At 42.0% G+C, this 72,089-nt stretch overlaps 1 protein-coding gene across 2 annotated transcripts; it reads left to right on the top strand.

The window, feature by feature from the left end:
- Nucleotides 1–34,077: 34,077 nt before the first annotated feature.
- On the top strand, nucleotides 34,078–71,137 carry MAP2K2 (mitogen-activated protein kinase kinase 2). Of its 2 annotated transcripts, none has more exons than XM_072601804.1 (11): nucleotides 34,078–34,545; nucleotides 36,540–36,750; nucleotides 48,319–48,465; nucleotides 54,874–54,951; nucleotides 56,874–56,925; nucleotides 57,036–57,160; nucleotides 59,168–59,381; nucleotides 62,321–62,445; nucleotides 63,932–63,993; nucleotides 65,365–65,410; nucleotides 66,988–71,137. In XM_072601804.1, exons 1-11 carry the CDS (start codon nucleotides 34,454–34,456, stop codon nucleotides 67,096–67,098), a joined length of 1,263 nt encoding a protein of 420 aa, XP_072457905.1. In that variant the 5' UTR covers nucleotides 34,078–34,453; the 3' UTR covers nucleotides 67,099–71,137. The 2 variants fall into 2 exon arrangements, with proteins under 2 accessions (XP_072457905.1, XP_072457906.1); XM_072601805.1 differs by having other exon boundaries at nucleotides 34,080–34,545; nucleotides 62,381–62,445.
- Nucleotides 71,138–72,089: the final 952 nt, after the last annotated feature.

Genomic DNA, 72,089 nt, shown 5'->3' with positions numbered 1-72,089 from the left:
CATAGTCTTGATTAAGTGACAAATTTTAATTGTGTGGACCTCAAATAAGAAAATATTATTAAATAGAGGCAGAAGAAGAGCCTAGAAATGACAGTAAGTAGCAAGGAGTTTTCCAGCTTCTCTAGGGCCAGTTGGGGTGGGCGGGAAAGGGAGAGAAACAAGCATTTTTTAAGCCCCTACTATGTTCCAGTGTTTTACAAATGCTATGTTCCACTGCTTCAGTCATGTCCCACTCTTCATGATCCCATTTGCAGATTGTAGAACACTTTGCCATTTCCTTCTCCAGCTCATTTTACAGATGAGGAAACTGAGGCAAAGAGAGTTAAGTGACTTGTCCAGAGTCACACAGCTAGTAAGTATCTGAGGTCAGATTTGAACTCAGGTCTTTGTGACTCCAGGCCCAATGTTCCATATCCATTGTACCACCAAACTGAGTGTGGGGGAAGGGTAATAGAGTAAAAAGTGTGAGAGAAAATATAGCCAATGAGAGAGAAGACAGCTAAAAATGCAATATCGGCAGAGAGGAGCCAGATCTCTGTGTGGACAGTGGAACAAGTATGAGAGAAAGACGTCCAGGATGAAGAGTTTGTTTGCTACATAACAGGGATTCCAGAGGGTATAATGGAAGAGGAGGGCAAAATTGGATGGGGACATGGGTGGCAATGAGAATGAAAGAACATAAAAAGGAGGCAGGGAAATGTTCTCCTAAAGAGTTGTTGATTAATTATTAGAGGGATCTATCCACCTTTTTCTCTATCCATCTGTCTATCCATGTTCAAAGACAAAAATGTGCACAGTCAGAGCAGAATGAGTTACAGTTTGAGAGGAAGGCTTCTTGGATAAGAAACTTGAATGAGGAGGGTTTTTTCCCTAAAATACATGTATTTTAAATTTGGAAATATATTTATATTTAATCATATATTACAGTATATTATCATTTTATAATATTATGTAGCAATATGTAATGTGATATATTATATATTTTAAAAATAAATGCTTTAATTTCTATTGACCAATATAATACTCAGACACATGAATGGTAAAGAGTACAAAAAATTAACAGAATGAAAACTAGACAAAACTGGAAAAAGTGAGTTCAAATGATTGTACTTATAAACTTATCCTTGTTATTGATCGATGGTTTAAAGTAATGAAAGCCTTTTATATTAACAGGGTAGCCACAAAAGCCTGGCTTTTGCTGCTGCTCGTGTTGCTTCCAGCTGCGTAATTGTAATGAGTGTGTTCATGTTTCTCTTGACTGCTTTTTTCATTCTACATCACTCCATATACTTCTTCTTCGAGTTGTTTGTATTCATCTGCAATAACACTTGATTACATCCATTATATCATTATTCCCACCATCCATCTCTTCAACTTTTATTCATCTGCTACTGCATGGAACTTGAAGAAGTTGTACAACCTTGATGACTTGGATCATTTATGTTACCTACACTGAACTGGGCCTTTAGTGTGTACTACAACAATATCTTTTCCTCCTTTCTAACTGAGTCTCTATTACATGCCACACAGTAGCTATCCCAAGTCTTCTCTTCTCTCTTTAAGTCTTCCATGATTCATCCCTCCCCAACAACCAGACTCACAGATACACGGACACACATGGACACACATACACACACATGCCCCCTCTCAACCAAGTACTGCCTATTTTGCTGATGCATCAGGGGATCCATCCCATGGATCATATGCAAGAATGGGGCTATGCTTGGCTCCTTGCAGTAGGCCACACATGCTTTGGTCCCCTCGACAAAGGACAAGTGCAATCAGTGGCTCCTAATTGGTCTCTGGTTCTTTGTGATGAAGGTGGGTATGGGGGAAATGAGAGACCTGTGGCAGTCAAGGAGGATTATCAATGGATCCAAGAAAACATGCTCACTTTGTGGGCTTTCAGAGATGAAAGATAGTTTCTGTTCCCTTTTCAAGGCTGTGTGTTTTTTGGGGACACAGTGAGCACCAGATTCGTTTTGGACTTCTCAGTGGGAGAGGAGAAATTTCTCTCTAGCTTTCTTTCCTCATTAGCAACTGTGGCAGCCACAAAGATGTGATAGTGAAAAGGGGTGCTTGCCTGGGCAAACTTGAGACTGGACCTTAAATCTCTGCCTTCTTCTTTGCATTGTGTTTCTTTTCCTAAATATAGATGACTGAACAGCTGTCCTGAGATGAACACTTTCAGCCCTAGTGGTAAGTTTGTGTATGTATGAGGTCAGGAGTTCTTAGGCAGCAGGAGGCGGTTCCTGCAAGTATAGAACTTCTCAGAGGCTAAGATACACACGGCTGCCCAAAGGAACCTCCCAGGATGATTCTGCAGTCAAAGAGCTAAACCTCAAGCAACATCCTGGCCTACCAGGACTTGTGAGTTGCTTAGTTTAGTTCAGTTGTCCCACAGTGTGTTTTGTGTTCTAAGTATTTCCCGGTGACTGCTTTTGAGTTTTGTATTTCAAGCATTTATTTTATTTTGCAGGAAATAAATGTCTGTTCTATACCTAATATCTACTGTTCTGGGCCATGAGTGTCTTTCTAGAAGGTACCCTATTTAGTGGACATAAACAACGCTGCTGTTTTATTGCAGAGACTTTTCTTGGCATTCCTCTTTGGAGTGGGGATGTAACTACAAGCTGGAGACTATAAGAAAAGCCTGACCTACTCTCCAGATGTTAGATTCCTCCAGATGAGCCTAGAGCTAGAGTCCTTTGTGAAAACTTGACACTTCATGGTAGATCTGGAATAACCCTGAAAAAATTGAGGCCATTCTCTGTGAACTCCCTCTTCTCCCCTTCCTTTCACCTCAAAACCCCCCAACATCATTACCTTTTTCTTCTCTGATGAAGAGGTGACCCTTCTCCTTGCCAGTCACCCCTTTACACATACCCTTGATACATTTACCCATATGCCCTTCCCTCTCCTCCAGCGTTTGTCTCCACAGTCATCCTCCTCTCTAGTATTCAACGGCTCCCTATCAAGTAGTTTCTTCCTTGCTGCCTGTAATTCCACCTGTTCCACCATTTTGAAAACACCCTCCCTAAATACTACCATTTCTTTATGGTATTGTGCTACAGCCCTCCTCCCTCTCTCAGTAATGCTGCCTCCTAGAAAGAGCTGTCTATGCTCACTGCCCCTTCTTTTTCTTCTCTTGATTCTCTGTCCTTTGCAGTCTGGCTTCCAAACTCATCACTCAACTGAAACTGCTCTCTCCTGGTTACCAAGTATCTCTTAATTGCCCAGTCAAATGTCTTTTCCCCAATCCTTCTCCTCCTTCACCTCAGTGCAGTGTTCAATATGTTTGACACTACTCCTGGAAGATCTCTTTTCTAGGTTTTTGTGACACTGATCTCTCCTGGTTCTCCTTCCACATCTCTGACCACTGCTTAGTCTCTTTTGTATGATTGTCAGTATACCCTGACCCCTGACTGTGGGAGTGCCCCAAAGTTCTGTACTCGGCCCTTTTCTCACTCTACACTCACTTTGTCAGTGCCTGTGGATTTAAATATCATCCCTATGCAGATGATTCCCAATTTTATATATCCTGTCCCAGTGTTTCTCATTATCTCCAGTCTTAAATCACCAACTGAATTTCAAATTCAATGTCTCACAAACTTTTCAAACTCAACATGTCTAAAATTGTCATCTTTTCTCTCTTCCAGACTTCCATATGCCTGTCAAGGACAGCAACATGCTTCTACTAATCTAGGTTCAAAAGCTGGGTCACTCTTGGCTCCTTACCCTGGCTCTTTGGCAACAATCAATTGTCGAAGCTTGTAATTTCTGTCTCCAGAATATCTTTCATACCATTCTCTATTTATATGACCACCACCCTGGTTCAGGACATCATCACCTCTTGCCCGAGCTATTGTAATAACTTCCAATTTAATTTTTATTCTCAATTACATGTAAACAAAATTTTTTAACATTTTTTTATTTTGAGTTTCATATTCTCTCCCTCTTTCCTTCTCCTCCCCCCTTCCTGAGAAGGCAAGCAATTTTACATAGATTATACATCTGCGGTCATGCAAAAAACATTTCCACATTAGCCACATGGCAAAAGAAAAACAAGAATAATTTTTAAAAAGTTTTTAAAAAGTATGCTTCAATCTGCTTTCGGATTCCATCAGTTATTTCTCTGGAGGTAGATAGTATTTTTCATCAGAAGTCCTTCAGGTCATTGCATTGCTGAGAATAGCTAAGTCACTGATCATGGTACAGTATTGCTGTTCCTGTGTTCAGTGTTCTCTGGCTTTGCTTACTTCACTTTGCATCAATTCATGGAAGTCTTTCCAAGTTTATCTGTAACCATCTGGCTCATCATTTCTTATAGCTCAATAGTATTCTGTCACAACCATATACTACAACTTGTTCGGCCATTTCCTAATTGATGGGCCTCCTTTCAGTGTTTAATTTTTTACCACCATAAAAAGAGTTATTGCAATAGCTTCTTAATTGGTCTTCTTACTTCAAGTCTCTCTCCCTTTTCCAATTCATCCTCCACACAGTTGCCAAAGAGATTTTGCTAAAGCATGAGTCTGATGGTATCAGTTGACTACTCGATAAACTTCATTGGCTCCCAGTTACTTCTAGGGTCAAATGCTGATTTCTCTGTTTTGTACTCAAAGTCTTTCACAACCTGACCCTTACTTACCTTCTAGCCTTATTATATATTCCTTCCCTTCATAATTTTTACAATCTAACCAAACTGGTCATTTTCTCTTCTTCATACTCCACCTCCTGTCTCCACATAGGCTTTTCCCTATGCCTGGAATGCACTCTCTCCTCATCTCTACCTTTAGAATTCCTATTTTCCTTCAAAGTTCTGCTCAAGCATCATCTTGTACATGAAGCCTTTCTGGATCTTCCCAGCAGCTATTGTCTTCCCTTTTGAAAATTAATTATTTTGTATTTGTTTTTGTATAAACATTATTACACATTGTCTCCTCCAAGAGAATATAAACTCTTTGACAACAGGGGCTATTTTTTGTTTTTGTCTTTTTTATTCCAAGCACCGAGCATAGGATTCTGGTACACAGCAGAAACTTAATAAATACTTGCTGTAGATGACAAATATAATGATACAAGTAGGCTTTCTCCTTTGGTCAATAGTATCCTTAGGGTATAAACAAGGTAACTAGATCAAAGACTATCAAAAAAATTTTTATAACTCCTGTTTCTGCTCATTGCTTTCCAAAAAGGCTGAATCAATTCCCAGATTTCCCAGCAATGCATTATTATACTTGTTTTTCCTATCTGGAGTGGGAATATTTAAAGGCATAGAACACAATATGATTCCCATTCAGTTGAATTTAACAGTCACTTATCAATCCCTATCCTGTGCAGAAACAAAGTTGAGGGTGAAAGAAGGCTGGAAAGGTATGCAGAACCACTTTTTGAAGGATCTTAAATGGCAAGCTGAATTCCAAATTTGTATTTTGTCCTACCTAGGGTTTCTTAACCTGGGGCCCATGAACCTGTTTTTCCCCCCAATATTTTTATATCTATATTTCTGTATATTTGATTTCCATTTTAATCCTCTACATTTTATTTGATGCATTTAAAAACATTCTGAGAAATGGGTCATAGGCTTCACTAGAGTCCCTAAAGTCTCTGTGTTTCAAAAAAAGGTCTAGAATCCTTACTAGAGATAGTGTCTCTCCACTGTCTGTTGATTTAAGGAGTTGTGTCAAGAATGGAGGTAGATGAGAATAATGATAGTGACAACTCTCACTCATCTAGCATTCCCAAGCACCTCTTGTAAGTAGGCACCATGACTAATTCTGGGAAACCAGGAACAGAAGCGGAACACCTCCTGTCTCCAAGAGGTTCACATTCTGCTGGAAGAAAACACCGCATACCTAGAGAAGTCCGTCCTCCTCTTGGAGGAGGTGGCCCTGGAGCTGAACCTTGAGGTAAATCATGAGTGTGAGGAGGGAGAACTTTCTAGGTCTGGATCCCCTTCACAAGCTCACAGAAAGAGACTGGAACATTGCATAGGGGGAATGTTGAATAGGCAGGAACACAGATTGTCATCCACCCTAGGGAACAGGTGGGAGCTGAACGGTGAGAGGTCAACATATCAGAAAGCTCTTCCTGTGTGCCAGGCACTGTGCTAAGTCCTAGGAATACAAATAACAAGCACAAGGAGTATCCCTGCCCTCAAGGAATATATGTTCTGATGGGGGAAGCCAACACACAAAAGGAGGGGGAAGGAGGTAGAGGAGTATGATGGAGAAAGTCCAGAGAACCAGGAGCCTGGCTGAGGGGAGAGAGGCGAAGACATGGCTGGCCTGGGCACCTGAAAATGGAGATTCTGGGAGAACCAGCCAATGAAATGAAGGGTCTGCAGGAGTGGAATGAATGTCCAGGATGAGGAGGCCTCGGGAGCCAACATGGAGGGCTTTAAGATGATCCCATTTATCATATCCATGTGAGGTGAGTAGTGTGTGCTTATCCTCTTTTTCAGATGAGAAACTGAGGCTCAGAGAGGTTAATTGATTTTGTCCATGATCACACAGCTAATAAGTACTATAGCTGGCTCTCAGACTCAGGTCTCTGGATGGTGCGTTCAGATCTCTTTCTACCATATCTCAAAGATGAGACCTAATCAGCTGAAGCTGAGTTTTTTGAGTTGAAAAGAGCTAATAGGTGAGATAAGATATGTATCTCCCACTGTCCAGTAACACCTTTACCTGTTGAGGAGGTGGAGGGGGAGAGAGGAGCAAGATCTTCTCAGGAATGCCATGATGCAACATTACTCCATCGTGCCCCAAGATGGCTTCATAGTGGTATGATGTAACATAGTCCGTCTAGTCTATCACCCCATTGTCTTATGACCCCACGAAGGCAATCAGGTGTGTTTGGGTATTGCTACACAATATGGTCTTCCTGCTGGCGTGCCCTGTCTGTCTGGATCAGAGTTAGAGACCCACTTTGGAGGCTGTGGTTCTCGAAAAAGATCTTAGAGATGGTCTGGTACAGTGTTCTTATTTTTTAAATGAAAAAGCTAAAGTACTGAGGGCTAACAGAGCTAGTATTTAAACCCAGATCTTGTGAGTCTCATGACTCTTTTCAGTACGGAACACTGTTGAAACATACCTGAAAAGACATCGTAAAGACCTTCAGTGAGAGGAAAACCCAGCAGCCCCTGAAGAAGAAGTCTAGTCCACTGTGCGGCCATTCTGACCAGCAGGAAGTTTTTCCTCACAGAGAGCAGAACTATTTGTGGTCCTGTAACTTTCACCCCTTTCTCCTAGTCTTGCTAGCAGAGGCCAAGCAAGATAAGTCTTATCTTTCATCCACATGACATTTCTTCAGGTAAGTGACATTAGCTCTCATGACTCCTACCTAAGTCTTCCTGTTCTGAAGACTTTAAATGTCCTCTTTTCTGTCAAACACTGTCACTTAGTACCTCAATGACTTTGGGTAAATCACCTGGCCGCTCCATGCCCTAGTTTCCTCATCTAGGAAATGCAATAGATTTATCTCTAAGGTTCTTTTCGAATCTCGTGATCTAGAATTAATATTAAATAGGGAATTCTTGTTTCGGTGAAACTGGATAAGCACTGAGGTCCCTACCTAAGTCAGATTCTAGACCCCCAGCATCACCTAGGGGGTCATGCATTTTTGAAAGGAAAAGTCAACACTTCACCCAGAGTAATGGTCCTCTAATAGTTGAAATGTCAGGTTGCCTTCGGTTATTGTTTTAGGGGAAGACGGCTTCCCCTAAACTGAGGGAAGTGGACAGGGCCCTGGAATTTCCAACAATAGTAACAATAAACAGAAGGAATAAAATGGGGCCCATTATTTGAGTAAATATTATAAATTAAATGAACCAACTAATCCCATGTCTAAAAGATAAACAAGCTTTATTAGAGGAGAACTTGGGAACCACATGTTCCAAAAAGGTGGTGGTGTGACCATCTATAGACTTGGTGCTGTACCCCTCGACGCCAAGGGGGCACTTTACAGAATTAGCCAAAATAATAGCAAGATTCATATGGAGAAATACAAACTCAAGCATATTGAGGGAAATAATGGCTGGAGAAAAGCATCCATGAAAGGGATTTGGTATTATCAGATCCTCATATTACAATATAATAATTATCACAACACTGGTGCTGGATTAAAAAATAGGAAATTAGATCAGTGGCAGAGATTCAACGAGCATGACACAGAAGTAAATGTGCATAGCAGCCTGGTGTTTAATAAATACAAAAATACAAGCTACTAGGGAATTCTGCATTTGAAAACATTTGGGAAAATGGGAAAGAATTTTGGAGGAAAATAAGTTTAGGTCAGGCAGCATAGATTGGTGTATTTTAGCCAGAGGAAAAAAGCTCTCTTCCTACATACTTAATTTTATCTTTTGGACTTTTAAAGTCCTTAGCATCTGGCCCCTTCCTCCCTTTGCAGTCTTCTTACTCTGTTCTCCTCCACTCGCTCTAAGATCCAACAACACTAGCTTCTTGCCCTCTCTCACACACAGGACGCTGAATCTCCCTACTTAGAGTCTTCCCACCAGCTATCCTATCTCCTTTGCCTAGAATGCTCTCTACTCACCTCCACCTCCTGTCTTCCTTCAAGATTCAGTTCCAGTCTCACCTTGTTCAGGAAGCCTTTCCTAATTCCCCATGTCCTTCCCTTTCCTCACTTCGTCCATTCCTTTCATCTGAGGGGATTTCCAGTTTACCCTGTGTATGACTTGGACGTAGTGGTTTTCTTGTCTCCCCCATTAGACTGTGAGCTCCTTCAGAGCAAGGACTGTCTTTTATCTTTCTTTGTATCCCCAGAGCTTAGCACAGTTAATAGAGTTGTTGTTCAGTCGTGTCTGTCTCTTCCTGATGCCGTTTGGAGTTTTCTTGGCAAAGATACTGGAGTGATTTGCCTTTTTCTTCTCCAGCTCAATTTACAGAAGAGGAAACTGAGGCAAACAAGGTGAAGTGACTTGCCCAGGATCACACAGTTAGTAAGTGTCTGAGGCCAGATTTAAATATAGATCTTCCTAACTCCAAGCCCTGTATTCTATCTATTGTACCACCTAGCTACAATAGGCACTTGATAAATGCTTTAACTGGTGGACTTTATTTTTTGGTTTGAATCTGTAATTTTATGAGGAACTCCCAATGTAGAAACTTCCTATTTTAATGCAAATAGGCAACTTCTCTGTAACTTAAAGTCTTAGAGAGTTACCTGGAACCCTGAGAGCTTAAGAGACCTGCCTATGGTAGGAAGGCCATGATGTGCCAAAGGCAGTATATGAGCCAAGGTTTTCCTGACTCCAAGGCCAGTTCTCTATCCATGGACATCACACACACACACATACACATATATGCATGTATATATGTATACATACATCTGTATATTTACATCAAGCACATAAATTCTAAATGGATGTTATAAATGTTTAAAATTATACCATAATAGAGAAAAAAACCCCTATATTTTTCACAACTGCGGGCAGAAAGAAGAATTAGCAACCGAACAGAGAGTTAGAGGAGTTGTAGAATACAAATCTGATACTATAAAATTGGAAAAACATTTGCTTGGGAAATGTTTTTAGCCTCAAAACAAAGTATACCAATTCAGTATTTTTTCAGGAGGGAGTGAATAGGAAGTTGTCAATTAGTCAACCAGTATTTAATTACTTACTGTGTGCCAAGCACCGTGCCAAGCCCAGTGATATTGTTGCATCATGTCTAGCTCCACCTGAAAGGTAGCCCGGTATACTGGGAAAGATGCTGGACTCAGTGTCAGAATGCCTCATTTAAAATCCTAACTCTGTTATCTATTGACTATGGGACCTTGGACAAGTTATTTCCTCTCTAGGAACCTTAGTTTTCTCATCTATAAGGTGGTATGAATACTATTTGAACTATGAGTTCTGTGCAGAAAATGCTTTGTAAACCATACGATGATACAGTAATTTATGCAGGTCTGGGGACGTACCAGTAACGCTCAGTGTGCTGAATCCTTTGCTCTTCTCTTTCCCTTAAGGGATTATAGAATCGTAGAATCTCAGCACTGGAAGAAACCTCAGAATGCATCTAATATAACCTATTCCTGGACAGGAATCCCCCATACCACAACATCCTGGAAAAATGTAGTCCAGTGTCTGACTGCAGAATTCCAGAGATAAGACAACCACTCCTTACAGACTGAAGCAGCTCATTCCATTTTTTGAATGAATCTATATGAGGAACAGGATTGCTTTCAGAGGTTGGGGAATCTTTATTTATATTCTAGACCACTCTCATGGGGCCTGAGCTGGAGGAAGAGTCCTAGACTTAAAAACCTTCAGCACAAGAACCTCAGTACCCTCAGGTCTGGCACAGAAGGCTACTGGGGAAGCCAATTGCTTTCTTCCTGGCCCAGGCAAGGGTGAGTAAGAAGCCTTGTGACTGGGTGTGGTAAGTGTTATAACTCCGGGGGAGACCTGGGGGAAGGGAAGGAGGGTGACTGATCTGCTTGCTACGCAGTTCTAACTGATTAGGAATTAATTATCTTCAACTCCCCTAGACCAGGTAAGTGATGGCCCCAGGACCTCTTCCACTGCAGTTCAACTCAGTAGACATTAAGAACCAGGCTCAGTGCTGGGCTCTAGGAATACTACCCCAGAAACAAAACAAATGCCTGCCCTTAAGTAGCTGATTAGGTCACTCTCACCTGAGGAGAGCAGACTTCAAGTCCGGCAGATATGGAATGCTGGGGGCTACCTAGGCTTCCCCTGATGCTCTTTCTATTCTTTAGAAACCTCCTAGGAAGGAAATTTATTTTGAAATCCCTTGAGTCTAAACTACATTCTTGAGGGGTAATAGCTGGGCTCTTCTCCCACATCCTTTCTCTTTCCCTTTCACTAAATTGTGATCCAGATAAAGGTGGAGAAGGTGGGAGATGTGACACAGTTGGATACAGTCATAGGATTTAGAACTAAAATGGACCTTTAGAATCTTTATTCCAACCACCTTATTTTACTATAAGACAGAGAGAAGGGACTTGTCCAAGATCCTATCCTATAGTATTCAACCACTGATCCTGTGTCCTAATGGCTCTATGGAGGGGAAAGGTTGTTACATGTATGTATTTGGATGTGATATGTATGTATAGTGTGCAGATATTTTATATGTGGTATGTTTTGTACATGTGTACATTTAAATGTATTTGTGACTGTGTATATCTCTTTCCATGGGTAGCAAGAATTCCTATGCATATCTGAATATATATAGGGAAATGTAGAAGATTAGGTCTCACTCATCTGTGACTCTCTTAAGGTGCCTAACTGGAACTAGGCATTAATTTCAATTGAAAATTCAACTTTCCAATCTTAATATCAGTGATAGGGCCCAAGTGTGGCCACTTTTCTCCTATGCAGCTGCATTCCAGTGCCACTGCAGCTCCCATCCTGTGACCCTGCCTGATTGTTAACAGTTCACCATATCCCCCATGCTCCAGACCTACCATACTCACTTCAGTTGTCTTCCTGACGTCCCTAGTATGCTCTCCTTGTTCTAGGGACTGTAATCAAATTAATACTGTCAATCCTGGAAAAGATAGATCAATTGTCCTCTGAGGCTACTCACTGTCTGGGTGACTTCCCAGGCCAAAGCAACTGTCTTAGCTACCTAACCTTCTATATGTTTTCTTTTCTCCTATTAGAACATAAACTCCTTTAGGGCAGATATTGTTTTGGTTTTTGGATTTGTGTCCTCAGAACTTAATAAATGCGTACCGTAGAATAATAGAAAAGTTTTATCACTCATTCATTTCATTTATGCATTTGGTATGGGTACTCTGTCCACCAATGTAGATTGTAGATACTCCAAGCTTTAATGGATGGATGGTTTCATGAGTTACTGTGTTTGAGAGGTTTGTTTGTTTTTTAAATCACCCAAAGGTCAATCATGAACCTCTTTGAAATTAGTGAGACTTCTGCGTAGTGAACATCCCAGGCTAGATCTTTCCAGATTGGTGGGACCAGATAGATCTCACTCTTTGTTGGTATGGCATCTTAGAAGCCTGGTTGACCTCCATACCATGGTGGGGATTGGAGGAAGACTTCAGCTAGTTGGGAGACCAGCATTCCTATGCTAATAGAAATACTATTAGTTACATAACAAAGATCAAGCCAGCTATCCCTCTTTGAGCTTCTGTTCTCTCATCTGTAGAACATGTTTTGTGTTCACCCTTCGTAGCCGAAGAAGATCAGAGAAATGATGACATGACTTGCACTTGACTTTGCTTTGAGTGAGGGAGGACTGTGCAGGTCACCAGCCTCATTTTTCCTCCAGAGCCATCTGAATCCAGTGACCAGATATTCATCAGGATGACTGGAGATGACCCACGATGAGGCAGTTGGGGTTAAGTGACTTGCCCAAGGTCACACAGCTAGTGAGTGTCAAGTGTCTGAGGTGAGATTTGAACTCAGGTCCTCCTGCACTGGTGCTCTATCCACGGCATCACCCAGCTGCCCTCTGTAGATATTCTTATTGTGAAGACAGTACTCTGCAACCTTAAAAACAAGTGTGAGTTATTATTGTCCTAATGAGAACCTGCTACTGGGCTTGAGGGGCTGGTGCTCCTGTGCTCCGCATCCAGTCTCACGGTCAGCCGGCACTCAGTCCATTCTTTTTCTCATGCTCTGTGATTCTTTACTGTTCCACCCCAGTACTCAGAGAGGATTTGCTTCTCACTCAGGCTTTAGCTCATGTCTACGATCTCCCCAAAGAGAGGAGGGAATAGAGGGGCATTCAGTGTACAACGTAAAGCGATATTTCCTGCACTCACAAGAGATGCTAAATGTGTCCTTGTCATAAAAATGCATTGGCAGAAAGACTTTAAGCAGATTGGTAACTTAGTTTATAAGTACTGTTCTACTCTTCTGGGATACTGAGAACCAAACCTCAGAATAAGAAGCCGCTTGTGGAAATGGTAAATTTCAGTTAGAAGTTAGGGGAAAAGATATAATTTTTTTTCCCATCTAAGTTCTCATCCTGAAATCTATACATGAACCCTCCCTGTTCTGTAAAAATACAGAATGTATAATATTGAAGCTGAAAAGACCTAGAAATAATCTTGTCTCTAGTCCAATATGCTGAATAAACACTGTTAGATTTCATCTCAAAATCTGAGAAGAAGAGTTCTCTGTCTTCCCTCAAAGTAGACATCTTCTAGCAAGCCAGACCAGGGACTGGGCTCATCCTCCAATCCATGGTCTCCTTCTCCAATGCAGGGACTTCCCTCCCATTAGGCTTGGATGAATGAACCCAGCATCTCCATATCTTCCAGACTTGAAATGGTGCTTCCACACCTGGAAACATGCATCTCAAGATTAGTGTTCCAGAACTAGGATCAGGCAAAGGAATACAAATATGAGGAGGTAGCAAAAGGCCTTGACTCAAATTCTTTAACTTCCATGAGTCCCACAGCTCTTGTCCTATGGGAACCGGGATGGAAAAGGTCCAGGTCTTCCCCACCCCTTATGGAAAGTCCCACGGTTACATGATGATACCTTCTCTAGGGTCTTAAAAAGAGAGCCAAGGGCAAAGTTTCTCCCTTTTTAAAGGTTGTCTGAGTCATTGGCTCTTCCTGTTTAGTGGCCAATAAGGGGATTGATTGCTTTGTTATCCACAAAGCACCCTAGCCCTGAGTCACCTATGGCTTGCTGTAACAAGTCAGGGGCTTCATCATTCCCAAAGCACCCAAATTCTTAGCCAACAAATGTGGTGACTGGAAGCAAGGTAGTAAGGCTATGCAAATTTTCTGTATAACCCCTGCTTACAGTTTTAATAATTAACTGATTGACCTCCCACTAAAGTTCTGCTCTGATGCTCAGTATGGTCAGGAGGTGACCCTGAATTTTCCAAGGTCATCCGCAGAGCACAAACCCTTTCAGGTCCTCCCAAGCTAGAACTGTCATGGGTTGGTCATTGAAGGACCAACCTACCTAAGATCAGGGTGACTCAGCTCTGAACTCACAGGGGTGGCTAAGTGATGAGATTTTTCATGAAGAAGATGGGTTTTGGAGCAAATGCTCATCCCAATGAAATAATTGATCCTTGAGGTGGCAATTGATTTGAAAGCCAGTATAAGTAGGGGGTACAGGAAGAGATGTTTCCCTATTTGTGTTCCAGCAGTTTCATAACCATGTCACAACATGGGAAGTTCAGCTTTAGGGAGCAGAGGGAAAGAAATTTTATCAATAACCCCTGCATAAGATCCCCAAACTTTAGGGGTTTAGCCAAAGGACAGTCAGTTCCTTCTTTCCTTGCTCTGTTCCCACCCTTTCCAGACCAGCCAGCAATCTCATCTCTGTGATTACTTTATGCCTCTCCTTGGGAGGAAGGCACTGCTCTGTACCAGGTACAAGGGTCATGGGGGGAGGGGGCCTTCCCTCATGCTTTAGGGGGTGGGGCTGCCTATTAACTGAAGATATTGTCATTCCCCTTTTCTCCCCCCTTCTCTCTTCCTCATTAGTCAGGTGAAGAAATCTAGGGTAGGTGATTCAGTCCAGCTTGGTATCATTGGAGGAATTGGTAGACTATCCCATGAGCCCTCTTTGGAGATGGGGGAGGGATAGAAGTTCGGTGTTTGACCCTTGAGTCCTAGAGTGTAGTCCTGAAGGCTGAGCCCAAGACTGGAGTTGACGCAGAATTAACTCAACTTTTACTTCTTTTTTGTATCCCCAAATAATACCTAAATAGCACCTCAACATCAACAGAACTATGTTCTTAAGGCAGGGGTTCTAAACTTTTTTCGTGTCTTAGACCCATTCGGCATTCTGGAGAAACCTAAGGACCCTTTCTTAGAATAATGTTTTTAAATAATTGAAAGAAATGCTAAATTTCAGTTGAAAGTTGGGGGAAAAGTTTTTTTTTTTTCATTTTTTTCCTCATCCAAGTTCCCATCCTGAAATCTATCCATAGATCCCAGGTTAAAAACCCCTGTTCTGTAGGAATACAAAACATATAATGACAGAACTGAAAGGAACTTTAGAGATAATCTAATCAAGCCCCTCATTTTATAGATAAAGTAACTGAGGGTCAGGGAGATCTAGTGTTTTGTTGATGGCTTCATAGCTAGCTAGTTTGTGATAAAGCCGGAACTCTAACTCCTGATCTTCTGATTCTAAGACCTTATAGTCTTTTTATTGTCATTTAGGCACTCAATAAACGTTTGTTGAATGAATGAATGACATCTTAGAAGTAAGGTTATCAAAGCATTTAAAAAACACATTCAGTAATCCAGTATTTTCAAAATAACTATCCATAAAGATGAATAATAGAATGTACAGAATTAGGAATAAAAGTTTACATAAAACCCTTAGCATTCTACAAGGCAGAACCAAATGAATTAATAGACACCACCACCAAAAATGCATTTGTGGCTTTTCATTTTCTAAATCTGTCTCTACTTTTGGCTTCTATCTATAGGAAGCCTTTTACAGATTCCCCTTAATTCTAGTCCTTTCGTCTCGGGTGATTCTCTCCAATTTATCTGGTCTATAAGCTTTTTGGTACAGAGTTGTTTGTATTTTATTTCCTACATTAGATTGTGAGCTGCTTGAGAGCAGGGTCTGTCTTTTGCCTTTCTTTGTAAACCTAGTGCTTAGCACAGTGCCTGCTTCATATTAGGAACTTAATAAATGTTTGTTGGTTGCTTAATTATGTATAATATATGTAAGTGCATATATGTATGTTTATATATATATGTGTGACCCGTTTCTCTGGGCATGCCCAGTTCTCCTAATGTGGAGCCTGCTGTGTCCTCTACCATTTGGGTGAGGATAGCCATCTCTTGATTGACTGCCTTAGGCTTTAAAACTGGAGATATTGTGCTATTTGCAATTTTTCCACTGCTCTTTTTCCCCAGGTTCTTTCCAAAGTGCTCTCCTTGGGATAATAGGGGAGGCTGGATGCCTGAGACTCCAGCCAGAGTGGGGGAAGTAGGGTTTGGACTTGGAACTGGGATGGTGCTCTTTACAGCCCAAATGAATTGTGAATTTAATCTCCTTTCCTCTCCTCCAGAGACTGGTGTGGTGAGGAGGGGGAGAGGGTGCAAAACCCCACATGTGACAGTAAGTTTGTATGTTTGTCATCATTCCTTTTGGAGAAAACGTTTCTATGTAAAAGTTAATCTATGTTAGCGCTTAATAGAACTGGAGCACTGGAGAACACCCCTACAATTGAGGGAACACCATTGGGAGAGGGAAGAGCTGTTTGCAGGGATCTCCAGTCTCTTTAAGGGTGCTGGAGGTGAGTGGGATGGGAAGAGGGAAATCTAACACAGCTGGCCTTCAGGCAGTGTGGCCAAAATGGTTTGTTTCACCTGTGTATATATTTTGTTTCAGCACATCATAGAAAGCTCATTGTACAACCAATTGGATCCCCTGCAAATACTTACGTAAATCATACAGAGTGAGTAATCTGGTATTCCGGCAGGTTGAAAAGCAGGTTGACTAAGAATCATCATGTAGAAGCCTCCAATGGGACCAGGAGAAACAGAGTCGTCTCTTAGCAAAATGGTAGAGTTAGTGAAGTTTGTCTCTGCCTCTTTCCTTTCATCCTTCCCACATGCCCCACCCCTTAGAAGCTCAGGCTTCTGATTGGAGTCAAGTCTAAGAGCGACTCATTCAGTTCTTTAAGGACTGGTAGCTTTATCCAGTTGGAGCTTCCACTGACCCCCTTACTCAAGCCTTTCTTCCTAAGAAGTCTTCATGAGTTTCTGCAATTTAAAAACCAAAACCACCCTCTCTCCATCTCTGCCCTAACTAGACTGGTCCTCCGACAGATTCTCAAAAACAGGCTTTCCAGTTTGATAGGATGTCCCTTGGATGCCTCAGTCCAGGGTCACCTCTATAGCACAATGACAAAGGAGAAGGTTAGTGGAGTTAATGTGACCTCTCCTGAGACTCTACATTTGAAAAGAAGGTGATGCTTATCCCAAAGGAATAGATTACAAAGGTGGTATTTCAGAGCTAATTGCATAGGGTCTTCCGGGTGTTGCATCAATATAACAGTAATAATGGCTCACATTTATTTAAGCTTTTATTCTATTTAGATACATTTTATCGATGCTTTTGTCTTCACATTCATTTCTGGAGAACGAAAGCCCTCCTTTATAAGTGCTAATAAATGTTTGTTGACTGACTTAAAAAACAAGCAAAAACATGATACAGTGATGACATCTGGCAGTCCCTACAACACTCTGTCCTAATAAGTCGCACTCCTCTCTGAGGCTGGCATGTTTCATTATCTATTCTCCAGATCTTCATTGGATTTTTTTTAATGACTTGGGGTATAACTTCTGTTTAGTAAATGTTTCCATTGTTGTCATCATTATGCATATTACTCTTTTGGTTCTGGATGAATTTATATAACTCCTCCCACATTTTTTAATCCCTTATTTCTTTTAGCACAATAATATTCCAGTACATTTATAACTGAAAGTTTTTTCTTGCCACTCTTCTTTACATAACTTTTCTCATAATAGTCCTTTGGGGTAGGTAATACAAGCATTATTACATCTATTTATTGAAGAGGGTATAGTCAGATCAGTGATTTTCCCAGGGTCACAGAGCTCATAATTAGTGATGAAGGCAGGATTCAAACCTAGGTTTCTGGGTTCCAAGATCAGTAGCTTTTCCAATATGTTCATCTGTTGAATTCCTAAGTTTGAGTAACAGCTGTCATCCATATCTGGGGCTGTCCCTGGAGTACATCATAAGATCATAGATTCAGAGCTGGAAGGAACCTTAGTCCAACACCTTCATTTTATACATGAGGCTGAGATAAATTAAGAAATTGCCCAAGGTGGTTGTTGTTCAGTTGTTTCCAACTCTTGGTGTTTTCTTGGCAAAGATACTGGAGTGATTTGCCATTTCCTTCTCCAACTCATTTTACATTTGAGAAAACTGAGGCAAACAGGGTTAAGTGACTTATCCAGGGTCACACAGCTAATAAGCATCTGAGGCTGGGTTTGAACTCAGGTCTTCTTGACTCCAAGCCTGGCACTCTATCCATTGTGCCACCTGTCATTAACAGGTGATGACTACAAATCTCTAGTTCTTTCTGCTATGGGAGTGAGATTCAAGACTCATTACTTCCCCTGTGCCAGGCTGAATCACAAGACCTGAAGTTTAGTTATATTTATTTATTAACCTTGGGCAAATCATGTAACTTGTTTTGGCCTCAGTTTTCCCATATGTAAAGTGGTGATAATACTTGAACTATCTACAACTATTTGTCCCAGGAAAGTCAGCCTCATTTCAGTTGCTTTGAAGTGAACTTCCTTCATTCCAACTAAAGGCAGTTAGAAGGTACAGTGGATAGAACACTGGATTTGAATTCAAGAAGACCTACATTCAAATACTACCTTAAATACTTACTCACTGTTTGACCCCAGGAAAGTCACTTAATCTCTGTTGTAAATGGTGCACCTACCTTCCAGGGTTTTTGTAAACCAAGCACTTTGTAAACTGTCAAGTGTTACTTAAATATGAGCTGTTATTATCAGTATATGAGGATGGGACTTCAAGCCATGTTGTCTATTGATTGGTTGAAAAATACAGAAAAAAAATTTAGATTTTAACAATTTGTCTTTTTATTGAGCATCTGTTAAAGTACCCGACTTTCTGAGGAGGGTACAAGTATTCCTTCCTGTTCTGTTTCCTCCCATCTATAAAACTGTGGCACATGGTGGTTGCCATAACTTTCCCCCACCATCACTCTTTATATAACTGTTTTCCTAACAGTTCTTGGACCACACCCAGGGGCTTGTGTTTCTTGCCCTGATAGAATAATAGTCATGTTGATAATAGTCAGGACCTGGGCAATGTATTTGTGGACAGCTCAGATCTTAGATGACTTGGATAGGGCACCTCCAAGTAACTGGGAAAGTTCCCTCTTCAAATCGTCTGACTTTGGAGAAGCTCTTCTTCCTTCTCCTTCTTTTTCTCCTGTTGATCCTTGGCCTTGACCATTCCCATGATCACCATTGCATTGCCACGGATCAGATAGAAGAAATGGAAATATCTAGACTGGAGGAAGGAGGGGCCATGAGAACTAACTTCTAGCATTTGAAAGGCTATCACATGGAAGACGGATCCAATATGTTCTACTTGACCTCTGAGGGTGGAAAGAAGAGTGATTAGAGGAGATCAAAAGTGGAATAAGCTGCCTTGGTAGGTGGTGAGTTCCCTGTCACTGGAGTGGAAGCTAGATAACCAGTTTCTGGGAATTCTGTCAAGGGTATGTGTGTGTTTGTCCTTCGTTGCTGAAGAACACCATGCCATCAGAGAAATATTGACATGACTTGCACTTGACTGTGTTTTGAGTGAGGGAGGGCTGTGCAGGTCACCAGCCTCATTTCTCCTCCAGAGCCATCTGAATCCAGTGACCAGATATTCATCAGGATGACTGGAGATGACCCAGGATGAGACAACTGGGGCTAAGTGACTTGCCCAAGGTCACAGCTAGTGAGTGTCATCAAGTGTCTGAGGTGAAATTTGGAACTCAGATCTTCCTGACTCTTGCACTGGTGCTCTATCCACTGCACCACCTGGCTATCCCTCTGTCAAGGGTATTCATGCATCAGACAGAAGCTAGATTAAATGTGCTCTGATGTCCCTTTTAGTTCTCCAAGCTGATGGCAACAAAGAAGAGATACATTTATACAAGCAGCATGTACCCTTTCCCCTTTCAAGGGAAGGATCCCCTCTGCTCACCCCAGGCTGCATCTTTTATGACTTCTTCAAAGCTTCCTTCCATGTTTATTTTAACCTGCTAAAAATGTAAGAACATTTCTTTAAAATAATGCTGAGAAGAAAGAAAGCCCATATGTTATTTATTCCCTTTTCCTATTTCAGTAAATTCCAGAAGGAAAAGTTGTGTATGCTCTTTTGCTCTGGTTTGATATTGTCCTCTATGGGAGCAAAGGGGTCTGGGTCAAAATTTTTCCATTCCTCCTCAATCAGATATTTCCTGAGGACGTCCTAGCCTTCAGCAAAATTGCTAAGGTCAAAAAACTTTGCCTTCTTCCCCACTCCACCCCCCCAACCTCTGCCATTAACCCTTTGCCTTTCAGTTCATAGACTTTTACTAACTGCCAGGACTCCCTGATCCTCCGAAGGTCATAGGTCTCAGACATACTGAAATACTTCAGAACTGACATAGTTGGGTACTCTTGGGAAACCAAATCAGGAGAGATTATAGAGCACAACTCCCTCATTAACACGTGAGGAAAGTGAGGCCCAAAGTGATCCCAAGGTCACGTAATGAATGCCAAAGCTGGGACTAGAAGCCAAGTCTTCACTTAAAGTCCATTATGTTGTCAACTTTAGTCAGTCAAAAAGCATTAATTAAGCATCTGCTATATGCCAGGCACTATGCTAAGTGCTGCGGAGATAAAGAAAGGTAAAAGATAACTCTCTAAGAGTTCGCAATCTTCCATATAAAAAGTATCAATAGAAAGGAGTTACCTTCAACAACATAGAACCCAGGCAAGATTTGCCCCAAGTTCTTTAGAGTTTGTATTAATTTTTGGTCTTGTAAATTAAATTTTTTTTAAAAATTTTCTCTCTGGTTCCTGCCCCCCAGCCCATTGGGGAGAAATAAGGAAAAAATCCTTGTAACAAGCATTTATAATTAAGCAAAACAAATTTCCTCATTGACTGTTTAAATTCCTATTAATGGTGATAGTGAAACTGTATCAAAGCAGGGACCACAAAGAAGTAACAATAGAATAAAAGACATAGAGCCTTTTATCATAATAAAGTCAGTACAACAAAAGGCACATAGGCAGTCAAGTCCCAGCTCTCCTATTGACTCACTGTGTGACCTTGAGCCTCAGTTTCCTCATCTGCAAAATGGAAATAACAAGGCTGTTGTGAAGTGCTTTGTAAAATACTATATAAATCTGAGTTATCAATTCAATTCAATTTGACAAACACTTATTATGGTCCTCCTGCATGGAAGGTTCTGTACAAGACTTTGGGGATACAAAGGCAAAAAAAAAAAAAGCAACTAAGAAAATCCAAGTCCCTACCCTCTCAGAACTTATATTTGATTGTGGGAAATGCAGTACACACAAAGAAGCATAGTAAGTCAATAAGCATTTATGAAGTACCTACTACGTGGCAGGTACTATGCTAAGTTCTGAAAATACAAAGAAAGACAAAAGACAGTCTCTGCTCTCAAGAAGCTCAAAGTTTAGTGGACACACAACTATGTACCAACAAGCTGCAGAAAGGATAAACTGGAGAAAATCAACATCAGGAGGAGGGATTGGAAAAGACCTCTTGTGGAAGGTTGGCATCTAGGACATTTAATTCAGTGCATTAGGATTTCTTTTGACCCTGTGTGTTAGGTCTTCTATGGAGCATTTATAGGAGGATGTAAAATTCAACACGATAAGAAGGTAGTTCATATGGATTGTAATTGGCATTGATAAAGGGAGTACCTATATCACTGAGATCATAGATACATTGAATTATTGAAGCATTAAAGCATAAGAATGATAGCTCACATTTATATAGCTTTAATTAAAAACATCCACAACTTTCCTTGTGAGGTACTACACATTTTATTATTCCCATTTTATAGATGAGAAAACTCTGCTATCAAGTAACTTGCCCAAGTTCCCACAGTCAGTAAGTAGCAGAGGTAGTCCTCAGTTCCTAATCCAGTACTCTTTTCACAAAGAGTAATCCTCAACCCAAAAGAATGAATTTCTAATGATAGAATGTCACGTGTTAATGACTGATTCCACCAAATCACACCTCACAGACAGGCAGCATCTATTTCAACAAGCTCTCATTGGTATCTTTCATTCCTTTCCAATCTCATCTGCTTTCTCCATGGACCTTAGTTTCCTCTGCTATGAAAAGAAGAACTTGGACTAAATGTTCTCTCAGTTCTTTCATCTGTAATAATAACAAAAAATTTAAATATTTATGCAATGCTAATTAGCTATGAAATATGACAGACATCTAGAGGCAGTATGGAAAGACTGCTGGATTTAGAGTCAGAGGACATGGCTTGGCATCTTGACTTTAATATATTAAATTATGACCTTGGGCAAATCATTTAATTTTTCTGAGCCTGTTTCTTTCACCTCTACTTACTTCAACACTATAAGGATCCATGATTGATTTCATCAGCGGTTATCAGTCAACAAGCATTTATTAAGTGCCTACTATGTACCAGGCACTATGTTATGCACTTTAGTTACAAAAAGGGGACAAGGGGCAGGCAACATGTAAATAAAATACAGGCCATTTACAGCATAGTTGGAAGGTGATCTCCAAGGGGAGGATATCGGCAGCTAAGGCTATGAGAAAAGGCTCCTGGAACTTTGAGCCTAGTCTTGAAGGAAGCCAAGGGGATTATGAGGGGAAAGTGAGGCAGCAGAGCATTCTAGCCAACTGGATAGGGAATGTTCAATGCCATGATACAGAGACAAGAGATGGTATTGTGCCAATACAGCTGCATAGTAGAAAATGTGACAGAGACTAAAAGTGTGAGAAGATGGCTAAAGTAGGAAGAGGCAGGTTATGAAGAACTTTAAATGCCAAACAGAGGAATTTATATTTAATTCTAGAATAAGAAACCACTGGAGTCTTTTCATTGACATAGATGACAATACCTCTATACGTTGGAAGACAGTTTTCATGAGTTGATTTGGTCAAAAAAATTGATTACTTTGCAGTCATCCTTCTAGTAACAAGCCTCACTGAATTTATTTGGCATGGAAAGTACATGTGACTACATAGAGAAGCAACTGGTGTTTCTGAGACCTGGGAAAGACCTTAGCTTAAAAAGGTCATGGTCCCCCACTGCATCCAGGGCCATCTCCAGTTGTCCTGATCTATATCTGACCACTGGACTCAGATGTCTCTGGAGGAGAGAGTGAGGCTGGTGACTTTGCACAGCCCTGCCTCACTTCAATCCAATTCACTTGCATGTATGTCATGGCATCACCTCCCTGATGGCATGGTCCTCTTCGAGAATGAAGGACAAACAGTAGCATATTTGAGGTGTAACTGGAATAGCTCTTCAGAGTACAGCATCTACCCAAGCCAAGAGGTATGGGCCAAGCCTAGGCTGCTCCACCTTGCTACTACTGCACTTTTGTGAGCATCACATATGTTCCAGTTTTGAACAATTTCTTCACCTCCAACTGAACATGCTCAGTCCACAGCTTCACAGATGTCTTTCCCTGATTCTATACAGCAATGCAAATAACTGTCACAAATCTCTTGTCACTTAGTCCCTCACTGTATTGGAATTCTTTTTTGAATACAGCTGATTATGAGTTGACTGCTGCTGACCTTACTACCAACTGACTAAAGTTGACCTTGTCTGGTTCCCAGACCCATGAATTGCTTGAGGCTGACCAGATGTCAGTCCCCCTCCCCAGTATCTCTGGATGTTTTGTAAAATTCAACTCAATTCCCAGGCTTAGAACAGATGAGTGGTACAGTGGGTAGAGAACTGAGCCTGGAGTCAGGAAGATTCATCTTCCTGAATTCTAATCCAGCTTCAGGCGCTTACTAGCTGGGTGACCCTGCACAAGTCACTTAATTGTGTTTGCCTCAGTTCCTCATCTGAAAAATGAACTGGAGAAGGAAATTGTGAATCACTCTTTGCCAACAAAACACCAAATGGGGTCACAAAGATTCAGATATGACTCAAAACAAAACTGAACAATTAAAAAAAGGTTACACAGTAAATTACCATTAACTCAGATGTCAAGGTGATGTTCCTAAAGCAAAAGTCTGACCCTTGATATTCCTTTGCTCAGTAAAAGCCAGTGGTTGCCCATTCCCTCTATGATCAAATACAAACTCATCTGTTTGGCATTTAAAACCCTACACAGCCTACTCTTCCAGCCTCATTAGATAATACTCTCCTTCATTCATCCTATAATACAGCCTAATTAGACCTCTTTTCTGCCCCCTACATGCATTTTACCCTGGTGCCTTTGTCCTGGCTGTGCTCCACACCTGGAGTGCACTCTCCTTCCTCACCTCTGCTTCCTGGAATCCCAAGTTTCCTCCAAAGCTCAGCTCAAACAACTCCTCCCCTAGGCCTTTTCTAATCATAGTCATCTCATTTTTAAAACATGCCTATATGTGTGTGTTGTCTCCCACAAGAGAATGCAAACTCCCTGAGGCAAGCACTGTTTTGTTTTTTTGAAATGTGCTTAGCACAGTGCTGAGGACTTTTAAATGCTCTTGGATGGATTGATTTCCACATGCTCCTCTCTTTTGGCCTGGACAGGCTTATCAAGTTCTCTGAACAACCTGGAGTTCTTTGCAGGAAAAGTACTTTCAAAATTTACAAATCAACAAATCAATAAATTAGTCTTGGGCTAGGAAAACAATCTTGAGACAGTCATACACTTATCAGATCTTAGCAGATCTAGGTTATTTTTAATTGCTCTGCACAAAAGTCATTGCTCTTCCGGAGACCTTGAGTTTGATACTTTGAACAGAGAAATTATGCCATTTCATCAGAACCAAAATTGGATTCTTCTGCCTGAAGACAGCTTATCACAAACTCAAGCAAAACCTGGTGACATAGGGAACCAGCAATATCACTTTGATTACCAGTAGGTTAGGAGGAAGTGAAACGTAATTAATTACACAATCACAATCTTAGAATGGAAAGGACCTCAGAGGTCACAGAATTCAATTTATACTTGTATAAGAATTTCCTCTATAACAGTGCTGTAAAACTCAAATAGAAACCATCCCTGAAGCTGGGACAGACTCAGAAAACCACAAATTAACATTATCTATGTTGTATTATATTTTTATTTATTTTGTTAAGCATGTTCCAATTACATTTTAATCTAGTTCAGGCAGCATTTGGGAGTTTTGCTAGTGGGAAGTTTGATACTTTTGCTTTATAGCATTCCTCAAAAGAGCTTATTCAGCTTTTACTGTTGTTCAGTGTTTTAGTCATATCCAACTCTTTGTGACCCCATTTGGAATTTTCTTGGCAAAGACCCTGCAATGTTTTTCTATTTCTTCTCCTGCTCATTTTACAGATGAGGAAACTGAGGCAAACAAGGTGAAGTGACTTGCCCAGGGTCACGCAGCTAGGTCACATACCAGGCCCAGTGCTCTATCCACACCTACCTGTCCTTCAACTTTTACTAGAAGACCCCTAAGTAAGGGGAAATCTACTACTTCCAAGACATTAAGTAAATACAGTGACTTGGGTTTCGTTTACTGATAGGTTATAAGTAGATTGCTTTGAATCACCTTTTTAAATTTAAAGGGTCATAGAATGTTAGAACTGGAAGATACTTCAGAGATCAAGTCTAATCTTCTCATTTTATAGATAAGGAAACTGAGGCCCTCAAAAGATTAGTGTTCCACTCAAAGTTACAAAGTGAGTTAATGGTAGAACTGGAATTTACCCTAAATCTTCTGATTTTCAGCCCAGCTTGATTTCTGCTGTCACAAATAATTCCAACTCCATCTTCTACTAAAGAGGTTTAAAAATTTTCTGTGATCATAGAGTATGCTTTTGTTAATCTAGGAAACTTAATTTATCTAAATATTTCACCAGGCTTCTAAAACTATAGTACAGAGAGAATGATTATGGTTTGTAAGCCCACATGCAAAGCAGCATGCAAATGATCTTTTGCCTGACGCCAAAAAGCAAATGGGCAGTCTTTCAGAGTCAGCCCCCAACTTTGAACTTATGTGCTATAAGAAGAACTTATGTACTATATGAACTATGTACTATAACTAAGGTTATATCCACATATGCTGGCACCTGAAGTCTGCCACTGAATTCTGACACATGCCAGTGCATCACATTATGCAATGATGCTTTTAAAGGCCAGGAGCTGGAACACACTCAAGGAAGCTCACCAGTTCCTTGTGACATAGCAGAACCAATTTCAGACCAAACAGAAGACCTATAAGAGTATGGAAGAACCTAATCTATATTATTAACAATAAATTTCCAATAATATGTTATTAATATAATAATAATATCATAATCAATGGTGACAATAAGGATAACATTCTCATATAATTGGAGTGTTAATTATAGGTTGTTAATAATAAATGAACGAATGAAGCATTTATTAAACATTATGTGCAAAGCACTGTGCTGAGCTATACAAATAGAAAAGCAAGCCAGTCCCTGCCTGCAAGGGACGCACATTCCTATGGGACAGACAACACCTATGGAAGGTTCTAAGCTGTAAGTAAGTCTTATGGTTCTGCATGTAAACTGGCAAAACAGATGGCAATGCCTCTTGCTCAATGCCATTTTCATTGATAAAATCCTATTTGTTTCATCTTTTGACTGTGCCAAGGACTTTGGTGGCAAGAACATTTTTTTCTGCGTCTTCAGTAGCTATGGCTGTAGTGCCTGTAGGAGCAGTTGCCAGGCTCTATCTACACAAGGGTCAGTTCTCAAGATGATGGCTGTGGGCATCACATTGGGTAGGAAGAGTTGCTCTTCCCAAGGCTCCTGGGTTCTGGGTCTCCACAGGGGTCTCAGGAGAGGTAATGACCAAAGTGACGGTAGTGGTCCAATCTACACTGCCCATGCTGTCTCCTATCTCTCCCTCAGAGTGTTCTGCTGCCTCAGCTTGGCTGGCTACCCTGCCTTGTGTATGGCAGTTATTAAGGGTTATTGGCTCCTTCTCCTTAGGAGTTGGTTCCCTGGATGATGGCTGTGAGGACTGGGCTGGAAGTAGCTGTCACTCCCAAACAGGGATATACTGGTAAATACTTAACAACCAGATTATACACACACACACATACACACATACATATCCATACATATTCATACAATTTACACATATGTATTTGTTTTTACATATGATCACAACACACTTTTAAGTTTTATCTGCATTATTAATATTTTCTTCATCACTTTCTTAAATCTAGACAATCAATGAAAACAATAAATCAAGCCCTGATTTGCAGCATTTGCCAATTTCTGAAATATAAAATGCTCATACTGAAAATATAACAATCAGCTCTCCCAACCTGGTTTTAGCAAACTCTAGCATACCCCTACCAGGGCTCCTCCTCTGCCTCAGAATGTGGCAAATTACAAATGTAATTCCATTTCTATTGATCAACAAGCATTCATTAAGTACTTATTATATGCCAGTAGAGAGGTTGTATGGTACCTAGGTAGAATGCTAAACTCAGAGACGGGAAAACCTGGGTTTGAATCCTGTCTCAGACACTTATACATTCCCACGGGCAAATCATTTAATCCTTCTGAGCCTCAGGAATGGGCTGGACAAAAATCACAGATCTTTAATGTCTCAGAATAACAACCACAATACTCTCTGGCTTCTCAAATAGCTTTGCCAGATCATTTGACCATGCTTTGATGGACTCATTATTTCACCGCTTCAGTACTTTCTCCTCAGATGTAGATACCGGGCAATTCATTGGATACAATTCTCTTTCACAAAATCCTCCATAGTATAGAGGATATACCCAACATACCAGAGACCTTAATCTGGTTCTTTCAATATTTTGTGTGGTACCAGTACAACACTTCAATAATAATAAAATAATTGCAACAACAGTGGCAGTAGCTTGCATTATATATGGCTTTAAGGTTTACAAAGTCCTTTGTAATTATCTCATTTGACCCTCATGACAACCCTGGGAGGTAGGTGCTATTATTCTATTACAGTTGAGGAAACTGAGGCAAATAGAGTTGCAGTGACTTGCCTATGGTCACGTAGCTAAGTATGTTGAGGGCCCAGCCCTCTATTCACTTCACCACCCAGCTGCTGCTGGCTCTGTGACCAGCCCACCACCCTTTCCAGTCATACCTGTTCTAGGTGATTTGCTTTCCGTTGTGCACAAGTCATTCTTGTTAATAGATGACAGTTTACTTAGGTCTGACTGTACTTAATCCTGAACAGCAATAGAGGTGCACTAACAATGAGGTCCTTGAAGCTGCTGCTTTGCCAGCTGTGTTGACAACACTGGTTGCAACACATTTTGGAGGAGCAGAATGTTTCTTATTCCGCAGATGTTTATTGAATGCCAGCTGAGTGCAAAACATTGGTACTAAGTAGGTACTGAGAAGGACACAAAAGAAGTATAAGACATGATCTCTGCCCTCAAAGAGCTTAGTGCTAGATGGAAGGTAGCACACCTTACATGGCCTCTCTTTTTGCCCTTTAAATTTCCTGTGGAGCCCCACATTCAGTCTGCCAACCTGCCCCAGCATTAGTTCTAATTCAGCTCACCCCACTTTCCCCCTCCTTGCCCTTCTCCTCATCACTCTTGAGTCTTCCCAGAGTGCCCCACTGGCCCATTGAAGCTTCCAGCTTCAGGTTTCAGCCGGTAGCCTTCTCTAGTGAGTTCTCAGACCAGATCCACCTTGCATTGCAAGCTCCTTCCTTGTGTCCGGACTCCCAAGGCCACACCTTTGCCTGTTCCTGCCTGTCGTGAGGTGGGTCTCCTAGGCCTCACAAGACTCAACTTCACCATTTGCCACAAAGTTGGTCATCTAGGGAGGGTTCTACACAATCTAATTGCCTCTCTCACCTAATGGCACAATGCTGTGCACATAGCTGGCATTCAATAAACATTTGATGAATAAGGAATATTCTGCCCATCCAAAATGTGTTGCAACCAGTGTTGTCACTACTAATCTTCCAGGCCTCATTCCTCAGTGGTTAGCCTACTCTAAACCCATTGTAGTTTACCCATCCCAGTGATTCAGAACTCCCAGCCATCATTGTAGAAACCCTATTCTCCACGGCCCATTCTCTTACTCCCATTCTCCTCAATCCTTCTCTACCCCTCAATCTACCTTCCCTTTCCACTGGTCTTGTGCTTTTTGGAAAGTACTGTTCCACAGTGGATAAACAGATCTTACACCTTCTCCTTTCTCATTCCTTTCATCCTCTTGCTTTCACTGAGATTTTTCTGATAACTTGGCCTCCCTGACCACCCCTTCCAGCACTGGTTGCACTTTCACACATACCTTCCCTCTTCCCTCATTAGTTGTGGTGACTAGTTGTCACATGTCACAACAATACCCTTTGTTGTGAATTGCCATTTCCAGGCTCTCCTTCTGCTACCATCACTCAGTAACCTCTCCTACTTTGAGGTTCATTCAATCCATATTTATCACCCAATCAAGATTGGAGAAACTATTATCTACCCACTCCCAAGACACCCTTTTTTCTTATTCAATTAGTTCAGTGCTCAGTTCTCAGTCTTTCTTTCCTCCCCCAATTCCCACCCTCATACTTGGGGACTTCAACATACATATTGATGCTCCCCCAAACACTCTAATTTCCAGTTCCTCAATCTACCAATTTCCCATGAAACTAATCCTCCATTCTACCTCAGCTACCCACACAAATGGTCATATCCTTGATCTTGTCAACACTTAAAAGTATTTCATTTCCATGTTCATCAACTGAAATCCCTTTACCTAATCATAATCTTTTATCATTCCATCTTTTCCTTTTCCTTAGAACTCCCAACCCTGTCACCATATCCTCCAATCCCTTATCTAACACTCTCTTTCTTTCCCTATCTTGACACTTTGGTGAACTACTTCAAGTCTACACTGTCCTCAGCACTCCATTGCTATTTTATCCCACACTGATCATTCCTTGCCATCTGATCATTCCTTGCCAAGCCCCAATCTTGGATTAGTCCTACCGTCTATTGCCTTTGCTTCTTATTCATATGCTTCAGGAGCACCTGAGGCTGGCATAACTTAGGAAATTGTGCTGACTGGGTTCACTACACATTTATGTTATATAATTTCAACTGGGCCTTTACTTAGGTAAAGCAGTTTTTTTACACCTTCCTAAACTGATTCACTATCTTTACCATATCTTTTCCAAATTTTTTCATCCTTCCTTAAGTCTTCCCTTGGCTCCCCATTTCTATACCTTCTAAACTGAGGACCTTTCTTCATATTTCACTGAAAAAAAGATTGAGTCTATTTGTCCAACCTTAAGTGTTGGCCTGACCATCTCACTACCCTACTCACCAAACTCCTGTGGTTCCTTATTGCCTCTAGGGTCATGGCCCCAACTTGTCTCCCCTCCTCTTTATATCAGATTACTCAGATGACTTCACCATCTCCTTTAGCCTTGTCTTGAATAAAGAGGTGACTCTTCTCCCTGATAAGGCAAACCTCTCTACATGCACAAGTGATTCAAGTCCATTCCATCTTCTTCAGCATATTGTTCCTTCTTTCATCCCCCCTCTCCATCCCCACTGTCTCCATCTACCAGTTACTTCTCTGCTGGCTACCATATCCTTCTTCTTTTGACTTCAATCTTTCTCAGCTTCAGGGTCTTTCCAGTGAATCCTGTCTTCTCATTATGTAACCAAAGTATTTAAGCTTCAGCTTCAGTTTTGTCCTTTAAATGAGAATCTGAACTGTTTTCTTTTAAGTATTAAGTGATTTGATCTCCGTCCTGTCCAAAGAACTCTTAAAAGTCTTCTCCAGCATCACAATTAGAAAGCATCTGTTCTGTGACTCTCAGCTGTCCTTATAGTCCAACTCTCACAGCCATACATTATCATAGCTTTGACTAGGTGGACTTTTGTCAGTAAGGTGATGTCTCTGCTTTTTAGTATACTGTCCAGATTTGCCATAGCTTTCCTTCCAAGGAACAATCATCTTTTAATTTCATGGCTGCAGTGAGGCCAAGATTATAAAATCTGACACTGCTTTCATTTCTTCTTCTATTTGACAATGGAATTTGGAAATGATGGAACCACTTGCCATGATCTTAGTTGTTTTTGTTTGTTTGGGAGGCAATTGGGGTAAAGTGATTTGCTCAGGGTCATACAACTAATAATTGTCTGAGGCTGGATTTGAACTCAGGTCCTTCTAACTTCAGGGCCAGTGCTCTATCTACTGTGTCACCTAGCTACCTCATCTTAGTTGTTTTTTAATGTTAAGCTTCAAACCGTTCATTGACAGACCTATTTTCCTTATTCATTAATCTTATCATGTTACTCTCCTACTTTTCCCTGTGAATATGCCCTGAGTTTTCATGAATTTCTTCATGTTCTTCACTATTCCTGGAATGTCCTCTCTACTTTTTTTCTGCCTATTGTGTAGATCTGTGAGTCTTTAATATGTTTGCAAAATTAAATAAGTTGAAATGGAGCAATGTACTATCTTGACATTCAAATATTTTGTTCTGATAATAAGTTTAAGACCCAGAATTCCAAATTGCCTATAGTTGCAAAGAGTTATAGCTACAAACCAAAAACATCTTTACTTGCTCCAATCAGAGAAAACAATTATTTGGATATACAGTCCTCATTTAGCCATATCCACATAATCAGTCATTAGAAATTCTGAGTCCTGTGTTTCTCTAGTGTGTCACATCTCTGTTGATCTCAGTTTCCTCAGGTGAAAAATGAAGATAATGATCATTAGGGAGTCTAAGATGTCCTCCAATGATCATCTTTTACTCTCAGATATCCTCAAGGAGGAAGATTTCATAATATTCTTCAGTCAGCCTGTTAACTACCTATCCTGCACAAGAAAACTAATGTGATAAAGTAAAGTCCATAGTGCACTATGAATTCTAGAGAGAAGTACTATATGTATATATGTAGGCTACTAATACCCTATTATTCCTGAAATAGATAAACATTATAGCCTTGGATTAAATATAATCTAAAAACAATTAAGATTTTCATTTCCTAGGGTAAGAAAGTGAGGACATATGCCAGTCTCTGGAGACAGGAAATAGATATACTAAGAAAGATATTTTTTCTAATCAGCAAAAAATGAAAAGATAAATAACAGGGAAGGGCTGTAGCTCAGAACATTCTCAGATGATAAACATAGGAAAAGAGGGGGAGGGAGCTTTTGTACCTTGAGAAGACAAACTACAAAACTCCCATAAATCTATAACAAGCCAAGTCCAAGTGCATTGAACTTGGAGACAGGATGACATTTCACCTCAGATATCCAAGCTGTGTGACCCTGAACAAGTCATGTAATTTGTACCTTAGTTTCCTCATGTGTAAAATAATATGGTTAGACTTGATAACCTCTGGGGTCCCTTCCAGCTCTAAATCTATAATCTTAAAATCAGGCAAACTCCCAAGAAATCTGTGTACACTTGCTACCTTTATTTTCTCTCACAGTTGATAATCATTTGCAATCTGGCTTCTGATTCAACTGAAACTGTTCTCTCTAAAGTTACCAATGATCTTTAGTAGATATACTTGATATTTTTTCCCCAGTCCTCAATCTTTACTGCATTTAAGGATTAACTGCTTTCTCTTTTTGTCATGTCTAAATTGTCATGACACTATTTCCTCCTGGTCCTCCTATTTTCTCCCTCTAGTCTTCTTTGCTGAGTTGCCATCTATTTCATGATCACTAGCTTTGTTTCTCAACACAGTCTGCCCTGGACTTCCTTCTCTCTTGGCAATTTCATCTGTTTCCATGAATTTAATTATATTTATATAGTCTCTTCTCGGAACTTCAGTCCCATATCACCAATTGCTTATTGAAACATCTCAAACAGAATGTCTTCTAGGCATCTCAAACTTAACTTGTCCAAAACAGAACTTACTATCTTTCCCCTCAAGTCCACTCTTCCTCAGAGCTTTCCTGTTTTTGTAACAGGAACCCCCATTCTTCCAGTCTCCCAGGTTCACAATTTCAGTGTCATTTTCAACTCCTCACTCTCTCTAGCCTCATGTTTCCAATCAGTTGTAAATCTTGCCAGTTTTGCCTCTGTCTCTTGTTCCATTCTTGCTGCTCATATAGTTGCCATTTTAATTAAGACTAGAATCACTTCTCACAATTGGCTTCTTACTTTGTCTCCTTATTCATCACCATTCTGCACAGCTAAGTGGTTTTCCTCAATTGTTAGTCTGACCATCTCACTACCCTACTCAACAAACTCCTGTGGTTCCTTATTGCCTCTAAGGTCACGGCCCCAACTTGTCTTTCCAGCCTCCTTATACATTGTTCCTCTTTCCTGAGTCCTGTCAAATTGACCTTTTTCTTTGTTCTCTGGGGAACTTCCCTTTCTGAGCCTTTGCAGTGGTTATTCCCTCCCATTCCTGGAAGGCACTCCCTCCTCATCTCTACCTCATAAAATCCCTCTCTTGCTTCCAGACACCCTCATTCCAACCGTTTAGTGCCCTCTCTTCCTAACTGCTCTGTATTTATACTTATTCTGCCTATATACGTGTAAACATATATACATAGTTTCCCCCCACAGAGTAGAAGCTCCTAAGAGTATAAATTATTTCTATTTGGATTTGTACCCTGAAAGCCTAGCACAGCAGGTGGCATCATGGGTACTCAAATTTTTTTAGGTGATCCTTTGGGCACCCCTCCACAGTCCACAGTTGCCAGGTAGACTTAACCGTACATGGATTCCCTCCTGAAGCACAATTCCTTCCATAGGATTACAAAGGGATCTCCCCTAGGGATGAAGTCCTAGGTATGAAGAGGCAGTTGCCATACAGCGCAAAGGACCCTGACTCGGGCTTCGGGAGCCCTGGGGTCTGGACCTGCCCCTCAACCCAACGACAGCCTTGGTGCCAGCTCTAGTCCAGTCTCCTGCGCCGGGCAGCCAAGGGTTTCCTAACGCTAGGAGGGGATTCCCTGTAGAACTGGGACTAGCTCAGCTATTGGCGTGACTTCTGGGTAAAGGAGCGCATTGAAGTCCGTGGCCCTGGAGTCTCCTGGCAGCGGACGCAGTCGGAGACCAAGACGTCTCCGCCTTCCCGGTCCTTCCTTCTGCCCCCAGCTCCCCCCACCCCGGGGAACTCCATTCGGTCCTTCTGGGTTCGTCCCCAGCGGCCCCAAGTCACTCAACACGGCAGCTCGGCGTAGGACTCGGCCTTGCCCTCTCTCCTCCATCTGCCCTTCCCTCCTCTCGTCCCTCACGCCTCCCTCGCAGCCCCCGCCGCGAGCCCCTCAGCTGCCCCGGGAAGCATGCGCGCTGAGGCTGGTGCGGGAAGGGGAAAGGGAGGGAGGAGAGAAGGGGACTTCGGCTCCCTCGCGCGGCTCTCGCGAGACTCCGGGGCGGGCTTTTCTCCTCCGCCCCTTACCTCCGCCTCCCTCCCCTCCAGCTGCAGCGTCAGCCTAGCTCGGCCCCGGCCCCGGCCCAAGCGCCTTCGAGCGGCGGCTCCGGCCTGTCCTGGCCCCCGGCCCCAGTTCCCCGTGCGGGTCCGGCCTCTGCGGCCTCCGTGCGGCCCCTGCTCCCGTCTGGAGCCGCCCTCTCCGCTCCGCCCCGAAGGCCGCTGCCCCAGCCCCGGGCTCGCTTAGGCCGAAGGTCCCTGCGGGGCCGGGGCCGGAGTCGGAGCGGGAGCCGAAGCCGGGCCGGTTCGAGCGGGAGCCGGGGGCGCCTCCTCCCCTATGGGCCCCGGCTAGAGGCGCTGCAGCCGCGCCCACCCCCGCCCCCGCCCCCCTCTCCCCGGGAAGCCCCGATGCTGGCCAAGAGGAAGCCGGTGCTGCCGGAGCTCAACATCACCCCCACCATCGCCGAGGGCCCGTCCCCCACCAGCGAGGGCGCGTCCGAGTGAGTGCTCGGGCCGGGCGGGGCCGGGAGGGGGCGGCTGGGGAGGTCGGCCGGCCCACTCCCTCCCTTCGCGGGTGAAGCCGCGGCGGCCGGCGGAGCGCGAGGGAGCGGCCCGACGTAACCCGGCCGGGGAGCGGCGGGCCGGATTCGAACCCTGCTCCTGTCCGACTTGAGAGGCCGGGCCTTCCCCGCCGCGTGGACCCCACACCTGGAAAGGGACGGCGGGGCGGCACATCCCACCCCGGGAAGGGGTGGATGGAGGGGCGGTTCTGGGAAGGAATAAATGGCGAGGAGTGGGCTTGGGAGAGGGACAATACGTTCATGGTCCTAAGGGAGTCAGCTCCACGAGCAAAGTCAAGAAGCATTTATTAAACGCTTACTAGTTACTGAAGAGGGTGACCCAAGAAGGGGGAAACGATAGAAAGGGAGGAGTGTGGGTCCTGAAGGGGGCCGAAGGATACACGTATAGGGGAGCTTGGGGAAGAGGGGAAGGGGTCGTGGTGGTAAGGTTAAAGTTGGAGGACAGACCTCAGATCATCTAATCCAACCCCCCCTCATTTTACAGATGAGGAAACTGAGGCCCAGAAAGGTCCGGTGACTTACTCAAGGTTACACTGGTACTAGTGACAAAATTGGGGTTTGAACCTAGGGCCTTTGAGACTTCAGACCCAACCCTCTTTCTCCTGTACCATTTAATCCAAGCATCTTTCTCCCCTTTTTCAATTTTATCAATGGGGAAACATGCTCAGGGAGATTATGACTATGCCCAAGGTCAAATCACAAGTGGTAAATAGTAGGTCTTGGATTTGAACTCAGGTCTTCTGACCACTAGACTGCTTTGCATAGAGGAGAAGGGGCGGAGGGAGGTGTGCAGGGCTTGGACAGAGAGGTGGGGGGGGTACAAGGGATGAAAGGAAAACAGAGATCTTAGGGGAAACAATACAAAGAAACCCAGGTTGGATAAAGAAGAGAGAACATGAGTGGGGGATGTGAAAATGGAGTTGTACTTAGTGAAGGGAGATGAAATCTGGGAACTCTGAAGGGAGACAGAACCAAAGGAAGATGTTTGAACAGTGAGTGGCAGATAATTATGGAATATGGACAGGGAAGGCCTCTCCTCAGACTCTTCATGATGAATTTGCAGCTCCAGGGAAAGTCACCAGGCTGGGCTAGCTCCCAGGCAGCAAACAGTCAAGCCCTTCTAGTTCAGGTGCTGTTGGAGTTGAGCGAATCAGGCAGGTTTATGGCTTGGCCTACGTGAATGAATGAGTTGTAGTGTGCAAAAGAGAAGGCTGGTCTGTTTGGAGCCACTTTCAAAGAGCTTGTCCTTTTTTATAAACCCAGCCTCTTTAGACTTACCAAGGACCAAAGAGAGCATGCAGGGATGTCATGAGTTGTCTCCTTACTGCTTTATGGCAGAGATTCATTTACCTCTGATGTTTAATGTGAATGATGGTCTTGCCTCACTATTGGGAATATTGAAACCTCCTTACACATTTTCTTCCCTGGTCTTGGCTCTGTCTTATATTCTATCTTTCCAAGTTTTAAACTACGAAAACTACTAAACTACCAAGTTTAAACTAGAGAGGGGATTTTAGTATAGTAGAAATAGCACTAGACTTAAAGCCTGAAGATCTGAATTCAAAAACTTGGTCCGCCACATATTAGTGGTATGATATTGGCAAGTCACTTACTGCTTTGAGTCTCTGTTTCTTCATCTGTAAAATGGGAATAATCATATTTGTACTATCTATTTTGCAGGGCTGTTCTAAAGGTCAAATGATAAAAAATATTTAAAATGCTTTGCAAACCTTAAACTGCTAGAGAAATGTCATCTATTATTATTAGTAGTAGTGGTAAGCCCTTGGAATCCCAAGGCTTTTTATAGCCCCTGGTGGCGCCTTTAGACAAGGAATGGAATGATCTACACTTTCAGATGGCTGACCAGTCTTTTTTTCCTGTCTCCCTCATTACCAACATCCCTGTGGTTGTAGGGCGAATCTGGCAGATCTGCAGAAAAAGTTAGAAGAGCTAGAGCTTGATGAGCAGCAAAAGAAGCGACTGGAAGCTTTCCTCACCCAGAAGGCAAAGGTGGGGGAGCTGAAGGATGATGACTTTGAGAGGATCTCTGAGCTGGGAGCTGGCAATGGTGGGGTGGTCACCAAAGTACAGCATAGACCCTCAGGCCTCATCATGGCCCGAAAGGTAAGCAGGCTGCTAGCCTCCACTGCTGCAAGGGAGTTGTTCGTTTTCATAGAGCCTGAAGCACAGGGAAGCTTCTTCTATGTATGTCCCTTGGAGCTGCAGTTGATAATAGTCTGATTTACTGATGTTCAGAGATTTTATTTTATCCATTGATACCAAGGCAGCAGCATCTGATTTCATTGCTAGAAATGAGCACCTTCTTATTGATGACAGAAACTGGCTATATAGACTTCCTTGCATGTGTTACTTTCCACATCTTGACTTCAGTACTCACCACTTTCGTAACCCTTGGTCTCCTTTCTTTGAGCCAAGTTTTCTCATCTGCAAAATGAGGATACTTGTATTGCCTCCATCATTAGTTTGTTTCAAGGGAAAGCATGTTGTAAAACATAAAACATTGTGGACATATACATTGTTACTCTTACCTTCCCTTTGAATCTTGACCTTGGCTTCACTGAAGTCTTAGGGCCTAAGATATTAGAGGACCATGGGAAGCCTTCAGTGAATGGGTGGATTCTTTTTTGGATGACTTTTGCCCAGATTTGGACAATTTGCTGAGGGTGAAATGATGGGGTGGGGTTGCCTTTCAAAATGATGGAAGGAGTGTTTGTTCCAAAAAGACCACCCATTCCCTCAGAGTATCTATTGGACAGGAAGAATTATCTGTTCTCCAGCAAGGGAGGAAAAGAATCTGATCAAATCCACTTTTAAAAAATTAAGTTTTTATTCTTTTTAAAGACCTATTTTATCTCTCTCTTACCTCCCTTTCTCTTCCACTGAGACAGCAAGAAAAACAAAACCCATATTATTAACATGTATAGCCAAGTAAAGCAAATTTTCATTGATCATATGCAAAAAACAGTGTTCCACTCTATACTCCGTTTCAATCACCTATCAAAGTTGTTTGTCTTTATAATAATGTTATCACATAAATTGTTCTGATTCTGCTCACTTTACTCTTCATGAGTTTATACAAATCTTTCCAGGTTTCTCTGAAACCATGTCCTTTATTATTTCTTACAGCACAAGAGTACTCTGTTATATATCATAGTTTGTTCATTATTCCTGAATTGATGGTCACCCCCTCAGTTTCCAATTCTTTGCCACCAGAAAAAGAACTGCCATAAATATTTTTGTCCACATGGGCTCAAATGCTTTTTTAAAAAACTGTTTAAAAGTTTGGACTTCATATTTATCTCACAACAGGGCATTGCATAAGATCTGTAGACCTGAGACTTTGAACTCTACTGGGGATAGATTAGTTGAATTTATTGGGCTACTGGAGACCAGATACACCAAACCATTTACACCAAACCACTTTTCCAGAGCCATTGAACTGTGATGGTAAAATATTTGTCATCTTTTAGAACCTTGCTTAACATTGTTGGATGTCCTTTCCTCCTACTGTATGATATAACCTCTTCAGAACTTTTTATTAATAATACTTTGTGATTAAAGAGTGTCTTAAGGCTTATAAGCACTTAGTAGCCTTTAGGAAATTTGGTGAGAAATGAGTTTTCTTAGAAGTGACTTCTGATCACATCATTTCTATGATTTTATTCTAAGTTCTGTGTGTTCTGGAGGTTGCCAGAGCTTTGTGGGTAAACTGTACTTTTTTGATCAGAGAAGTACTTATGCTCTATAAGTATCAAATTGCTTTATTTGAAATCTGATTATTCCCTGCCCAAGTGAATTTTTACGGATCCAAGCATTAGCTTGTAAGGGTCTTGCCTGTACTGGAAATAACATGGCTTCTTTTGCTCTGTAGCTCTGCAGATCTTTATCCTTTTCTCCTGAGGTACTGTTCTTTTTCCTGATGGAGGATAGTGCTTTTGTCTGAATGCATTCTATTTTTATTCTCACTGCAGGTAGTCTTCTCAAAGCCAGAAGTAACATTTTGAGCCCTTGCTTGCTTTAGACTAGAGCACAGGAAAGAAAATGGTTACAATGTGATTGAGGAGGAAAACGCTAAGGGTTAAAGATAAGGAGCTTGTCTCTTTGGAGAGTTTAAGGATCTTTGACATCCTGTGATCTAAAAAGAATTTCTACCTTGATGGAGAATTGTTTTAGATATTGAAGGACAGCTCCAGATTTTTTTTAAATTTATTTTTATTTTATTTTATTTTTTAAAATTTATTTATTTAACTTTTAACATTCATTTTCACAAAATTTTGGGTTCCAAATTTTTTCCCCATTTGTCCCCTCCCCCCACCCCAAAACACAGAGCATTCTAATTGCCCCTATCACCAATCTGCCCTCTCTTCTATCATCCCTCCCTTCCCTTATCCCCATCTTCTCTTTTGTCCTGTAGGGCAAGATAACTTTCTATACTCCATTACCTGTGTTTCTTATTTCCTAGTAGCAAGAACAGAACTCGACAGTTGTTCCTAAAACTTTGAGTTCCAACTTCTCTTCATCCCTCCCTCCCCACCCATTCCCTTTGGGAAGGCAAACAATTCAATATAAGCCATATCTGTGTAGTTTTGCAAATGACTTCCATAATAGTCGTGTTGTGTAAGACTAACTATATTTCCCTCCATCCTATCCTGCCCCCCATTGCTTCTATTCTCTCTTTTGATCCTGTCCCTCCCCAAGAGTGTTGACTTCAAATTGCTCCCTCCTCCCATTGCCCTCCCTTCCATCCTCCCCCCCACCCTGCTTATCCCCTTCTCCCCCACTTTCCTGTATTGTAAGATAGGTTTTCATACCAAAATGAGGGTGCATTTTATTCCTTCCTTTAATCGAATGTGATGAGTAAACTTCATATTTTTCTCTCACCTCCCCTCTTTTTCCCTCCACTAAAAAGTATTTTGCTTGCCTCTTTTATGAGAGATAATTTGCCCCATTCCATTTCTCCCTTTCTCCTCCCAATATATTTCTCTCTCACCGCTTAATTTCATTTTTTAAGATATGATCCCATCCTATTCAATTCACTCTGTGCTCTGTGTGTGTGTGTGTGTGTGTGTGTGTGTGTGTGTGTGTGTGTGTGTGTGTAATCCCACCAACTACCCAGATACTGAGAAGTTTCAAGAGTTACAAATATTGTCTTTCCATGTAGGAATGTAAACAGTTCAACTTTAGTAAGTCCCTTATGACTTCTCTTTGCTGTTTACCTTTTCATGCTTCTCTTCATTCTTGTGTTTGAAAGTCAAATTTTCTTTTCAGCTCAGGTCTCTTCATCAAGAATGCTTGAAAGTCCTTGATTTCATTGAAAGACCAATTTTCCCCCTGAAGTATTATACTCAGTTTTGCTGGGTAGGTGATTCTTGGTTTTAGTCCTAGTTCCTTTGACTTCTGGAATATCATATTCCAAGTCCTTCGATCCCTTAATGTAGAAGCTGCTAGATCTTGTGTTATCCTGATTGTATTTCCACAATACTTGAATTGTTTCTTTCTAGCTGCTTGCAATATTTTCTCCTTGACGAGGGAACTCTGGAATTTGGCCACAATGTTCCTAGGAGTTTCTCTTTTTGGATCTCTTTCAGGTGGTGATCGGTGGATTTCTTGAATACTTATTTTGCCCTCTGGTTCTAGAATCTCAGGGCAGTTTTCCTTGATAATTTCATGAAAGATGATATCTAGGCTCTTTGGGGCTTTCAGGTAGTCCCATAATTTTTAAATTGTTTCTCCTGGATCTATTTTCCAGGTCAGTTGTTTTTCCAATGAGATATTTCACATTATCTTCCATTTTTTCATTCTTTTGGTTTTGTTTTGTGATTCCTTGGTTTCTCATAAAGTCATTAGCCTCCATCTGTTCCTTTCTAATTTTGAAAGAACTGTTTTCTTCAGTGAGCTTTTGAACCTCCTTTTCCATTTGTCTAATTCTGCTTTTTAAAGCATTCTTCTCCTCATTGGCTTCTTGAACCTCTTTTGCCAATTGAGTTAGCCTGTTTTTCAAGGTGTTATTTTCTTCAGCATTTTTTGGGGTCTCCTTTAGCAAGGTGTTGACCTGCTTTTCATGCTTTTCTTGCATCTCTCTCATTTCTCTTCCCAGTTTTTCCTCCACCTCTCTGACTTGATTTTCAAAATTCTTTTTGAGCTCTTCCATGGTCTGGGCCCATTGAATATTAATTTTGGATGTTTGGGATACAGAAGCCTTGACTTTTATGTCTTTCCCTGGTGGTAAGCATTGTTCTTCCTCATCAGAAAGGATGGGAGGAGATATCTGTTCACCAAGAAAGTAACCTTCTATGGTCTTATTTTTTTTCCCTTTTCTGGGTGTTTTCCCAGCCAGTTACTTGACTTCTGAGTTTCCTTTCCACACCCACCTCGCCTCCAGATCCACCCAGCTAGCGCTTTGGGGCTGAGATTCAAATGCTGCTTCCCAGCCTCAGGGCTTTCGGCAGGGGCGGGGGCAGCTATTCAGTGTGATATTAAGTTCAGGTGCTCAGGTGGGGGCAGGGCCGCCATAAGGGACTCAGTTCCCTCAGGGGGTTTATGCCAAGACCTTCAACAAAGGATCCAAGCTCCTGCCTGCTTTGGGAGCCCTTGTTCACTGCTGCCTCTGCTGCTGCCTCCCAAGGGGGCCTGAGTTATGGGGACACCCTGCTCCCCTCTTGGCCACCCAAAAAGACTCTCTCACTGACCTTTGGCGCCTGTGGGTGGAGGGACCTGCGCAGCCACTGGAGATTCCGTCCTTGAAGCCTGCTCAGATCTGCTCCTCTCCGTGCCTGGCAGCCAAGGCAAGGCTGGGCTCTGCTCCCATCTGGTGCGCGATGGACTTTTGGCGTCGGTTTTTCAGGTCCCTCTGGAACAGAAATCTCCTCCATTCTGTTGTTCTGTGGCTTCTGCTGCTCCAGATTTTGTTGGGAGTTCTTCTTTACAGGTATTTTATGGGCTGTGGGTTGGGAGCTAGCATATGTGTGTCTTTCTACTCCGCCATCTTGACAGCTCCAGATTTGATTAAACTTGAGAACGCTGATTGTAAGAAATTTTTCTTCAGTTTTATTTGAGCATTGATTCCTCTCACCATGGTAGGTATAATTTACTTCAACCATTTAAAACTGGAAGGAAGACCCTAAAAGAGGTCATAAATTTGGGTCTCTGACTTAAAAGGACCTTTTCTGTCTTGGCTGTTCCAGAGCTTGAAGCCCAGTTGTCGCCCTCCTTTCATTTTAGCTTTTCTCAACCTTTCTTCTCCCTCATCCGCATTTTTGAAAGCTTTTTTTTTTTTTTTAGTATTTTATTTTTCCCCAAAAAACAATTTTTAACATTTGTTTTTAAAACTTTTGAGTTCCAAATTTTCTCTCTTCCTCCCCACCCCACCTCACCCTCATTGAGAAGGCAAGCAATTCCATATAGGTTATACATGTGTAGTCATGCGAAACATTCATAATAGTCATGTTGTGGGGAAAAATAACCATAGACAAGAAAAACTAAAGAAAAATAAAGTAAGAAAAAAGGTATGCTTCAATCTGTATGGAGACACCAACAGCTCTTTTTCATCATAAGTCCTTCCGAATTGTCTTGGATCATTGTATTACTGAGAATAGCTAAGTCATTCACAGCTGATCATCTTACTTGCTGTTACTTTGTACACAGAACATTTCACTTTGCATCAGCTCCTGCAAGTCTTTCCAGGTTTTTTTGTGAGCATCCTGTTCATCATTTCTTACAGCACCATAGAATTCTAGCATAATCATATACCATAATTTGTTTAGCCATTCCCCAATTAATGGGTATCTGTTTAACTTCTAATTCTTTACCCCTAGAAAAGAGCTGCTATAAATATTTTTGTACATATACTTCCTTCTCCTTTTTGTTTTTTATCTCTTTTGGGATACAGACCTAGTACTAGTATTGCTAGGTCAAAGGGTATGCATGGTTTTATAGCCTTTTGGGCATAGTTCCAAATTGCTGTATAGAATGGTTGAATCAATTCACAACTCCACCAACAGTGCCTTAAAGTCTCATTTTTTCCCAGGTACCCTCCAGCATTTGTCATTTACCTTTTCTGTCCTATTAGTCAGTCTATAGATATGAGGTAATACTTGGCATTTCTCCAGTTGCATTGGAGAATCGCATTTCTCCAATCAATAGCGAGTTAGATTATTTTTTCATAGGGCTACAGCTAGCTTTGATTACTTCATCTTAAATCTGATCATATCTTTTCATCATTTTTCAGTTGGGGAATGGCTTTTATTTTTGTAAATTTGACTCAGTTCTCTATATGTTTGAGAAATGAGACTTGTCAGACAAGCTTGCTTCAAATTTTTTTTTCCACAGTTAATATTGCTAACTGTATTTCCCTCTGTCCTATTCCCTGGTCCACCCCACCCCCTTTATTCTCCTCTCTCTCTCTCTCCTTTCATCCTGTCCCTCCTCAAGTGTTTTGCTTCTCATTACCCCCTCCCCCAATCTTCCTCCCTTCCTCCCTTCTATCACCTCCCCCCCACCCTTCTCTTATCCCCTTCCTTTCCTACCTAAGATAGATTTCTATACCCAATTGAGTGTGTGTGTTATTCCCTCTTTGAGCCAGTTCTGATGAAAGGAAGGTTCACTCTCTCCCTCTCACCTCTCCTTCCCCCCCCCACTACACAAGTTTTTTTTCTTGCCTCTTTTATTTGAGATAATTTAACCCATTTTACTTCTCCCTTTCTCTTTCTCCCAGTACATTCTTCTCTCACTCTGTAATTTTATTTATTAGATATCATCCCTTCATATTCAGCTCATACCTCTGTGCCCTTTGTCTATATATGCTCTTTCTAACTACCCTGATAATAAGAAAGGTCTTATGAGTTACAAATATCTTCCCATGTAGGTTCCTCTCTCGCCCTGGTGCAACAGGCCTTTCCTACTGACCTTCTAAGTTGTCTTGGGCTGGAAATTTGTTTCTCTCCAATTTTTATGGGTTCTGCTGCTTTAGGATTTGTTTAGAGTCAATTTTTTAAGTATTTGGAGGGGTTTGGGGGAGAGCTCAGGCAGTCCCTGTCTTTACTCTGTCATCTTGGCTCTGCCTTTACCTACATTTTAAAGATGGAAAAAAATAAAGTATAAAGACAAGTGACTTGTCATTTCCACAGAAAGTTAGTGGCAAAAGTTTGGCTTGACTTCGGGCCTCTGGATCTTCGTCTTCCTGCTGTCCTGCAGTGCCTTGTAGGGGAGCGAATGCAGAGTCATAGCACCGTTTGGCTTGTGCAGCTTGTTTCCTTGTGTTGTGTTAAAAACTTGGGTTCAGTTGATTAACTGCAGAGTGGACATGTTTGGACTGAAAAGGATTTAAAGGGGGATGATCTTGTCTTTCCTACAATAACTGGGCCTAGATTCCAGGTGGAATGCATGAGGAGTGAGGGCTGCTAAAGAAAATTTCATGGGTTTTCTTTCATTTCAACTTCTTGATTACCTCCAAAGACCTGCTCACAGCTATCTTTAGTCACCAACCTTCTGCAGCCCAGCTCCATCCATTTTCAGCATGTTGTCTTCCTTTGCTCTTGGTGCAGAAGCAGGCCATCTGTGCTTGGGAGTGGCATAAAGCAAATGATCTTCCCCTTTTTTTGTGTCATGAACTCTTGGCAGACTTGTAAGACTGGACTCCTCAGAACTGTGTTTAAATGTATAAAATATATAAGAATACAGTTGTCAAAAAAAACTTTTTTTTTTTTTTAAAGTTTGGACCCCAGGTAAAACACGACTCTTCTAAGGTAGTGGCACAGAATCTATAAACATAAGATAATGAATATCATTACATTATACACATATGTCATGAAATAGCTTCCTTTTTAAATGGCTTCTTGATTTGAGTGTAGTATCTGGTTTCTTTGTTCTTCCCAGATCCATGCATCTTTGAGTTTGGACTTTTTCCTGGTCACATAGTAACAAGAACACAGATCATCAGACTCTTTCCCACTGCAGTATATCACCTCTTTTGTCCTTGGAAATGTCCCTTAGCCTCTTTGAGTCCAGTCCCTCATGTGTTGAATGTTTGTGGGCATTTTGCGTTCTACACAGCTTAGGTAAATGGAGTATTTTAAAATTGGACCAAAAATATTTTTTTATTTGAAAGGTATTTTTGAGGCCAGCTTGAGGAAGAAGAGATTAAGCAACTTTTCCCGGTCACATAGTGAGTTGGCAGAACCAGGACAAGAACCCAGATCACCAGACTAGGGTGTTTGCCACTGTAGTCTGTTGCCTCTTCTGCCCTGCGTTCTCCTGTGGTTGTCATTTGTTGAGAATGCACAGTGTTTGTTGTACCCATGTTCTATGGAAAGAGAGAACCTGAGCTGTAGCATTCACCCCACTGTCACTCCTCCAGGATAAAACGTAAATACTTCTGTTTGACCTTCACATCCCTTCATGTTATCTCCCGAATCAGCCATTCTGCTTGACAGTAATTCCAATTGTTAGTTTTTCCTAATATCAAACTCAAATGACCATAACCTGTCTTTCGAGCCTTATTATATACATCATTTCCTCTCCTCTACACAAACTGTGCGGCCAAGCTATGTATCCCCTATGCTTGGAGCACACTTTCCTCCTCGTTTCTATATCCTGGAACACCTCACAAGCATAAAAACCTTTCGTTGTCTCCCTCCCACGCTGTTAGTACCTTCCCTTGTATCTATTTTGCATTTACTTAGATATACCTATTGTCTTTCCCAACTGAATGTAACAACAACAATAATAGCTAACATTTTTATTGCACACTTTACAGATATTAACTCATTAACTCTGGGAGATAGGTGCTATTATATCCCCATTTTTCAACTGGGGAAACTGAGGCAGATAGCAGTTAAGTGACTTCTTAAGTTTTAACAGCTACTAAGCATATGAGGCCAGATTTGAACTCAGGTCTGACAGTCTCTGGCTTCAGTGCTGTGCTCACTGCACCACCAAGCTGCCGCATACCTGAATGTAGGTATATTTCCTTTTTTGATCTTGCTGTCCCCTGCACATGGGATACATAGTTGGTGGTGCTTCCTAAATGCTTGTTTCTTAGAAATATTGCTATCTAGGGAATGTTAAATGTGAGATATTCAGAGAAACATGTACTGATGCAGTACATGATGCAGAGTAAAGTATGCTGAAGCAGGAATAAAACAGTGACTACAGTGAGGTGCGTTGAAGTAGTAGGAAATGGCCCTCAACTCCAAGAATAAGTAGCAGAGAGAGCTTCCCACCTCAGACTTGGGGAACTCTAGTACACAATGTTGCATCCTCTGTAGCGGTTACATTGTCACTTTTACTTTGTTCAGCAGTTTTCCTTTGTTACAAAGAAAGGGTTCAATGGGGCAGGGGTAAGGCATATTAGGAAATGACTGGTGTGTGTTTGTTTTTTTAAAGTGTCAATAAAACGTAAACTACTCCTCCCATCTGCATAACTTGGCATTCTTACCTTCCCTTTGATTCATTTACTGATTCATCAGTGACTTCTGTCTTCTTGTTCAAATCAGAGTTTGAAGCAATCACATCATTTTCTCTCTCTGGCTCCCACTTTCCTTTTCTGTTAAATAAGAGAATTGGACTAGATGGCTTCCAGAGTCCCTCCAACTCTACATCTGTGAGCCCATGGTCTCTAATGCATCTCTAGTGCAAGTGGGAGGACCCCTTTGTAATGCCAAAGAATGGTAGATTTACTATGTATCTGTTGATTGGGAAGATACTGATTACAAAAATATCTATGAATTCATTGACACATTAAATCAATGTATATTATATTTGTTACAGTAGCATTTACACACATTTGAAAAGCAATAGCGTACATGAAAATGAAACTTTTATTCAGTCTACAAAAGTCGTGTTATCATATTTATGGATTTAGGAATACTTTGTAGAAACTCTGCAATCCACAGGTTGGGAACTATTGGTTTAGTGTGTACCTTCTCTGTTTTGCTGGGCACAAGTGTCAGTGGGACTGAACTTGAGTTGTGGTGAGGGGGCAGGTTGAATTTGGCAAAAGTTATGGATCAGGCAGACACAAAGGGTCAAATAAAAGAACAAAAGGTCCAGAAGGATCAGATGAATAGTGTAGGTCCAGATATTAGGCCTTTAATATCTAAATGCTGGAAGGAGCTTCAGAGGCTATTTCATCCAATCTCCTCCTAAAGCAGAAATAAAGAATAAAAAATTCTCACTGCTTGTTCCTGGTTCTGCCATCATTAGCCAAGTGGAGTAAGCCCAATCCTTTCTTGACAGCCCTTCAGATGCCTGAACACAAAAGTTATGTCCCCTAAGTCTCTGGGGTAAACCTCTTCAGTTTCCTCTGCTGATCCTCAAATGAAACGACTGTAAGGGCCCTTCAATTCCCTCCCTGTTCCCCCTGTAACCTCCTAACATTCCTCTGGGCCGCAGCTTGTTACTAGCCCTCCTAAAACTTTGTCTAAATTAAAGCCAAAGAGAAGGTCTGTGATGTCACAGAATCTCAGATCTGAGGAGGGACCTTAAAGGCTTTCTAGTCCAGCATATACTAAATAAGCATCCCCTCTACAACATGCCTGTAATCATAGTCTTCCCACCTCTGTTTATAGATTGAAGAGAAATCATCAGCTCCCAAGTCAGCCTGTTCTACTTGACAATAATCCCAATTGTTAGCCTTTCCTTGTTATCAAACCTAAGTTTACATTTTTGTGACATCTACCTCTTGCTCCTACTTTTGCCCTTTGGGACCAAGCAGAACAAGTTCAAGCCCTCTTCCACATGGCAGCCTTCAAATACATAAAGCCAGTTATTGTATCCCCTCAATCTTTTCTTTTATGAGGCAAACATCCTTAGTTCCTTCAGCAAGCTTCATATGGCCTGATTTCAGGAATTCACTGTTCCGGTTGCCTTCATCCAAATGCTCTACAGCTTATCAAAGTCTTTCCTAAAATGGGGTACATGCAAGTGAACACAATAGTACAGATGTTGTCTGACCTGGACAGAGTACTATCCTGAAGGACTATTGCTTGCCTAGTCCTAGACACTGACTCTTTTAATACTGCCCAAGATTGCAAAATCCTAAGATCCAGAATTCATATTGTCAGGAAAAGCAACACCTGTTTGCAACATCTTGAGGCCATAGGTGGTGGTTTTAATAATAATAGCTAGCACTTGCTCTATGTACTTGTTATGTGCCATACACTTTGCTAAGACCTTTATTTGAGCCTTACAACAACCTCGCAAAGTAGGTGCTTTTATTATCCCCATTTTTTTTACAGTTGAGGAAACTGAAGCAAACAAAGGTTAAATGATGTGTCCAGGGTCACACAGCTAGTAAGTGCCTGAGACCAAATTTGAATTCAGGTTTTCCTAACTCCATTAGCATTCCATCTATGGGCTGTTGAGCTGTTGTAGCAAGGAAGAAGTATGAGACCCGCACTGTGTGATGAAGGCTCAGAGGTGATAGAATTACTGGGACATTCTGATGCTGTCACCTTCTCTTCTCTATCCTTCTGACTTGTCTTTACTAGAAGACAAGACTGGAAGACTTCAGAAAAGGTGTTGGTATTCCATAAGGCATGCTGCAAGATGAAAGTAGAAAAGAGTCCCATAGGAGCATTAAGTGTGCTGAAGTTGAAGTGATCCATCAGGATTTTTCCTTCTTTCTGTGTGCTTGATAAGTATTCATTGAATTAAATTTTTGTCACTTTGCAGTTGATTCACCTAGAGATCAAACCAGCAATCCGGAACCAGATTATCCGTGAACTCCAAGTCCTACATGAATGCAACTCTCCATACATCGTGGGTTTCTATGGTGCCTTTTATAGTGATGGAGAGATTAGCATCTGCATGGAGCACATGGTGAGTCCAACCCTGGGAAGGCTGGTGAATAAAAAAGAATGAATGGAAATCCTTAATGAATATGTCAGTGGCTTGTGGAAAAGCCATTGTTTAATATATGTTAGGAGAAGTGCTTCTGCCTAGGTCTCTTATCTGAGAGCTCCTTGGTTAATTTGGAAAATATAAAGTTAAGCAGAAATGTTAAAAGCAGAAGTGGTCAGAATTAAAGCCCTTAGGAGGAACTGCTGAAACACTGCTCTCCCTACCTCCACCCACCCCTACCAGCCTGTCTTACTCTGCATCTGCCACTAAGAACAACTGTGGAAGGCCTCTGGGGCTTGAGTGGCATGATGATATTAGCTCACATTTCTTGAGTGCTTTATAATTTATGAAGCTTTTTATTCCTCTCAACCTTGTGGGGGAGGTGGTATTGTAGATATTATGATCTTGGTTTTACAGGGGAAGAGACTAAGGGTCAGAGAGGGTAAATACTTGGTTCATTATCACATAGCTTGTAAGTAGTAGTGATAGAACTCAGCAGGTTGCTGACTCCAAATCCAGCTTTGGTTAAGTTTTAAGATTTATGTACACTAATGTAATAATGTTTTGGTTTTTTTTACAGCATTCAGGTAAGAGAGGCAGCATGGTATTTCCTAAACTTGTTTAGCCATAAGATACTTTTGGATTTGAACTATGTTGGCAGAACCTATAGATATTTGTATGATATCCTTCCTGAAGTCTGGTTATACAGCGTAGGCCCTGGATGAAGCAGAGGTTGAAAATTTGGGGGCAAAGTGGAGAACTTATGCCTGTTTTCCTATGCTGAAAACTTGCTGACTATAAGAAATACTTTTGTTAGAAAGCAGTATGGCCTGGTAGAAAAGAACATGAGCTTTGGAGTCAGAGCAGGGCTTGTATTCCAGTGCCAGCCTTTGTTCTTTTTACTTGTGGCCCTGAGCAAGTCATTTAACTTCTGCAAAATAAGAAACTTGGGCAAGGTGATTCCAAAGGCCTCCCAAGTCTAAAGCCAGTAATTTCCATTTAGAATTTTGGGGGTTTGAAATCTTTGGCACCAGATGCCTTCACCCAGTCCTACTCCACATCGTGTGCAAAGTCAGGGTTCTATAGAACCCACCTTGGGAGCCAAGTGAGTGAAGCAGATACTAAACTAGGAGTCAGGAGATGGGCTCTGCTCAGCAGTAGCTATGTCACCTTGGGCAAGTCACTTCCTCCTTCTGGGTCTCAGCTTCCAACTCTGTGAAAGGAAGGACAGAACTCAATGATTTGGGGATCTCTTCTAACTACAAAATTCTTTGAAGTAATTTGAATACATGTGTTGTAAAGCATTCATGGTGTGTCATGCTTGTAATTCTTGTGAATTGGGTCCTGTTCTCACTAGGAAGTTCTGTTTGTCTTTTTAAGTGCTAATTAAGCATTTGCATTTAAATAGTGCTTAATACTTGGACAGGTTTGGGTGACCACCTCTTCTTTCCAAGGAGACATTGTCACCCAATGTGTAAGTGATTGTTCTGTGGGAGATAGTTGTTCCAGGGGTTGCTCTGACCACTTTGGTGCTTTTTACCTATCATCATAAGGCTCAAGTTTTCTTAACCCTAAAAACTCTCATTATGAGCCCCTGAAACATTTGTTCTTCAGTACCTTCCTTGCTAATGACAATGTTTACAATTGACAATTCCTGGGCAACTTATTTATAGGAATCGTATTTTTTCACTTCATTTACATTCTACCACTGATTCCTGCCGCCTTGTTGTCTGCTTTTGGAATATGAAGTTGTGGTATGGGACAATTGATCTTCCTTCTCTCCGCTCTTCCCAAGGCCCCATTTAACTGGGCTGAACCAGGAATGAGTCATTTCAGGGCTGGGGTATAGATAGGTCTCCAGGAAAGGTTAGTGTGCAAAGTGACCTCCGTGTCCAGGGCTGCTGTTGACCATCATTAATAGGAATGATGGAATCTGACAAATAGAGCCCTTCACTTCTCTATTGACAGAATGCCTTATCTGCTATATCTCATTTAAGGCTCAGAACCTGGAGAAATAAGTTTTATTTTTCCCATTGTACAGGTGAGAAAACTGAAGCTTATATATAGGAAGCACTTCATCTCAGGTCACATGATTGAATTTATTTCCCCCACACTAACCTTAGGAAACAAATAATTCAAACATTGTTTTCCCATTTCACAGATATGGACACTGAAGATTAGAGAAATGAAGCATGGCTAGTAAATGAGGATGGTGGGGCTTGGTCCCCATTTCCTGGCCCCTTCCCACTTCGCATGTCATCTCCCTTGGGTGTCAGTGGAACTCACTAGCAGTCCTGACGCATGGACCTAGCTGCCTGGTGTGAGGAGCTAGCCAGGAGTGCAGTAGTGCCTTTGGATGGGGCCTGGGTGGCTTCATGAGCCTCTTAGTCAAGTCTTTTTCACTCTTATAAGACTGAAAACAGTACTTCACTGTCTGCCCTACCCAAGCTAGCCTTATCTGAACACCTCCAGCTCTAGGTTTTATTTGAAGCTGGTTGCACCTCAGTCTTTTCATCCATACCCACACCCAAATATATTTTCATACCAATCTTGACAGCTTTTAATGTCAAAAGAGAAATATCATTTGTAAATGTGGAATATAGTCCCTTGAGGGTTTTGAGAGTTTTTGCTTAACGTATTTCCCAGCACAGAGTGCGCACTTCATAAGGGCCTGTAGTCCGGCTCGCTTTTCCTGGAGTCTCAGAGTGTGGTTGTGAGTATTTTTAGGTTTTTAGATTTCCCATTGTAGATGTCTTAGAAGGAAAACCAGCTAAGTTTAGTAGACTTAGACATTTTTTCTGAAACTTGGATTTCATTGGTGTGAGAAACTCTATCTACAGATGCAAATCAGCACATCTGTAACCAAGTTTTAAGAGAATTGTATAGAACATTGAGAGTGTTCATTGCATTGCCTGGGGTTATACACAGGTGGTATGAGTCACAAGTAAGGCTTGAACCCAGGTTTTTGAACTCTTAGATTGGTTTTGTATACTGCCTCTCCAACGTAAGAAAAATCCCTCATTAATGTAACACTTTATGTTTTACAAAGCACTTTTCCCACAACCTAGAGAAGGTAGATACAGAATGAAGTGGATAATTCGAATTATCTCTATTTTGTAAACAAGAAAATTGAGGTTCTGAGTAGTGTTAGGTTTCTGACTACTTTGTGTTTACTCTTTACATGCTTATATATGTATTTTTTGATCCCTCTACAAATAATCTCCCCAAACACATATTAGGCACTTAATAAATACTTACTGATTAATTGAAGTGAACTGACCTGTCCAAGGTCATACATCTAGTAAATATCAGGGGTGAATAACAGAGCCAGGTCTCTGACTCCTGGTCAGTGCTCTTTCTGCTACACCATCCTCTTTGGCTAGAGACTTGGATTTAAGTGCTGACTTTGCTCCTGACCTTGGGCATCTCACCACTCTTTTTTGGGGCCTTTGTAAAATGCTAGTATGTTCTCTTTAACCTTTGGTTTATTATTTTTTTCCTGCAAAATGAAGAAGTTGGACTAAATGCTCCCTGAGATTACTTCCAGCTTTACCATTTTGTGATTCTGTAATGAGAAGATCGTTGCCGAAAGGGCAGGAGCTAGAGATCTTAAAAGTTGTAAGTTTTTAATAAACAAAATGTCCAGTTCTCTGAAGGACATAATATTGATTTGGCTTCCTCATGGAATGGAAATAGCCTGTGCACTAGCGATGATGGGAAGATTTCGCATGAAGGTATCTGTGAGCTCTTGACACCTGAGGAGGCTGTCTAGCAGAATACCGAGAACATGAACCAAGTGCCCAGCAGCCTCAGTCCTGACAGGAGCTCCTTTATTAGCTTCCTAACCTCCCCAGATCACTTACCTGCTGCTTCTGAGACAGTTTTCTTTTCTCCCAGGTGGGAATAGTACTGCTTACCCTACCCAACATGGGGGGTTGTGAGGATCAGTTGAGATGATACATGTCAGCATATTTTGGAAAGTATGTACTGTGCAGATGCAAGGTGGTAGGCATGGGAGACATATAGCTGTTTTAGTATAACAAGAGAAACAGTACTTGAGTTCTCTAGTGTCTGTCTTTGGCAAAGCTCAAAACAGTCATGCACCAGGGCTCATCTGCCCTTATACTTGACTATTCATTAAGGATCTACAATCTTGTTAGGCTTTAAAGTTGGAAAGTACTATATAGATCATCCAGTTCAGTCCCCAATTGTGGTTATTTTTTTACTGATAGAGCTATCTCCTATGACTCAGTAGCTGGGGATTGAGAAGTGCTGTGATGGAGATTTGTCACTTGGCAGTCAGTTCTCCCATGAGGAGCATGCTTTCACTTTAGCTAGGCTAGTGTAATGTGAGGGCAAGATAGTGTGTCCATTTTACAAGGGGAGAAAAGGAAATACACAAGGAAGTGTGTCTGTGCATAGAGCCTGGAAGAGATCTCAACCTTTGAGACAACAGTTTGCTTTGGTGTGCCTTCTTGTGAGGCTTAGCCTCCTCCAAAAGCGTTCTCCTTAGTTCCCTTTTCCTCATACCCCACCCCCACCCCAGCTTTTATGTGAGGTAACACTGTGTAAAGAGCACTGAACTCAGGGTCACATCTGCATTGATGATCAAGCTTTGTCACTGACGAGGTGACAACAGTAACAAATACGTATCACAAGCACTTGAAGGTCCACAAAGCACTTTCCTCCCAACAGCCATGTGTGGTAGATACTACAAATATTGTTAACTCCACTTTACAGATGAAGAAACTGAGATTCAGAAAGTCATACTGCTAGTAAGTTCAGGGCAGGGATTGAAACCTGGACAGATACAGAGAGAGGATGAGAAACCCTCTTGAAATCCTCTGAAGCATGGCTTTCTTCACCAAGGCGCCTCCCCTCTTCATTTCATTGAGTTTGTGGTCTTGTTTGGCATAGGTAGTCATCTTCTGTACACACACCTTCTCCATAGAGAATCTGTGCTTTTCAGGTTTTTTTGGTATTTTGTGACTGCTAGGATCCACGTATTTATCACTTACTTTAGTTATGTGACTGAACCACCTCCTTTTTTGGTCATTCATAGGATAATAATAATAGCAGCTAACATTTATATAGTACTAGGTGCCAGGCACTGTCCCAAACCCTTTACGGTTATTTTATTTGATCCTCATGACAACCCTGGGAGGTAGGTGCTGTTATTATTCTCATTTTACAGATGAGGAAACTGAGACAGACACAGGCTAAGTGAAGTGTCTGAGGCTACTTTTGAGTCTTCTTGACTTCATGCCCAGAGTTCTTTTCCTTTGCAGTGCAACTTAGGATGGTAGATATAGAGCTGGAGGAGCTCTCTGAGGCCATTCACTTCAGACTTTTAATTTTATAGATGAGAGAACTGAGGCCTAATGAGGTTGAATGACTTGCCCAAAGTCATGTAGGTCGGGTTTAGGTTTAAAATAGAATTTGAACCAAAGTCCTTGGACCCCAGAGCTTTACCTCACATTGTGTGTGTGTGTCTGTGTGTGTGTCTGTGTGTGTGTGTGTACACACATACATGCATACATACATACACACAGGCAGACATATGTACATAAAATACAACAAATACATATTTGTTGAATTGAATTTTAATTCATTCAGGTCCAGTAATTCAATTTGTCTAACCTCATATTATTATCAGTAAAAAGATGACATTGACAAGGATCTGATGGGGTAACGTAAAACACCTTGCCAACGGCAAGGAGCAGTGAGGTGGTTACTGCAGCTGCTGTTGTATTGTTGTATACAGAAGAGTGCTGGAGCTAGATATAGTCTTCATACCAAGTTTTCCTAAAGGTCTGGGGGAGGGGCTGCTGGCCTTCCTCTGACTCTCTTCACACCTGTTCTCCTTGCGAGCCTGGCAGTCAGCCCCTAGTTTTCTACATTGTCCATATAGGACAGAGGCAAGTTTTTTCTGTGGCCCCACTTGTCTGTCTTAACATCTTCTAGTACTTCTAGCACTACTACAGTGTTGGAGTAGAATTCCCTGCCAGGTACTAAAGCACTAGAGGAATATGAACTAAAAAATGAATGATGCCCAGGCCCAAGGAGGAATGAGGCTTCTCTGCTGGCATTGGTTTCTTCCCTTTCATGGTGCAAACACATTTGTGTACATAGAGATCTTATGAGGGAGACAGACTAAAGAAGCCCTTCAGCTTGCCAGGGTATGTGGCCCTGAGCTGTTCCGATTTCCTGTAGAGGAAGTGGAATAACACCTTGCAGTGAACTGGGGAAATGTTTCATTTTTATGCCTGCCACCGTGGTGTTCCCTTGGGAAATTGAGGTTCAGTGTTGCCAAGCCAAAAGGGGAAACACTGCAGCTGCTTTGTGGCTATCTTGACAGGGACTTTTCTTTTTTTGGGGGGGATTTAGGATGGAGGTTCTCTGGATCAGGTATTGAAAGAGGCCAAGAGAATTCCTGAAGAAATCTTGGGGAAAATTAGCATCGCGGTAAGTGTTTAACTTTTCTGGGTTTTTGCAAATGGGATCTGACCCTTGGGGTTTTAGGAGCTCCTGATTCCTGGATGGGCTGTCAGGGGTTTAAATCCTGTGTTTATATTCTGTATATTCCTCTCCATTAGTAGTGTTCGCTCTTAAATAGTAATGATTTGCATTGAATAGCTATGCTCAATTTCATTCTTTCCATTTGGCAAAAATTTGAAAGGCAACTTGCATTGCGTGTGTGTGTCTGTGTCTGTATGTGTGTCTATGTGTGTCTGTGTGTGTGTGACATTGGTTGGTGAAACAGGAGTGCTTGGTGATGGGGAAATCCTAGGGGCAAGCCATTTCAAGCTCCTCCCCAACCTGTTTCTTCTCCCCACCCCTCTTACCAGAAAAGCCTTTTATAGGACACAGCAGGGATGAAAGGCAGTTCAGACTTTATTCCCTTCCTTTCAGGATTTTAGAGTACATGGTCCTCATTAGAATAATCTAGTGATTAGGGGGAAAGATTCCACAAAACCTGTTAATTCTTTTAGAACTCAGTAGCATGTTATACCCTCTCTCATTTTCTCAATACTATCATTTTGCTAAGCATAATGTTAAAGCTGACCCAGTAGATAATGCTTTTCAGTAATATCACTTTTTGCATCTTGATTGATCTGAATAGCAAAGGGAGTAATGAGGATTCTTGGCTGCTTTTATAATGATCTTTCAAATTCAAGTATTTACTGACTGCCTTCTGTGTGCACTTTGGGAAAAATAGATAACTATGACACAGTTAATATCTTCGAAGTGCTTGAAACTGGTACATTTACATGGTGGGCTAATGGCATTTTCTAATGAGGTGATTGTTGGTTCACCAGGCTCTATCTGTAGAGCATACCTTAAAGGTAACCTTTGGTCATTCCATCTCTCACCCAATATCATATACTGTGTAGGGAGAATTTGGGCAAAGTGCATGGGGTGAGGGTGGGTGGGAGGTGATAGGGAGGATGCAGAATTGAACAGAGCACAGAAGGCAGACATAGTCCCAGGGACAAGAGAATCACACCATCCAGCTTTCCCCGCATGGATGATTTTACTTTGCCATCATTGAGGGTAGTCTTGGCACCAGCAGTTGACCCAGCTTGGCAGTTTCCAGGGCTGTTTGGTCCCTGTAGGCCTGTCATTTTGATCTCATCAAGTCTCTCCTGTAATGTATCACCTGGGTGAAAGATACTATTACAGTGAGTGCTTACTGAAGAGAGTTAGGCTTGTCCTGTTATTGGGCCACTCCATCTCAGAGTCCACCTGGAGAAGACGGCTGGCATGTTAGGCCTGGGCAGAGGCCTCCCCAGTGGAAAGTGGCCTGACTTCCACAGGTCAGGAGGCCTATGTATTCATCTCTGGTGTTTCCTGTGCCAGAGGAGAGGTAGACAGTAGCATGGTGGGAAGAGCCCTGGGGTTAAAATCAGAAGACTTGACTTTAGACCCTGTCTCTGCTGCTTATGATTGATTGTGTTATCTCATGCAAGGCACTCCTCACCTATAAAATGAGGGGCTGCCCAAGGTAATCTTGAAGGACTCTTCCAGCCTTAACTTGTGTAATGGAGTGAGTAAGGATGTGTAACAAGAGTAGAGAGAAGTCTGGTTTGGGAGTTAGGAAGATTTGGGTTCAAGAATGCCCCAGAGAGGTCTTTAAGACTGTAAATTGAAGATGAGTTGCCTTTTTGCTTAGTGGAAGGAGTTTCCACGTTAATCCTGCCGTACACTGATGAAATCACAGGTCTATACCTCTCCCTTTCCCTTTCCTCAAAATAAAAAGGGCAGCATTCTAATTTACCAGGTCTGAGCACTAGAGTTGCACAAAGTGAACACATGGTTTGGGTACACCTATCGAGAGGAAAACCCTCTGCTCTTCTTAAGTCTGCCCTTCCCTCTGTGTTTCATAGGTTCTTCGGGGTTTGGCTTATCTAAGAGAGAAACACCAGATAATGCACAGAGGTAAGAAGGAAATGAAGCAACCCTCTCTGGAACTTATCCTTAGGCTCCATTTGGCAGCTGCTGTCAAATACTATTGCTAATGTAATATCTTTGTCTTGATTCACTTTTAGATGTGAAACCTTCTAACATTTTGGTCAACACTCGAGGAGAGATCAAGCTCTGTGACTTTGGTGTGAGTGGGCAACTCATCGACTCTATGGCAAATTCCTTTGTAGGAACTCGATCCTACATGTCTGTAAGTTTCTTTTGATTGATGCTTTCAGCAAATAGTCATATTAAACACCATTTGTGTGCCAGGCACTGTACTCATTGCTAGAAAATCTAAAAGATGTAGATACACTGTAGTCCGTAACCTCATGGAGCTTATAGTCTGTTGCGGAAAAGGAAGACATTGGGTTATAGATTTAGAGAGATTAGACACAGACACAAATTAACTATGAAACATAAATGCAGTGAGGAAGTATGAGCAAAAAGATCCAGGGGAGAAAGTTGTTAGTGATGAAAGATTAGGGATGAGTTCATGGAGGAGACAGCTTTTGAATTGGGCTTAACAACAATAGCTCATGTTTACATGACACTAGGAAACTCCTCGGGGCAAGGAGCAGACATTGCAGGCATTAGGAATATCGTGAGCAGAAGGGTGGAAGAAAAGAAGTACAGGTTGTATTTTCGTGACAGTGAGTGGTCTGGCTTGTCTGGAGCACAGACTGAGCCAAACTTGAATGCTCAGCAAAGGAATTTACTCAGCAGACAGAGAGGAGCAGGGAAGTAGCTTTACCAGAGAAGAATAAGTATGAATTTAACCTTAATAGGAATCTTACTAATTTGATCCTTTCCACCTTTTTTATTGAATACTTTTGTGGAAAACATATTAATTATGTTTCCTCCAGCTTTCTTATAATTCCTTTTCTTTGAGTTTCTGTTCTTTTTCACTTCAATTCTGAATTTCTTTCTCCTCTTACAGATATTTTCATCCAACTTTAAATGCCTCCTTACTCTCTTGTTTATAAAGATCAAATTTAGACTGGCAGTTGTGATAGTTGATTTCTCTGTCTTTGCTACAAGTATGCTGAGGGGAACTAGTTTGGTAATCTAGGCCTTTACAAGTGGATTTTCTGCTAATTGTAATAATCTTTGTCTGTTACTTAATATAGAGCCACTTTGGTAAATTGCTCAAAGATGGTTAAGCTACTCGATCTACTCTACGAGAAGTCTGTACAAGAGACAAGCAGCGTAGCCTTCTTATGTCCTACACAGGGTGGTGTCTTACATAATAAACTTTCAAGACCTCACTATTATTCTTCTTTCATTCCATTCCAACAAGTATTTATTAAACATGTAATGTTCAGAGTATTCTACTAGGCATTAGGAAACCCATAGATGAATAAGATACAATCCCTGTCCATGTGGAGATTACTGCCCTGTATGGGAATATATTGTACATACACCAGTACCTATCCTGCAAATGGAACATGATAGACCAGTTTGACTGGAACTGAGATCATGGGAGAACCAAGGAGGGAACAGTCACTTCTGCCTCAGGAGGATTAGGGCTCATGAAGAAGGCAATGTTTGAGCTGGGTCCATCTTGAGGGATGGGTAGGGATGTCATTGGGTGGTTTGGGTAGTGGGCAAAGGAGATGGCATTAAAGTTTCAGGCAAAGTCACAAAATGGGGAGAGGGCAGGATGTGTTTCAGGAATAGTGAACAGTACAGTGTGGTTTAAGTGACATGTACCTAAGAGGGAAAGGGCAGAGTTGAACCAGGAAAAGTAAAGAACCCCAAAGTACCCAGGTACCTTTACCCTCTGTCTTATCTTGATGTATTTTGTACATAGTGAATTTATCAGGATATATAAGTTCTGGAGGGGGAAGAAGCAAGGAGCCTGCTTTTCTTTGAGTCTGTCATCCCTGAAAGTATAAAGGATTCGAAGCCTTAGAAGGGGTTCTGATTGAGAGAGAATTTAAATTTGTCCATCCTAGTGTGCCTGAAAGTAATTCTGCCCGTGAGAATTAATTAACCCACAGGTAGTGGGGAAATTAAGGAGTTTGGGCCTTTAATATTAGAAGATGGAGTTGTAGTTTGGGACAGGGTTGATGCTAATTTTTCTGCTTATGTGATATTAAAGGAGTTGAACAATGTTATAAAATACTGAAGGAGAAAAAAAACCTGTCTTGTCACCTGATGATTTCCAGCTCTGTTTCTCTCCACTGAAGCATTTTGTCTTTTTTTCAACTAACAGCCGGAGCGGTTACAAGGCACTCACTACTCAGTCCAGTCAGATATCTGGAGCATGGGCCTGTCCCTAGTAGAGCTGTCCATTGGAAGGTACCCAATTCCCCCACCTGACTCCAAGGAGCTAGAAGCGATATTTGGTCGGCCCATGGTCGATGGGGCAGAGGGAGAACCTCACAGCATCTCACCACGGCCACGGCCCCCAGGGCGCCCTATCAGTGGTATGTTCTTGGGCCTTCAACCTTAGAAGGGTAGTGAAAAATCTGAGGAATATCCCATGCAGGCAGTCAGCATTCAGTAACCATGGTATTAAAGCAGTGTGCTCACTGAAGGGGTAAAAAAAAAAAGTCATTATGGTCCTTGCTCTTGTATCTTTTGCAGGGAAAAGACACACAAAGAAATAAGTGTAATTCACCTTATGTCATTGAGTCACAAAGGTGCAAGCATAGTTTTGTCAGGTCCAGTGAGTAAGTGCCTTTATTCCTGGAGGTGGGGAGGTTGGGGGTCAGGCTTCATGAAGGAAGATGGGCTTCCTATCTGAGAAGCAGAGGGAGGACTTCCACACCTTGGGAGCAGTGTGGAGAGCACAGCATGTGTTGGGGTCAGGTGTAGTTACTAGGTAGAACGTAGGGAGTGAATGGCTGGATTAGGTCAGGTGGTCTCAGTTTGTGGAGAGACTTGAGGGCCAGGCAGAGGAGTTTGAACTTTATTTGGTAAGCAATAGATCACTGCTTGGAAAAATGAAATGAAGCAGGAAGAGAGCAGAAATGGGAAGACATACCATGGGATTATGGATTTAGCACTTAAAGGGACCTGAGAGGCCATCGAATTCCACCATCTTGTTTCAGAATAGCAGAGAGAGGTTAAATAACTTGTCTAGTGCCATGTAACTAAAGGTCTGAGGCAGAGTTTGAACTGAGGTCTTCCTGACTCCAAGCCCAGTTCTCTACTCTACTACATGTACTAAGGCAGTGGTATTGGGAGGAAGGGTTGTCACAGAGGTGGAATTGGATTTGATTAACAGGATTTGGTTGATTGAATATGAGAGGAGAGGGGAAGAGTCACAACTTTTAAGTCAGGGCATGGAGCTGATTTCGCTATTAAGGTTAGTTTAAGGTGCCACTAAGACATATGGAGAGAGATGTCTTGTACAGGCTGGAGGTGAATGTTTGAAACTCAGTGGAGAGGTCTTGTGTCCTGGACCCCACCCTACTCTGGTAGCATTGACAGCTTTCTTTCTGCAAAGCATTTGGCCATATCACTCAATTCCTTTGGTCCAGTAATTGAGAGAGAGATGGAGCAGTAGAGATCAGCTTTCAGGACTCTGGGTAGCTACCCCCCTCCCTCCATTAGACAGGAAAAGCAGTGTTAGCTCCCTCTAGCAGGAACTTTCAGCTTGAGATGAAATTTCCTGGGAAGTTAAAAGACAACTAAATCATTTCCACCCCAGTTGTACTTTGTCTTATTTGGCACCATGTTAGTTACCCTTTCTGGAGGGACCAGAAAGCTGTCTTTTTAGCCAAGCCATTTTTAAATAGCCCCCAAAACTAAAACTGCCTAGGAAAAAAGTAGCAGTTCATGAGGTGTAGAAACTCATCTTTCTGTAGCATCTTAAGATTTACCAAGCACTTTCCTCACAATGATCCTGTAAGACCGAGCAAATTGTGTTAAGCCTGAAGACACTGAGGTGATGAGAAAGGCAGATGTGTTCAGAGGTCACCCAGCCAGGACATGGAAGATGAAATTGACTGTCTTGTGAGACTTGGAAAATCATCCTCACTGACTCATTGTTATGCCTTTATTTGAACCAATAGGGCTTTTGGAAGTAGGATTAAAGTGGTAAGGATACTTAGTGATGTGGAGGCCGTAGGAAAAGGGCCAGGTGAAAATATACCAGACTAGACACTGACTTGGGTTTATGTCCTGTCTCTGCCACCTTTTAGCTATGAGACTTCATTTGTTTGAGCCCATGTTTAATTTCAGTCCTTCACCAAGCAGTTATTTAACACTTGGGTGCCAGACCCTAGGAACGTAAAGAAGTGCCCAAAAAAACCCCACAGTTCCTGTGCAGTCACCTGTAAAATACTTATGATGACACTTGTGTTGTCTGTCCCAGACTTCTGAGAATGGAGTAAGATAATGTTTCTAAAGTCCATTTTCAACTTTAAAACACTATGGAAATGTGAGCTACTCTCTACAATAAAGAGGATGAGAACACAGCCCAAGGACATGGCTGGAAAGTGTAGTTTTCATGTAGGAGTTTGATCATCTAAAGGGATAGGCTTCAAGTCTAGATTTTTCTCAGTGTCAGTGTCAGTCTTCCTCAGAAAACTCAAGATATTGTTAATCCATTTTGGGCTTTATCTTCCCAACAGTTTTTTCCCTCTGGTTTAACATTTGCTTCTTCCTCAGTCATTTCTCCCAGCCCCCAATTCCAAATAGATTTTGTCTGTGTTAAAAGTCCTAGCTTTGCTTAGAGGCATGCAGTCATCCTCCCCACCCCTGACTCCCTGCCTAAGTCCCACTACAAGCCAGCGGTCCTCAGACTCTTAACTACCTTCCCCACTGAGCTTCTCTGACCAGTTCAGGAGGGAGAAAAGCAAGAGCTGTTCCCCCGTGGAGTGTCAGGTTTTGTTGGTATTGTTGAGAATGGCAACTTTATGGTGAAACCTGCTGAATTTCGGCAACAGGAAGGGCTGATTGCCTTGACCACTGAGCAGTTCCTTGTTGCCACTTGCAGTCAGTACCCCTTCCCAGTATGCTGGAAAGAAGAGGCTTGTGACCACAACACAAGATTTTTGTTGGTCTGCAGTCACTGTGTGTGTGTCTGTGTGTACATTTATACAAATATACAGAGTGTTGAAGTAGAAGGAGCACTAAATTTAGAGACCTAGATTTGAGTCTCACCTCTGCTTTGTAACCTTGGACAAGTCCCTACTCTTCTCTGGACTTCACTTTCTTCAACTGTAAAATAAAGGGTCTGGAGCAGAATGAGACTGCAGCAGGGTCTCAACCAGCTAGAGAGCCAAAGAAACTTTCTTCTTTAGAACAGTTTGATCTAACAGTGGGTGGAGAGGAAAGCTTGTTATGTGTTTAGCACAGGCCTGTCCTTGGTACCCAGATTGAATGTGAACAACTATAACCTTCTCTCTGTTTACAGGGCTTCACTCTTGTGCGTCTTTCTGCTCATCTCACAAGCAACTGTTTATCTCCTCTGCAGGTCATGGGATGGATAGTAGGCCTGCCATGGCCATCTTTGAGCTGTTGGACTATATTGTTAATGAGGTTTGTATGCTCACTGAAATTTCCTTCCATCATCTGAACCAAGTCTATCTTGCTAACGTATCTACTCTGTTGCCCTAATAAACAGTGAATTAGGCTATATTTTAATGTAGTTTTATTGAGACAGAAAGTAATCGTGTTTTCTTTCCTACTAAACTGGCATGAAGCTTTTCAGAGAAGGGCATGTTATAAGCCTAAGGTAAGAATTTCTCTACTAGTTTATTTTGTAGGTCACATTTCTAGAAATGATGTGCCATCTGAATATAGATCATGGAATTAAGAACTGGAAGGTCCCAATCCAACTGAATCTTAGGAACTCAACCTCCTTTATAGATCATTGCAAGGTAGCTGTTTATTAGAACATCTTGGAATTCATTGTACTCACATGAACTTCTTAATAATTGCTTCTTTACTAGAAGAATGGTCCTCAGGGAACAAGGGCCTGGAAGTGAAGTGATTCACCTTCAGCAAATCATTGAGAGAGCGAAGAATAGATAGACCCTTCTTATTGTCTTGGACCTGTAGAATGCTTCCTTTTCTGTTTTGTCTTGGGTGGATCTTTGCTTTGATTACATGAAAATGATACATGATGCTGGTTGTGTCCCAGGACCTTTGTATCCTTGGGTATCTCTCTTAGAGCGACTTAGGGCCAGGGACAAAAAGAGACAGAAACAGTCCTGGTCTATAGCACTGGGCTTGGCTTAAGGTTGGTTTCATAAAATGAGGAGAAGGGAGAACAGTTTAGGGAATAGATGACAACAGAATAAGGTGGGGTTGCCATGACACATCTTTTCCTGCTTCTGGCAGTTACTTCAGAGTCAAGAGTGCACCTCAGATCCACTGACCCCTCCACAGGATTTGGGAATCAGAGAGGATGTAGGTAAATGAGAATAGTTGAGCCATAACATAATGCTGCCTTCTCCATTTGCTTCCCACACCAGAGCTTGTTCTTGTACCATTGCAGCTTTTACTTGTACCACTTTTAACTCCAGCACTTTGTACATCTAGCCAGGCATTCTGGGACCTCCAGTGGTTAGAACGTAGTGGCTCTTTTTTCTGTCTAGGCATATGGCATTCCTGTGAGCAAGAGACTTAAGTAATATTCCAAGGAGGGAAATCCTATAAAGTGCTAGTGACATAGTTGGTGGTCCTTTCAAAACAATTGGAAAATTATAAAGCAGTGTACAAATATTGTTATTACTAAACTTTTCCCTACAGGAAGAGACTAGCATATATTACATGTTCAGTGGGTGTAACCCTCCCTTTGGAAGGCTGTTGCAAGGGAAGAACAGTTACCTAAACCATGAAGGAAGGATGATGGTCTCTTTCCTCATAGTACATGGGAACCAAAGGAAAATACGAGAAGATGCAAGTTCAAGTGTGATCTGGTTTACATTCTGTGTACCTTAGTGTCACTTGCCTGTCCTTTTCCAAGATATTTCTAAAGTTTTACTGTGACTGATGCAGACCGATCTGTGTTCTTCCCTAGCCTCCACCTAAGTTGCCGAATGGTGTTTTCACACAAGATTTCCAGGAGTTTGTAAATAAATGGTAAGTTCCTCAAATCCATTGCATCAGTATGGTTTCCTTGTTAGAGCTGGGTGCCAGTTTGTCAGCCTGTCAGGCAGGCATCCTGTCTGTCGCCTGAGACCTGCCCACACTCCTTACCATCGATCCAGAGAGAGCAGTTGCTTCTTGATTCTGGGATGACTCTCTTAGTTTCAGACAGCTCTAAACCTGCTAGCCAAGAGTCCTGTTGGGAGTTAGGGATTTGGTAAGATGCCTAGGTCTCTCTTCCCACAGTTGCTTGAGGTCACAATCATTTCACACTTTAACCAGAGATTGAAGGCCTAGAGAGTTCATGCTTTTAGTCCAGAGTCATCATCTGCACCTTAGAAATAGCTGGTTTTCCTCCTGTTTGAAAAGTTAGTGAGGTCTAAGGGATCTAGATGACAATTGAACTTATCCCAAAAGACCTATAATTCCACATATTCTAAAGAAGACCCTTCTGAGAACGTTTCTTAGATAACAAGACTCGTGGTCCTCTTTCAGTCTTAGAGAATGACTAGAGTTTCTTTGTTCACTTCAGCATAGTCATTTGGGGGAAAGGGGTGTTTCTTCGTGGGAAAATGCCTTTGGGGATCAAGGAGCGATCATAATGATTGACTGTTCAGTCTAAAGAAAGGGTTGACTATTTTTACTGCTGCCTGCAAATAATTCAGACCCTTGTAAGTCTGTCCTCACTTTGAGAACTCTGCATAGCCTAACAGCAGAAATCACTACTTGAGATGAGCAATTGGGCCAGTAGCTATTTGCCAGACATCTTGTGTTTTAAATTTCAACTGTTTTCATTTGCTCTGTTATTTGGAAAAGGTAGGTAAAGGCAAATTAATCTGGTTGTTTTCATCTAAGCAACTTTGAGTATAAAATTTTTATAATTAGGCAAGTTATTACTTACCATCATTTTGTCCTTTCTTTGAATAGCTATTTGGAGTCTGTAGTCAGTTTTGCTTTTAGGATAAAGCTTTCGTTTTGTAACTATGATACCCCATTTTGAGAAGGGAGTTATCATTAAAAATGTAGCTGAGGTTGTTAACTAAAGTTCCTGTGAGGACACAGGGTGGGAATTTCCCTCCCTTTTCCCTTCCCTATCCCCCCTTCTGGGATCACTTCCTGTTTTCAGACCCTAGCCCTTCCCTGCCTTTAGGGGGTCCTGCCCTCCAAACCCTCGTAACATGCTGGGGCCCCTCACCCAAAGGCAGCTCTGCACAGCTGCTGCAGAACAGGTTTTGTTCTTTGAGGTCAGGTTTCCTGATACACCAAATTCTAGGATAATACAGCTAAGTGAAAGTAGGTTTGGAAAGAATAACTGACCAGTCTTTTTTCTCCCTCTTTCTATTTCTCTCCTTCATAAAATACCAGCTTAATTAAAAACCCAGCTGAGAGGGCAGATCTGAAGATGCTGATGGTAGGTATCTGATTCAGGTTGGGGAGGAAGAATGGCAACTTTCAGGGTTTTAGGATGGGAGTTCTTAATGGGCATAGAGTCTTGCCATTAGGTTCTTACCCCCATCCTGGAGTGTTTCTATTCCCCGAGCAAAAGAGATCCAAGAAAAGTCAGGCTCTACCCTCTGACAGAGTGCTTTATTGTATACAAGCAGAAGACCCAGTCAGGACTCTTCACCCTTTTCTACTTTCCAAATCAGGCATAATTCAGGCTAATTCCTTAGGATGTGAGCCTAAAACTAAGGCCTGGCTTTGAGAGTGTCCTTGTTCTGAAGGATGACTCCTGGATTAGTTGAGGAAGTCACTGTATCTGTGTTCTTTCGACTTGGAGCAATCAAACTATTGAACAGTGATATGAGTTTGATTACTGACAAAATTTCTAAACGTATTTTTGAATGGATATTGTGGGCATTTCTAAAGGGAAGCAGTTCTCATTAAGTGCCAACTGGTGTTGTTGAAAAACAGATCATAACAAATGAACTTCCAAAGAATCTGCTGATCTAGTCAACAGTAGGCGGGAGTTAGGAAGAGGCAGACTCAGACCCAGTGTGAAGGACTACTGCTGCCCAGAAGTCGGTGCACCTCAGGGGTCGTTGGTTTCCCTGTCACTGCAGAACTTCAAGTTGACGCTGCGATTAGAGAGGAGATTCCTCTTCTGGAATGGATGGCCCTCTGAGATGGAACTGAAGAGCCCTGAGCCTGATTTTTCAGACTCTGAGCCATTCAGCTTTTCACCTTACCTCAGTTTCTCCCCTTAAGTATTTATAAAGTCAAGTTATCCCAAGCATGCTCAGGGAGGTCAATGTGTTCTTTGCCTTGCTTTTCCCTTTTTCTGTCCCCCTACAGAAGAGTCAGCTGAGGTCCAGTTAGTAGAGTCAGCTTGCCCGGGCATTGGCATTCTCTGAAGGCCTGTTCCCTTGATTAACCTTGGTGCTTATGTTCTTGGTAACTGTCTTCCCTCAATAGAAGCTCTGTAGTATGACGGTACCTGCTGATCTGACCCCACATGTTTAGCTCCCATATTCCTATCAGCCTGGGGAGCTAGTCTTCATGTGTTTGACAAAAGCATGAGGGGGTCCCCCATTTGCCCCACTCAGCCCAGATTCTTTTCATTTCCATTTGCCGAATCCTGCCCCTTTTGTAGCATGAAATAGTGGAAAAAACACCATCAAGGGATTCAGGTATCAGTCCCACTCAGCTTGGTCCTTAGTGTTTCCATCTACGAAATGAAAGGAAAAATGTAGATTTCTTTACAATTTTTATGATTTTTTTTTTCCTCTTTAGACTTTTTATTGTTGATGGTATTGAAGATGGGGCGTTAGAGGAGGCCCTCCGTGCCCTAGTTGATTTTTAAGACTTAAATGACCAATGAATTTTTAATCTGTGTCAGGTGAGGGCGTTTCCACTCCAGGAATTCTTTATACTGATGATAATCAGTCTGACAAAGAAAGAAAGAAAGAAAGAGACAGAGAGTCTTAGTTTGACCCTGTGAGCCAAAGGCTTGTTAGATTTATTAATGTCATTCATTTGTTCTTTCAGAATCACACTTTTATCAAGCGTTCGGAAGTGGAAGAAGTGGATTTTGCAGGCTGGTTATGTAAAACTCTGAGGTTAAACCAGCCCAGCACTCCCACACGCACTGCCATGTGATGGTGAAGCAGGCTGTCCTGTGTCCATCGTCTGGCTCCCTGTCCATCACTGTTTCCTGCCCTTTGGGCTAAAGACAATCTCCTCCCCAGTTCCTCTCTCCCTCCCCACTCCTTGCCCCACCTCCCCCCTCCATCCTCCATCTCCCTTCCCTATTCGGACCCTGACCTGGACAACACCATCGCAGGAAATGTCTGTCGCCCCTTCTGAACAAGCCAAAACCAGCTTGCTTTGTTTTGTTAAGTCTCCTGCACGCCCACTGCAGTCCAGTGCAGCTCTTTCTCTGATATTTGGCAATTGTGGTGCTCCTGTTGTTCACTTAGGGTTTTTTAAAAAGGAAAAAAAAAGAGACAGGGGAACCAAACTGTGTATATCATGCTTGCCCTCCTCCGTTGGGTGTTTGTCCTTCCTTTTAATCCCCAGGTTGAGGGACTTACTGAAGCCCAGTCCTAGAAGTCTGTAGACCGCTGAGTGGTAGAACCAGGTGGAAGGAGGAGGAAGGGTGGCATTCAGAGATCGATTTGGCCTTTTTGAAAAGGACTTTGTAAAACCTAAGTGTTAGCTTGTTGTGCATGCCAAAGAAAGGGCATTGCCTGTTGGTTTTCAGGGGTCACCTGCCCCGTGTTCCTGTACTACCCTGTGGTGGTTTTGATCATGTTAGAAGGTGTCAGAATCAATGAAAATTATTTGAATTAGAGAAACAGTAAGACCCCTATTCCCTCCTCTACCCCCCAGATTCTCTTTCTCTCCTCATTCTGGGCTTGGTAGCAAAGATTTTTAGCAGGTGTTCAGGAGCAGGTCTTGACTCCTTGACCTTTCCCAGCCTACTTTGACTCTGCTTCTCTTGCGCAGTACACACACAAAGACCTCAAGTGATTCACACTCAGCCAGATGGAATTTAGATCTGCTGCAGCTTGGGACCCAGTATGCCCTTACCCGGGCAAGACTGGTTTTATCTGCCCATAGTTAAAAATCATACTTAGAGTGTCAGAAATGTGATTCCTGGCCTCCCAGATGCAGTGAATGAACAAGAGATGCCCCCAACCTTCCCTAGATGGTAGACCAACTCCTTTAGTGCAGAGTCACCACTGAGGTGGCTGATTTGGCTGATAGTTGATAAGAAGAAGTGGACTCTGAGGAGTGTTTTCTGGGCTCTGATTCTTCCTGAAGATGCTGAGGTCTGAGATATTTGCATCCTTCGCTTTTTCTTAGCATAAGCCAACGTAAATCTGCCTTTGTACCAGTAGCATGCAAGTAGCTTTAAAAGAATGGTACTTGTCATGACCCAGGTGATCAGCATTTGTGTGGAGAAAAGGAAGTGAATAGTAATATTCCCAAGAATCCCTCTCCCTCCTTCCCCCTTTTTTTTAAAGTGTCTGGAAATCATGCTGTGTGCAGATCAGTTAAAGGAACTTTGGGACTGAAAAAAAGAAAGACTGGGAGGAGGGGAGGAAGAGATACCAGTGGAAAAACAGGGAGCTCTAAATGGATGAGTTTTGTATAAAAAACATTTAAATGTGATGTAAGAAAGATCTTTGTTACAGAACTGTCCAAAAATGGAATGAGCTGCTTTAGGAGTTCCTCATCCCTGAAGATCTTTGACCAAAGGCTGTACAGTTACCTGTCCTATACGTTATGGAGGGGACTTTTCAAATTATGGGTTAGACCAGATAGCACCTGAGGTCTCTTATAATCCTGTAGCCCCCTGGGTTAGGGCTCAGTGCTTTACTAGTCCCTCTATGTGACCCCTGATCCCAGAGGGTTGACTCTGCAAGTGATGTCAGGCTGCAAATCACTAAGCACACTGACTATGCCTACATACTTTTTGGGTTCTCCTTGGAAAACCACCTTGACATCCCCCTCTGAAACATTTCCAAGTTCTCCTCTTCCCAGTACAAAGGAGAGGCTACTTTTATTCTTAATATGATTTTGACAGGTAACTAGAACACTTATTCTGGTTTTTGTCCTTCAGGGACTGAAGTATATACAGTGTTTGCAGGTTTTAAAAACAAACCTCTCCCAAGTTCTCAAGCTGCTGTTGTGCAGGTAACCAGGTTCCCTTAGGAGCATCCCTCAGAAGGGAGGCCTGACGTCTATAGGACTGGTCTATGCATTGTTAACACATGCTTGAGTTTAAGAGCATTGAGCTTTTCTCTCTCCTCAACAGAAGGATCAGGAATTAGGGTTAAGAGCTAGGTGAGCCTGGGCCTGAATACTGGCCTGTCCAGGCTTCCTAGGAGCAGCGGTATTATGTAATGGACAGAGGGGCCATGGGGCAGCTAGGTAGCGCAATGGATAAAGCACAGGTCCTAGGGTCCAGAGAACCAGAGTTCAGATCTCACCCTGGACACTTGTGTGGCCCTGGGCAAGTCACTTAACACCCCCCCACCCCCCACCCCCCGTTAGCACCCCCCCAAACGGAATGGAATTGATGAGTCTAAATTCAGGCTCACCGTTGTGAACTGTAGTTACTCTAAATCCTATGAAGTTCTCTGGGATGAAAGTGAGATTGTGCATTGCATAGGCTCTGGATTAACTGGGGTTCAGCAGAAGTCAGTCCGCATCTGACCCTGTGCTGTTGCTTAGGCCCTCATGCTTAGAATCTGAGCATTGGAAGTGGCTGAACCTCCCCCTGCTGGGCCGTCTACTGGAGCAAACTTAATTCTGGGGAGGAGGGAGAGATTTGGCTTTTCATTCAGTTTGAGTCTGATTTAAAACCTGAAGCACTGAGTTGATCAGGCAGGAACTGAGTTCTCACTGGAGCCCTGGGGGAGGAGGGTGCAGGGAGACCAACAGGACGCCAGAGACTTGTCGGTGTGGCGTGTGCTTCATGGAAGCAGAATGGTTATTACTCTTCTCTTCCCTTCCCCTTTGGTGCCTCAGTTTCCTCATCTGTAAAATGGGGATAATAATACTTGCACTACCTACCTCACAGGGTTGTTGTGGGGAAAGTGCTTTGTAAAACTTAAAGCACTATAGAAATGTGAGTTATTATTCCTGTCCCCACTCCCTCAAAAAAATCCCCCAACTTTATTGTCCTTTAATCTGCAACTCATAGTTCTGTTAGATCTGTCAGAAAGGGAGGGGCTTTCAATGGGGACTAATTGCTACTGGCACATGGCTGTCTGAAGTCCAGAAGAGGCATGGACTGTCCATTAACAGGTTGGCAAAGTGTGATAACAAAGGGGTGCCCTTTTTTGCCTTCTCATCCCCATCATGCTGCTGATTTTGTGATTCACATATGCTGGTGTGTGTGGTTTGTTTTTTAAGAAAATTATAATGGATTGTGCTTTTATTTTGTTTATTTAGTTTGCAATGATACTAGCCCAGAAAACCTTTAACTTTTGCCCAGGAATTTTAGGTAGGCTGCAGTGCTACCTCAGTCTTTGTAGAAGCTGGAAGACCTACTGTCTCTCCCACAGATCTGAATTCATTCCAGTTTCTTTCCCATATTGAATAAGGTCACCTTTACCTTTTAGTGAGAGCTTCTGCCTTCCCAGACCCAAAGGACAGCATTGAAGCCCTCTCTAGTGCCTGGGGAGAGCACCCCAGGCACTCAAATCTGATGGACATTTTAATCGGGAATTGGATGTTAAAACTGGTTAACTTCGGGGAGGGGAGGAGGAAAGTAAATTGTTAATCTCCTAAATTTGAGGATTCTTGATTTTAAGTATTTGGGGGCTTAGAGATTGAAAATCTTGTACAGACATGGGATGAGGAGAGGTTTTTCTAAAATATGAATGAACCTGTGCAATTGTGTGATTGAAATGACTACTGGTGTCTAGGGTTGTATGGATCTAGACCCACCTGGGAATTTTGAAACTCACAACTAGTTGTGAGGATTTTATTTTAAAAATTAGGTCAGAAACTCCAGTCCTAAAACTATATTATCATGGGGTTGGTTCCACCCCACCCCGCAGTTGTTGCTATTTTTTTTGTGCTTGGTTTTGAAGGGAAAGGAGAAAGTGTATTAAACGTTTTGTTGGTGCAAATTTTTTTTTAACTCGATATTTTCATCTTAAATAAATGGCACTTTACATGATCAGATGTGGTTTCCTTTTAAGTCTCAAATGGATGGATAAGGTTGGCAAGTGTCTGTCCCTAGTCTCATTTAAAATACAATTTCCTTGGTTTATACCCTGGCAGAGGCTCGATGTAATACTCAAACTGAAATGTCCCCATTTCAACTGTTTTTCCTTTTTAATGTTGCTTGTACTCAGGAACTGTAAAAGAATTACATAGTTTAATGAAAACACCAGGAACCTCAGCTTTCTCCCATTCAATTGACAGCAGCCTGTCAAATGAGCATGAGGGGGTCAGTAATTGGCAGATTAGGTCCCAGAACCCTGATGCTCTCTGGGAACAAGTGACATCTCATACTTTCCTGTTAAAGAAGGGAGCCCACCGTAATGGACTCAGAAAGGCTGTTTTCAAGTTCTCCCTGAAAGAAAATTGGAATTAATATTCTTGGTTGTGGTCCCATCACTCCTCTCATTCTCAGTTTCTTCATTTGTTAAAGCTCTTAATATTTGTACCCTGAGAGGATGGCTGCTTTGGAATTGCAGTAACAGCCCTTTGAAGTTTCTAAAGCACTTTTCCTTACCCTGTGAGGGAGGGAGAGTATATTCTTATTTTACAGATGGGAAAACTAAGGATGAGGCTTGGTCAACATCCAACAATTTGGAAAACAGGGATGTGAATCCGGGTTTTTTGTTTGTCTTTGCTTAAATCCAGGGTTCTTTGTACTGCAATGAATTCCCTGCTTTGGATATTAATATCCAAGATGATCATAGACTTTAGAGCGGGAAGGGATTTGGGAGTCATTTCATTCCATCCTCTCTTGGTAACTAACAGTTGAGGAAATAGGCCTAGAAGGGGGAGGAAACCCACCAGGTTCTCCAGGCAGCAAACAGCACAGACCTAGGTCCTCAAATTCCAGATTTACAGCTCTTTTCACAATACTACCTACTCTGCCTCCCTCTGTCTAGCTGAAT

This window comes from Notamacropus eugenii, chromosome 4 (genome assembly GCF_028372415.1).
Source record: "Notamacropus eugenii isolate mMacEug1 chromosome 4, mMacEug1.pri_v2, whole genome shotgun sequence".
NCBI lineage: Eukaryota > Metazoa > Chordata > Mammalia > Diprotodontia > Macropodidae > Notamacropus > Notamacropus eugenii.
The sequence above is the reverse complement of the archived record's forward strand: the minus strand, read 5'-3'. Positions and strand labels throughout refer to the sequence as shown.

Excerpts from the sequence above, each read along its gene's own strand:
- MAP2K2 (XM_072601804.1), top strand. The coding sequence starts at position 34,454 with ATGCTGGCCAAGAGGAAGCCGGTGCTGCCGGAGCTCAACATCACCCCC. Across the intron at positions 34,546-36,539 it reads ACCAGCGAGGGCGCGTCCGA|GGCGAATCTGGCAGATCTGC; the intron begins GTGAGTGCTCGG and ends CTGTGGTTGTAG. Across the intron at positions 59,382-62,320 it reads CCCAGGGCGCCCTATCAGTG|GGCTTCACTCTTGTGCGTCT; the intron begins GTATGTTCTTGG and ends CTCTGTTTACAG.